At 41.8% G+C, this 60841-nt stretch overlaps 3 protein-coding genes across 3 annotated transcripts; 2 read left to right on the top strand and 1 right to left on the bottom strand.

Annotated features, from left to right (window-relative positions):
- Positions 1-1275: 1275 nt before the first annotated feature.
- aagab (alpha and gamma adaptin binding protein) lies at positions 1276-8388 on the bottom strand. The gene is made up of 10 exons (XM_080737819.1): positions 8243-8388; positions 7739-7929; positions 7162-7258; positions 5293-5382; positions 5101-5184; positions 4890-4969; positions 4680-4776; positions 4448-4552; positions 3663-3712; positions 1276-1792 (listed from the first exon to the last, which is right to left on the bottom strand). The coding sequence occupies exons 1-10, from the start codon at positions 8370-8372 to the stop codon at positions 1715-1717; spliced, it is 1002 nt and encodes a 333-aa protein (XP_080593945.1). The 5' UTR covers positions 8373-8388; the 3' UTR covers positions 1276-1714.
- A 735-nt stretch (positions 8389-9123) lies between these two features.
- Positions 9124-34569, top strand: iqch (IQ motif containing H; the record flags this gene model as incomplete). Its single annotated transcript, XM_080736905.1, has 20 exons — positions 9124-9168; positions 9439-9546; positions 9639-9736; positions 9995-10070; positions 10217-10336; positions 13643-13754; positions 14501-14626; positions 15167-15369; positions 15551-16105; positions 16845-16911; positions 17955-18038; positions 18748-18929; positions 19870-20142; positions 20301-20489; positions 26659-26779; positions 27123-27409; positions 30937-31092; positions 32471-32593; positions 32734-32795; positions 34449-34569. 20 exons carry the CDS (start codon positions 9124-9126, stop codon positions 34567-34569), a joined length of 3108 nt encoding a protein of 1035 aa, XP_080593031.1.
- A 2040-nt stretch (positions 34570-36609) lies between these two features.
- Positions 36610-37768, top strand: cUnh15orf61 (chromosome Un C15orf61 homolog). The gene is made up of 2 exons (XM_080736097.1): positions 36610-37359; positions 37492-37768. The coding sequence occupies exons 1-2, from the start codon at positions 37014-37016 to the stop codon at positions 37617-37619; spliced, it is 474 nt and encodes a 157-aa protein (XP_080592223.1). The 5' UTR covers positions 36610-37013; the 3' UTR covers positions 37620-37768.
- The last annotated feature ends 23073 nt before the right edge of the window (positions 37769-60841 follow it).

The following is a 60841-nucleotide window of genomic DNA, read 5'->3' as shown; positions in this document are numbered from 1 at the left end:
GAGCGTTTTTTGCAGAAATCCTCTGCTGGCATGAAACCACTTCACTCTCATTGAAATGCATTGGCAGAACGCGGATTCCACTCTCATAGGTACTTTGGTGTGAGGGCACCCTAAGGGAGCGTTTTTTGCAGAAATCCTCTGCTGGCATGAAACCGCTTCACTCTCATTGCAATGCATTGGGGGAACACGGATTCCACTCTTATAGGTATTTTGGTGTGAGGGCACCCGAAGTCTGGAATTCAAAATTTACTTGAGTAAAAGTACAAAGGTTTTGGCATCAAAATGTACTTAAAAGTACCAAAAGTAAACATACTCATTGTGCAGAATGTCCCATTTTAAGTTTTCAAATGTATAAAAATCTTTTAAATAGATCTACAAGCTCAAAATGTGCCGCATTGCGACGCATTGCAAGCTTGTAGATCGGCTATCAAAATCTACAAAGTAACTAAAGTTGTCAATATTTGGATCCAAGATGTAGTGTAGTAGAAGTGAAAGTATTGGAAATACTCTAAATACCTCAACTTTACTTAAGTACTGTACTTCAGTAAATGTACTTACCACTGCATTTGAGGTACTGAAGTCTTCAAAAATGATCACCTCCTACACATTTTACCCTACAGTATGCTATGGGTAAATTACACTTTTCCTATTTCTTTGTGAGCCGTATTAAGCTTGGCTAGTAGTGTTTTAGCTTGTCCAGTGATTACAGTATATCCCACATTTCATGTACATTGCTACAATACAAGGCATGTGTAATCTGCTAGATGTCTTTGAATAGTGTCTGTCCAATCACCATGTGAATATTGCACTTAAAAAAGACTGTCATGTAATCTATTCAAAGCAGTTACACGGTGCTAAACTAAACCTACTGTGTTAAACAACAATGCATAAGTAGATGGTAGATCTGTATCAGTAATTCTATTCCCTTGTAACGTTAGCTTGTGCTTTTTTTGTTCCAGGTCTTATGTACATGTTTTGTTACATTTATTTTAAAATGAGCATTGTTTTGTTATCTGTGACAATTTAATAAAACTGTAACTGAATGAGTCAAAACTCTGAATTGTCATTGTTCAGACTATAAATCACAGGTAAGCGTACAGTGCAACAATAAGTTTCACTTTTACAAAACACACAGACCACAGTGAAATAAAGTATCTTTAATCATCTACAGATATGTAACTTGACAGAATGTACACTAAATGTCTTACGATTTATTTTTCATTGGAAGGCACACATATCACTTAGAAAGAAATGTGACATCTGTACCTACACATGGACAATCCAACGACTTGATAATCAAACCACACATAATTTATCTATTCAATGTTTCCACTTTTATCACCATAATGCCTTCAGGTTCACTAAAATAAAGGTGAAGCCAAGGATCCAGAAGAGGCGGTGAGTTACGGTCAGTGTAACCAATGCTCTTCAGAACTGTCCATAGCCTCTCATGACAGCACTTTCCATTTCTTCCAAGCAGCTTTCTGTCCCTGATAAGGAAATCAACTGCTTCCCATTATACTGCAGCATTGCATAATTTAAAACGAAGGGCCACACAGCCATAAATGTCACAATGTACCACCTTTCAGTCTTTCTGCAATCGGAATCCCAGTGCTAGGAGCCAGTCAAAGGGTGCTGCATCTTGAAAGGTCCCCAGGATAGCTCTGATGGACCAGGGGAAAGGATGACTCAGTCACTGGCACTGTTTTTTTTTTTAGCTTTCCTCTCCAGATGATAAGCCCTCTATCTCGTCTTCATCCCCACCAATGGCCATCCAAAAGGCTTTTGCAACCTGGAGAACAGATTAATGAACAGATAAATGCAAATCGTCAGATGGGGAAAATTGAAATGACATAAGTTACAAAAGTAAATAGTTACTGTAATTTATTATTTAATTAAGGTAACGAGTAATAAATGATTACAATTAGCCAAGTTACTTTTTCAGGGTCCCAATTTGTTTGGATGCAATTTGTTCCATATTTTCATAAATATGGAACATCAACTGTCCAATGTGCCCATCAACACTGAATTTAACAGTAATGAACGAAATAAATAAGGCCAATTAAAATAAGGCCAATTATAGGACCCAGGTTGTGCCTTCCTCTCTATGCCATAGGTTATGTCCTGTCTGTCCTCTCTGTGCCTGTCGGGTGGAAACCACTGTGTGTATTTATTATTAAATTAGTTGCCTACTTCCTCCCAAGGGGGAAATTCAGTTTCAGACACACAACGAGCAAGACTCTTAATGTAGAACAATGATAGCCTAGTACTAACTCCACCACCACATGTCCAAAACTAAAGAGAAAACGTACACTTAAGAGAACTATCAAACACTTGGTTTGACCGCATCAGTGGGAATTAATAGCCTATCATGCAAACTGTAATGTTGGTGATGCGCACGGCACATGGTGGTCTGTCAAGAGCAGGGATGTCAAACATACGGCAATCCGGCCCATACATTTCTGAGCAAAAAAAGTAAGCCTCTAGCCCATTCCTGTCAAGAGTTATGATTGTTTTAAGAATTAACCTAACTAATGCCTATTCACTGCAGGCTAGGTTTCTCCCACCAGCTGGCAGTGATTGAGTTGATTGATTGGAATGTTAAGTGACCAGCTCTCTCTCTCTCTGAAGATGACAGCATTGCTAGGAATGGGGTGGGGGTCTGGCTATGAATAATACCTGAACATACCAACAATATTCGAACTGTACTCAAAGATTACACATATTAGACATGGAAATTAATGTTGTTAAGAAAATATAATAATAATAATAAAATGAATCAATGGCGGGAAGTGTACTATTATCACATTTTTGTCTTAGTAATGCGACAAATAAAATACAAATATATTATTGAACTCAAGTCTCCATGGCGTGAGTAATCAAAGAAAAAAAAAAGACATTTTGGGGATGAACTACTCCTTTAAACAAATAGCATCTCTCGTACCTAACTGCAACTGTAATACCAATAATGAAAGTAGCTATTTTACTTTAATGATATACTGCTATACTGCTAGCTATAGCAGTGGCTGAGACGACAGGAAGAAAAACAGAGCGAACATGTGCGCGAGTGTGCATGCCATCCGATCCGTGACTGGTTGCGGCCCTCATCAAGTCGCCTTTCATCCAATGCAGCCCTCACCCCAAAATGAGTTCGACACCCCTGGTCAAGAGCAACAGTCCCGCAACGCCACGTCAGAAACACAGAAGCAGCAGCAGCAGCAGTGTCACATAGGTGGCTACCCCAAGGATCAACCGATGTGATATGGAACATGTTCTTAATCAAATTATTTATGTTGCGTATTCAATAGCAAATAGATGTCAATGCTTACTGCCTGCTCATCTAACTCTCGCCCCCGAGGTGGGCAAAGCCTGTTAGGATTTGTTTACTCTTTTTTAAGTCGAATAAATAAACATGCATTTAATAAATGAATCAATTGGCCTATATAGTGCCCATATGAAGAACAACTCTGAGCATACAATATGATGACATTTTATTGATATTTGTTTAAATAAGATCTTGACTAGTTAGATTAGATAGAAAACACTGCTAACTAACAAATATGAGGATTGTACTCTAGTTTCAGATTGTGAACCAAATCATTTTAATTGTGTGGAATGTGGATTGTGGAATCTTGTAGCCAGTGGCGAGTACATTTGCCTACCTTTTCTGCATGAACCTTTCTCTGCTCATGGGGTAAAGATGAAGCTTTGTCTGGAAGTTGTAAAACAGAATGCATCTTCATGTGAAAGAAAACCAGCAACTACTGCACATATGAGTTTAGACAAATGTCATGACAATTAATGCTATAAGTGAAACATCCTGTGATGTCTCAATGGTTACTGTCCAGGCTTCATAACCTAACTAGAAGCAGTGCTCTTCCGAGCACAGGTCTCCACCAGGCCACACAAATCGGCCTGTTATAGCGCCACCATGAGGCTGATTTAAAAAATGTGGGGCAGAGGTTCTGAATTAGCATCCAGGGAGTGTGTGTGCTCAGTTTGGCAGCGATCGGGCCAACAGCGCCGGAGATTAGCTGGTAACAACCAGGCCACACAAATCGGCCTGTTATAGCGCCACCATGAGGCTGATTTGAAAAATGTGGGGCAGAGGTTCTAGATTGGCATCCAGGGAGTGTGTGTGCTCAGTTTGGCAGCGATCGGGCCAACGGTGACTGAGATTAGCTGTTCACAAACTGCGAGGACGCACGCACGGACGCACGCACGGACGGACGGACGGACGGACGGACGGACGGAGGGGAAAACATACTCTCCCTCAGCCTTCGGCTGGTGGAGACAATTATTATATATTTATAGATATTTGTAGATGGTCCTTTATGACCCAATTTACAAATTTGAAACACCTGATCACTATCAGCTGACTGATACATAGATTAAGATGGACGAGTTATGAGTGTGTTCCTTGCCCATTCACTGGATCAATGACTACCTTTCATCTCCTTTAGTTTGGTGAAGAGTCGCTCAAAGTTCTCCACATCTGCATCCCCTGCTGTTAGATTGGCTAGTTCCTGGATGTCTAAATCAATCATTGGATCTAAGAAAGGAAACAACTGGTAAGTCACTGTCACATTTATTGGTACAGTGCCTACGAGGCTTAATATAACCTTAGTATAGGTAAATATATTATCCTCATTCTGGTACATAGGCAACGATTCACTCACCAACTATTGTTTCCACCTGTGTGTCTGTGTTGCCAGCAGTCTCTGTTACCTTGGCATCCTTGTTGTCATTTGCGCCCTCTAGTGGCAAACTAGAAGACTGTCACAGAAATTACAGAACAAACTTTAACATGGTTTTGTGAAAATTATGTTCAACAAACACTGACTCTCACTTGTTGAATACCCCCCAGTTATAATAAAAATATGACTGACTGTTGGGTCTTGGCAGCTACGTGGGTTGTTATGCCTGGAGGCCACAAGGCTACTCATTAGGCCAAATCCTTGGTTATGTTCTGGGAAACAGAGAAATGTTCAGATACTGAGTTATGCATGTCTACACCAACAGGAATAAAAACAAAAAATATTATCAGCTGAATGCTGTATAAAGAGGTGTGCTTGGCTACTACGAGTCATGTTATCTCACCGTCTTTCATCTCCATATTAGACCACACATTGGCATTGAGGGCCTGTGCGATTCTCTTCACTCCTGTAGACTCCGGGAAGTCATCTGGAAAATGCAACCACAACAATAAGAATGGTAAAGCAAACATGATATAGATGTAATATGAATGTAAATATTAACATGAATGACGTTCACTTGCTATCCCAAACTTACCATCTTCATCTGGCAACTCTTGAGGATTGAGCTCCACTAGTTCAAAGGCGTGACTCAAACACCACTGCTGTGCTTCATGCCTGGTAACCCCTATAGATTATGAATACATACATCAAATCCACATGTGGGTGACACACATTTTTATTGTTATTATCAGCACACAAAGAGGCACTTTGCTTGCACATTGATTAATAACTAGTAAGACGCCTCAGGGCGACAAGCGACATCGCCCTGAAGGGCGAGTTTTGCCCATGTCTTGGTCAGCTGACCAGTGATGTATATCGGACAAGTTACCCATATATGGAGATCCTTGGTACCCATTTATGGAGATCCATGTACTGTATATGGTAGGGATGCGGAGATTAATCAATACGTATCATAATTGCGATACAAACGTGCGCGATATGAGTGAATCCGTTCATTCAGTGTGTATCGGTACAATTGACGGCTGAAATTGTGATGTATCTTTCCGTGAGTGTCTGGATCGGTAAACTCCACGGTTGTATCGGTTTTTGCATGTAGTATTTCATTCTATCCTGTGTTTCCGAGGCGCATTGAATGCCCCATCAGCCCTCCCCAAAAAAGCCCTTGGTAGCAACTAGACAGACATGCGTCTTCCACAGCGCACTGAGCAGCTGAGCGGAGCGCAGTGAACACCCAACCTAGCGACTGCAGATACAGACAGCACCCATCCGTGCGCCCACGGGTTAAAAATGCAAGATTAGTAGGCCAACCACATTTAGCTTTATAACATCCCTGTCCAATGTTCGCTGATGTGATCCGTTGTTGTGTCACTGGACTGGAGCACGCAAGTGATTATCCACAATCCATGCCCGTTTGTTCTTCTTGTCAAGTCTTTGACGGAATTGATTTAAACACACGTATGAACTACAATAACGTTACTGGGTGTGCAGCTAGCGATTAAAACAAAGTATTTGACACTGTTTCACAACTTTTTACTGTTGATGCAGCACACTCTGCTGCTGCTGTTCTCTCTCTGCAAAGAGAGGAGCCTGATTTATACTTGGCACTCGACGTTGTCGCGCACACACCTAAATAGCAGACATACAAGCTCACAACGCGACACGTTGTGACTCAAAGATCTACTTTTTAAAACATTTTGTCTAGAAATGGCAAAATCCTAGATTGTATTCATACAATATAATAATACAGGTCAAGGATCCTTAACTGAGAAGAGAGAAATCAAGCAGGGACCCCCACTGTAGGCAATTTTACTGAGATGCGTATCGTATCGCCTCAGTGATGGGAGATTCACACCCCTAGTATATGGAGATACACTGTGAGAGCCTAAACATGCTTACTCAGTTATTTGTTATGTGAATGTCCTATGACGTCACGTCTATGACATCTGACATCATACATACAATCCCTTTTATGGCCATACATGGAGATGTCTGTAGAACCAGCCACACATATATGGGCTGTCTTGGCCATCGGTCTTGGCCATACATGTATATGGATTCTGTTGGTGTGGTATGTGGCCGATGTGGCCTCCATTTATGGGCATTCCCATATGAAATCCTGTTAGATATGGCATCAGGGAACTCCATATATGGGCATAAAAGGGATTCTGTTAGTGTGGTTCCCCTGACATCACGGTAAAGTCAGAGCATGATGTCAGAGCGGCAAACCCATTCTGTTAGAGTGGTTCCCCTGACATCACAGTGATGTCAGAGCATGATGCCAGAGCGGAAAACCCACAGACCTTACAAAAGTGTACACGTCCGTCCGGACAGACGGATGTATACAGACAAGCTGCGACGGTTCTGATAGTAAACTGCGACCTACGGTTGCAATGACATGCCCAAAATGTGGACACCAGGTTGAAAGTGGTTAGGTTTTACTCACCACTTTCACAAACTCTGTCACACACCAGAATGAGCACCTCTGGTGTGAGATCCTCCACCACAGATATCCAGGGAGAAAGCTTTTCCAAACCATCCTTCTGTGAAATACCACAGGTGACATCATGACATGCACAACATTGCATAAGCTGTTTTAGCCCTATAATGGCTGATAAACCATATACTGTATCTATTCTATATATATTATACAGCAGAACTCAATGCATCTTCTTTGAGGGAGCCATTTCAGTGGCAGTCTAATTCGTTGTGCGCCGTGTGTACTCGCCTATTAATTAATTGCTGCATTTTGGGGTCATCATTATGTACATTTGAAAGTGCTGGCAGAAAACGTGGCAGGATTTTTTTGTAAACTATCTCCACTTTTCCACAAGAGATTCATAAGGACCACATTCTCTTTAATTTATGCAACATTCACAGCATCACTAGTACACACCACCAATAGAATGCCTCCACGAAACTGGTTATTGAGTTTCTATGGCAAAATAATAATTAAAATATCAGTCATTCTAGGGCTAGACTAGAGCTGTCTACGAAGTCAACTTCTTGATGCAGGAACCCACCGATGTGCTGTCAAAATAAGCTATGAAAGCTTGCATGGACTGAGCAATCTCTGAAGTCATCTGGAATGTGCTTGGAACTGTGCATAGACTGACATCGGCTGTGTAGTATTTATTGTTGATCGTCCATGGGTACCAAACCACAGACTGTTCCTGCTTGGAGGGCTCTGGCAAACTGTTTGGATTGAGGATCTCTAAAATAAAAGGAAACAAAGCCACAAATGGTCTTCTGTCACAGTCACAAAAAAAAAAGTAAAAGTGACAATCTAAAACAGGCTACACAGACAGTTTACAATGTACATTACAGAAAACTAAGTAATACAAGAGGACACGCTATAGAATATAGGTCAACAACATTGTGTTTACTTCGGCACATCACAAGGGATCTGAAAAATTGCGTGTCATTAATAACACAAAATAATAACACCACATATTGTCCACGTAATGTCACATCAGCGGTGCTCGTCGAGTACTATTTCCTGCGATTCCAAGCCTTAATAAACGTACGTTTTATCAGCTCTTCTTCCTTAAAAGAAACATCGCAGCTTGTGACGAGCACAGATGGAGGTGTGGTTGTTGTGTCTTCTTCATCTTCTTCACACGCGGACATTATTGCTGTGTTTACAGTTAAATCCATTACATTCAGACCAGAACCTCTAGAAGCTACTAGCTAGCATTAGCTACCATACTTTCACCTTTCAACTGTACCGCCCGACATGTTCTCTTCCGGGGCAGATCTCAGTAAAAACCTGCAGTAAACATACCGCTCGTCAACACACCGCCCCCATATTATGTAGGGCAGCTTGTCATTACTCTACTGCGAGACTCAGTGGAAAAGTGTAGTGGTGACTTGGTTAGTTTTTGTGGTACATTTTAGACATGACTTTTGCCATTTTGCGAAATAGTCTTGAACAAATTCTAACCCCAACCCCCCACCCCCTCTTTTTTTTTTTTTTTTTTTTTTTGCTTGCTTGCTTATGCGCTTTCGATACCTCAACAAAAGTATATAGCTGACTGTGCACATCTAGAAGTAACAGCAGATGTGTGATATGTCTTATTTTATTTTCCTGGCCAGAGTATTTTTCAAAGATCACAATCGTTCAGAAATAGTGTTTATTCGTAAGCTGGTCCACTCTCTTCAATGACGATTGACGAATCTGCCAGATGGAATTGCTGGATAGTGAAAATGACTGACCTGAAGTGCGTCTTGTTGCCATCGTTACGAACAATCTATCAAAAGTTCGAAACAGATTTCTTTACGGAGTGTCTCTTTTTAACTGAGAATGCGTGGACAAATAGTATAGGCTAGCTAGCTCTTATACCTTCATGAAATGTAATGTATTGATCGTGACATTCTGATACTTATTTTGAATACAGGTTTCACAAAAATGTCACTTCAATATGAAGATGAAGTTGGAAAAGTTTTAATTCAGGTAATTTATTCATTAATCATCTGCAAAAAAGAAAGCATGCACCATCCTGAATGTTTAAGTTTAGCTCAGATCATATTTTAGAAAATTTGAATCTGAAAAACAGCCCAACTGATGGTAAAATAACTTAAATGATTAGTGTATATCATGTATTAAGTGTATTATATTATTATTATTATATTATAACTTTCATAAACACAGATTGAAACGTGCTGTATGTTTTTAATATAATAATAATAATAATAATAAAACATTATATAATGTGTCTTGCAGGTCCAAGATGACTTGAGAGAGCTCAAGCACAGTATCAGTGGTGGAGCAGAAACATTGGACATTCAAGCACTAGACACTGCCATCTGCAGGACAGAAAGTGTGATCAAGGTGTGGCTCTTTAAAAAAAAGTATTGACTGGTGATGATAATCTTAATTATATTATCTTCATTTTTATTTTCTATCTTCTCATGTCTGTCCAGAAACGTGCAGAAGAGTATCTGAAAACAGTGAACAAGCAGTTGCTAATTCTTCCTTGCATTGAAGACTTACAGAAGAGGACAATACAGATTCCCAAATGGTAAACTAAGCAGAGCCCATGTTCTATGCTTTCTTTAACATGTTTAAATTGCATTCTAACATGCAAAGGAGAACGTAGGCTAGTAAGGCTACAGCATCTAAACTCTCCTGTGTGACCTAGCTAGCCTATAGCCCTAGGGTGTGGACTGGTGAGACTATAATTCAGTATTTACTTTAGTATCAAGTTAGATACCAGCACCAATATGACATTTTTGTGATGGGAATTGTGAGCCTAAAATATTTCCTTCCTACTATACAGGAAGCCAACTTTGGAGAGCTTTCCAGCCATCATCCATCAAACAGTGGACCTTACAAGACCCTCACCTGGCGAAAAGGTAGATAAGATCATTGAATTTGTTTTTTAACAGATATCTTACATTTCAGCCTATCTATACATAGATAGGTCATCTATGTATTTACTATACACACAACTCTAATCACATTGTTCATCTTTCATTCCTGTTCTTTCTGTCTCCTTCAGCACAAATCAGCATTTGCAATGCGTTTGTTGTGTAATCCTGGGCACCCAAAGAACAGAGAGCTGATGCATGAAAAGTTTGGGATTCCTCTCCCTGTGGTGCACAGAAGGAGTATAAATACGGTGAGTAATCTGTGAGAGTGTAACTTAGTTTACCTTTTTTTACAGATAGGGGTCATAAGATTTGTTTACACCATACATGTTTAGGCTACTCCATGCCAAAATAAATGGTGCTAAACGTTTGTCATTGTGAGTCGGTGAACACATCCCATTACAAATCAGGGATCAGTTCAAGCACTCACGTGGCGAAGAATAACTAAATATGATAGATTTTGCTACTCAGGATGCCTATAAAGACAGTGGCCTCGAATATACTCATCTGATAATGAACAACTGTTGAATTGCATAGAAGATACCTACATACAGTATATAGAAAATATGTACAAACGTAAATATAACCAGCAGTCCGAGACTATGCAAAGATCAAACATAAGAAGGACAATGAAAACAGTACATTTGGCTGTTAACCTAAATTGAATTTCAAATGCTTCACTGTCATCTTTAAAATATTCTGGGACTCGTTCCATCGCTCTAAATAGGAAACTCCACTCATAAGCAGGTAAAAACAAAAAAGGAATTATATGCATTTTGAATGCTGACCCAGGTCTGTCCCGCACCTGAAGTCACACAGACCCTCAAGGGAAGCGATAATTGATTATTCTCTACAATTGCCAGAAGAGACACTGCAGTTTGCCCTAGGATCAGACAGATGGAGTAGTGAACAAGACAGTTACGATGTACTGTATGAGATTCTTCTATGGCTGTGTAGAATTGAACCAATACTGTTGACCTCCTTCATTCATTAAATGAAATGAGATCCATATGCTATCAGGGCTTGATGGAGGTGAACTTCTCCTTTTACTGCAAGCTCAGGTATTTTTTGGGGAGCTGAGGCCTACCAGGGTTATGAGGTGTTAAGCTGTCACCAGTAACTGCATTATAATGTACAGCTGTGTGTAATTCACCTATTATTCACTCAATCAGTGCTTCTCATTTTTTCATTATACCATGAGATATTGATCCCCTGTGTCCTGAGCTTTTATTGATATCAATTGTAGCATACAGCACCACTGTTATAGGGAGGGTTTGATTAGGAAGCATTATGAGAATTCATGCAGCTAACTGAGATGAATTCGACATTGCTGCTTCTGTGCCTGTTATTGCAAAAGACACTTTATGCTGGAGTGAAGAGTGATGGGATCGCTCCGTATTAATAGATGACTCAAGTCTCCGTGAACAGACAGAGAGACAGTGACACAAAGGTCACTTGGCTTAGTGATGACAGCCCGTACCCATCACAGTAAACAAATTAATCTTTGCAAAGGTCGCCATTAGTTTCAGACATACTTTGCACACTTCCCTCTCCAGTGCCTTTTTTTCCCCGGTGCTTCTATGCCATACTTGTCATGAGGAATAGAGGCCAAGACTGTCACTCTGATACAGGAGAGGATGGAAGTGCTGGCTGCGAGAAGCGTAAAGCCGGCAGATTGCAACACATCAGCATTCTTCTAAGGAAACGGGTGCCTGATTGCTGTGCTATGGGCTACTGGTTTACAGCTGTCTCTGGACAGAAGTGGGTACCTGCTCCAGCATGCCAATAAGACAGCCGTGGCTTACCCAACTGCTAACCACTGGCTCTCTGCCTGCTTCCTCCTCCCGTAAACTCAGGCCAGCTCTTCTCCGCTCCCCGCTCATGCCAGGGGAACAGCTTTTGCATTTTTGCAATTTTACAAAAGGTGGCCCCCCCTAAGCCCCATCTCAAAACAGATGTGTGCCTTTGAGGGGAGGTTCTCTCAGCACCTGGCCGCTACCTGTGGTCTGTCAGAGAGCTCAGTGGTCTGAGGAGAAACAAGCAGGTGGACATCAGGTGACAGATTCAGAGGACCAGCAGCACTGACTTCATGTGCATCTTCAGACCAGTCAGATGCTTGGAGCCGTCATTCTGAGGGGAAACAGGCCACTATTTTGCTAAAGGCGGCAAACAAAGTGTAGTTAATTATTTATTATCCGTTGTTGGATCGTGTGTTTTGTTTTTTCAGGTAGTGTGCTTTCAAACTCTACACCTTCCATGTTGATAAGAAAATAAGTTTTTTCCATGTTTTTTTTTTGTAACCTGTAAGCTTTGCCAACTTGTGATTAATTGCTGCAGGAAGTGGGTTTTTGGCCAGTTTACAAGTTTGTCAGTTCCTGAGCTATAGCTCCCCCGTTCCTTTTAATGAATGCAGAAAATCTGTTGGTTGTAATCATATACAATAACCCCTCCCTCCCTTTCTCACTTATTCTGCCAGAAAGTCATATTTCCTGACATCAACAAGCTGCCACCGGTCTGATTAATGGATGGTCGCCTTCCTAGACTTTTGCAAAGTTCTGTCTTGAAGAAAATCTAGTTACTGACCCGAAGCGAATAGTATTCAGATTGAACAGGCTCTCAAACTTGCACTGCTTGAATTTTCTTTGATGGGGCCGGGCCAGGCTTTGGCTTAAATGTTGACAACTGCTTTTTTGGGACTGTATAAGTAGCTATCAGCCTTCTGGAAATGCATACCATTAGGCCCAAAAGTCATATCTTGGTTGCTTACTTATACAAGATAGAAATACATTTCATTCAAAAAGTCAAAATATAAAAAAAATTGCCACTTTGTAATTATGTAGAGTATATATAAAGTTAAGTATACGTTCATGTTTTGTATGTGTCGCGACTCGCGGGTCTGTGGTAAGCACAACCTTATTCCCATACTGTATGGACTGGACATTTGCCTGTTGGAAATTAAGCTTTGCATTATCAGCCCAAATATGGTCATGCTAGATCAGCACAAATCACCACATTACACGCCCATATATAGAGGTACTTGTGGATGTTTATGCCAAATTATGCCCATATATGCCTAGGGCTCGATTATGACATTTTACATGACAAACTAATTGCGATTATTCAAATAATTGCAATTAGACGATTATTATTATGTAATAATTGTGACAGGCCTATATATGCCGGCAGGACAAATTTACATTGTTAGGCAACGGTTTCTGTTGTGATTGACGTGACATATACAACAGTGAGACAGAAAGGCAAAGAGGAGAGAGGGTGTTTTGGTTGAGTCCTATACTGGTATTACGTAGTTGTGTACCTGAAACACCTTTCGCAATGAGTTATATACTGTATTATATTCTTCTTTGAGCGGTGCAAACCACTCCTACATTTCACTCTATATTAGTACAGAATGTATTAGTACTGATCCCTGCTCATACACATAAAGTAACTGACATTACGGACAGAGCGGCCCATTTCCCAAGGAAATATGCACGGGTGTCGCTCACTTCGCACAGTTGTGATTTTTTTAACCAACACGTCCTCCTCTTACTGGTTAGGTTCCACATCATAGAATAACCACAGGCACCACAGTGAGCAACATATCTGCTGTGGCTGGAGCATATCGCCATCCCCTCTACCCGACAATGGCTGAAGAAGACATGAGAGCAGGTGATCACCAATTATACCTCCTCTGTTTCACACATTTTACCCGTATGTGGTACGTGCAAAATGGCCACTGTGTGAATGTAGTCATTTCAATTATTTCTTTCATAATCAAATTATTTCACTCAACATTATAATTATATTGTGATTGTACAGTAGTTTTGATTTGATTTCAAATTTTGACTATAGCTCCACATTAGGTAGTAGATTGGGCAGTTCAGTCCCTCTGTAATTTTCCTTAATTGAGACTGACAATAGGAGAGGGAAATGGAATAGAGGAAATACAGAAGAGATGGTTCCAGTAAGTGTGCGTGTTGTTCCAGGGACGGGTGCATAAAGCACTACACAATCTCTGACCACAGGGATTTTCTTATTATATTTTTGCATATTAATTAAACATGTATTTGTCAAGGCCGAGCTTAATGTATGTGTAAACTAATAAACCAGAAATGGGATTTAGGTCTCATTGAGTATTCACTTTAATATATTATTTCAATTTTGGCACTGATTGTAATTTACACACACACACACACACACACACACACACACACACACACACACACACACACACACACACACACACACACACACACACACACACACATTTTTTCTTTTTATTATAGTATACCTTAGTTATAAATCTATAACCACATTTTAGGCCTGTTTCAGTTGTACTGTATAGAATTTTAAAAGATGTATAATAATGGTTAATAATGGTGTAATATGGTTCTCATGTTTCTTCTGGATCACAGACATCTCAAGTCTGTTGGAGACGGGCTCTCCCTCATCAGCAGTAGATGTGGGTTTGCTTCAGACTTTCGTACAGCACAAGTCAGCTTCTCTTCACCATAGAGAAGAGCCCTGTTCTTCCAAGATGGGTGAGTCCATCTTCTGGGACTTACCACAGATTGCACCTGCTTCTTCGGTCGCTTATAATTTCCATGTCACTTTAACATAAAATAAACATATTATTATGAGGGGATTGAGTTGGTCCACATGAATGACTTTCAATTACCAGGTCATTAAGAAGAACATTGTTCATGCTTGGATGAGCATGAAGAAAGGCTGCATCTCTCCTCGGAACAGTTCCTGAATTTGGGAAGCTTGGCATGGGAACTCGATAACAAAAGCCCTGCCTCTGTGGCAATCAAGCATTGTGTTGGAGCTTATTGGAACAACACTGGCGATTACACATCCCCTCTCCTGCTCCAGGATTGTGAGAGTCAAGCCAATCTAATCATTTGCAGTCATTCGGTCATTGTTTGAAAGAGTTTTGGTTCAAATCCCTCACTGCGAGTCATCGGTAGTTAAAGATGTGGGGACAGCTGCCAGTCAGATTTGACAGTGATGGCTGGCTGCACCTGATTAAACACAGCCAGGGATAGAGTACAGTTGCGTTCGTATGTTTGTGTCTTCAGGCCTGACAGGCAGGAGGTCCAGGTGTCACAAGCGGCTGACATGGGGGAAGGAGCCCGGACCCACCCAAGAGAGAGCTGGCAGAGAATGCACGCCCACCTGGACTGCCTCTGCACCCACGCCCCCTCCCTCGGCAGCCTCCAAGAGTTCAGGCCACACCAGTGTGAAGCAAGACGCCAAGTGCTTCACCCTTGAAAATCCCGAGGTATAAACACTGAACTAGTGGACTTAGTAAGTTAAAAACAAAAAGGTTGATCAGGGTGGGGACTTGAACTCTTTGGTCCAGTGCTAGCCCTAAATATTATGAGTTGTGAAATCCTAATAGCTATTGTTATGTCTGACTCCACGGTGGCTGTACCTCACACTGTGCTCTCTGTCTTCAACAGGACCTCTCTGCCCTAGTCCCTGTTGCAAAAAGCGAACTCCCCTTCATCATCACGAAGGGGCGGATTGATCCCTCAGCTGCAGATGTCTGCCGCTTCAAACAGCACTATCAAATGTGCTGGGACAGCATGACAGTCCCTCTTGAAACCTTGGAGAAGCTGCTTAGGGAGTTTGCTGTGCCCCTGGCCAGGGTGAGCGGGGAGCGACTAGCGGTCTTCAGCCAGGGCAGTGACAATGGCTTTGGACTTTGGAGAAGGAATCCTCTGCTGACAGACCTGCTGTCAGTGCTTGACAACAAGGAGGAGGTGTTGGACCTGGTGCGACAGCCCGGTCGCCGCTACAAGGGGGAGGGAGGCGTCGAGGCAGCCTCCATCCGCATCCAGTCCTGCTGGAGGCGATACGTCGTGCAGGCGGCCTTCGCACGCCACCGCCGGCGCAAGTGGGCGGCGGTGACCATCGCCACGTCCTGGCTGATGCATGCTCAGATGCGCCGCATCAGGGAGGCCCTGCAGGCCCGACGCTTCAGACAGCTGGAAAATCACCGGAGCCGAGTCCAGGTGAGGGTGTTATAATTCAAAGCCGTGCCAAGCCTCATACCAAGACTTCATCTAATTTAAATCTATTTCTCTTTCTCTGTCTTTTTCTCTTTTTCTCTTTATCTCGTATGTCAACACTCGTGAAATCAATTTCAGTGGTGTAGCGTTACGTTCCACATTGTTGACATTATACTCTGCTTGCTTTAATGACGTCTAAATCAAATTAGATTAGACAAATGAAATGAATGCTTTCGATTAGTTCTTCAACAGCGTGGCGTGACAGACACGCAATCTTCCTAGATACACCACGTGTAATATCCTTTTTTCCAGTCAGTGCAGATGTCATGTCTATGCTGTCATCTTGGTTGTAACATCCTGGTGAACATAGACAGTGTTTTAATTAGTGCCTACTATTTCATTTACTTTTACCATCACTCTCTGTGTATACATGCACTAAATGTATGTTCTCACCCTTTAAACATTCATACCCTGTTAATTAAGCCCCCTAATCTTCCCCTGGCAGTAGCATCATGTACCTTGCTGATTGAATTAATTGGGAGATGTTTCTAAGTAAGCGCTTAATTTAATTAAGGTGGTATTTTATGCTTGGTTTGATTCCGTTAGGCCCAGAGAGGGACTGGCTTGATGTATTTGTGCTGCGCACTCATGTGATGATTTGTGCGTGTGTGCATGTATGCATGTGTCTGTGTGTCTGTGTGCATGTACGTATGTATGTATCACTCCTCTCCTCCATCCCTAGCATCTGGCAACCAACTGGAAACACATCCAGGCCTCCAAGAGGACCATTATCCACATCCCGTCATTAGGTAGCTCTCCCTCTCTTGTCTCTGCCCAACACACACACACACACACACACACACACACACACACACACACACACACACACACACACACACACACACACACACACACACACACACACACACACACACACACACACACGCGCGCGCGCGCGTCGACACGTGTCTGATCTAGCAGCAGTCAGCCCTGCCACTCTGCTGTCCCAGTCTGCAGCGCCTTGTGGAGGTTGCCGGTCTCATTCAAATGGCTCTCTGCAGGAAAGCACTCACAAAGATGATGACAGTCCACATGCCAGGGAGCTGAACAATTTAGCCTCAATTGCCATTTAATTTGCAGATTAAGCAAATGAAAAGCCATTATGTCAGAATATTTTCAAGGGGGCACAAGGGACTTAAGTGCTGATCAAAAAGAAACAAGAAAAAAAAAGGAAATTGAACGAGACCTCCTCCGCGATCGCGCTAAACACGGAGTGTAAGCTCTGATCCCTTCGCGTTCCAATTTCAACGAGGAGCTAATATTTAGACAGTAATCAGGCATGTGCATTGTAAATCATTGAGCGATTGTCTAAAATTATTAAGCCTAATTACCAGCAGATGGAATGCTTTATTTGCACTTGGGGTGGCTATGGAGAGTGCTGTGTGAGCAAGGATAATTAGAAAGTTGAACCCCATTGTTGTTAATTAGCATGAATCCAATCATTTAATTACCTTGATTCATTTGAGGATTCTCTCTCAGGCAGAAATCCAGACAGACACGCTACTGAGATCCTGGATGTTGCCGTGTGGCGGCTGGACATGGCTCAGCAGGGCTCCGAGAGCACCGCACACATACTGTTATTAACCTGAATTAATCACCTAATTGCAGTAGCGCATGATTGGTTTCCCCTCCACCCACCACCACACCCACAGCCCAAGTCTACCTGGGTTTCCCAGTAGCAAACACACCAGAGGATAGCTTTACAAAGCTCCGGGTCTTTCAACATAAAGCCCACTTAGAGATAAAAGGAGTGTTTTTTTGTGCAAGCTGGTGACCCTGTTCTCTGTGCCAGGCTACTCCCAGAGTCAGCGCTCAAAACTCAGGGGCTTCGACATCCTCCAGAACATCCAGATTTGCAGACTGTGTGAGGTCAGAGGTAGGGGCATACAAATACAATACAAACACACTCGTTCTGCATTCCCTTCTTAACTGAAATGAAGTTGGTGCATAAGGTGCTTGTTCAGCACCCTGTGTCGCACATGCCCCTTCCATCCAATAATAAACTAATAATCTAATTCAGGGGTTTTCAAAGTGGGTGCCGCGAGATAATTTGATAATATTTCGAATTTATTTGGACACTTAAAAAAATATTTATTATCATTTTAAACTTGAAGTACAAAGTAATTTTCAGTCAGTTCTAACCAAAATGGCTATTATCTCAATGTTTTCCTCGCAACATAATCACTAAAATATCATCACTGTCGGGCAGAAACCACTGTCGCACAAAACTAGTGAAAACAGCCGATCTACAAGCACACAACGCCTCGCGATGCGAGGCGTTGTGTGCTTGTAGATCTGCTGTTTTCACTAGTTTAGTACATTTTATAGATGATAAATACAAAACGAATGGTTTTGGACATACAAGGTTTCCACCCGACAACGACGATATGCTATAAATATAAGGTGCTGGGAGTGAAAACTATAATGTAGGGGTGCCTCGGATTAAAAAAATATTCATAGGGTGCCCTGAGACAAAAACGTTTGGGAACCCCTGATCTAATTGACAACACAACATCGACAACAATTCAATTTCAAATCACAACATCCGATGCTCTTCGACTGTAAGTGCGTGCTGTTGTTTTTAGATGAGAACGTCGAGGTAATCTACATTTCTCCGCGGCCTCTTGGGGAAGACATGCATCGCTACTATGCCAACCTTCTGAAACATCATGGCGGGATCACAGAAGTGGGTGAGACAAGCCCAGCTCAGTCCCTATGCCTCAGACACTTTACCATCCTCACACCTGATGCTGTAGAATGGTTCCCGGTAAGGACTCAACATAATTCATGTATTTACAAAATGCTATGCTTTATTCATTAATGAATACAAAACTAAATTGCTGTACCTTGTGCATTGCTCTGAGTCTGTGTGTGTAGTTTGAGTATTGGCCTGCAGAGGGTAGTGTAGGAGATTGTCAGAGGCGTGCTGCTGTTATAGTTACATTGTTTCATCTATTTCAATATTCTTCCCCCTCTCATTGCTTTTTTTATGCATCTAAAATAGGTCAAGGAAAATGTCAATGTAAATGATCTGTAATGATGATTAGTGATTTTAAAATGGTTAAGATATATCTCAGTTTATACCTAAATGCCAAATGAATAATTAAAATGCATTTTAATTAATTTTATTGACTTGATCTTTAGTTTGACCGCTGCATTCTTACAGGGTCTATCGTTTCATCAAAAACATTTTTCCATTCTATTCAATTAAGGCTTACGTCCTTGTGTTTTAACTTTTTTTCTCCCCCCACTAGATTAAATGTACAATGCGTCATGGACTTCTTCATATCTCCCTATTGATTCTCCTGCTGTTTTGTTGTTAAACCATGCCAGACATGTTGCTGAGATGAATCACTGCTATCCATGGCTGGCAGCGCATTCTGCCAGTGACAGAAGGGATAATTCCATGTGGATCAAATAAATACAGATGTGAAGTAATTAGTTGTATTCCCAAGGAGCTCATTGCTAGCACACATTAAAGATGTGAAGGATTGGAGAGGCTTCCCACCGGCAGCTTTTTATCAATTCAACCTGCCGCAATACAGGAGAGGTCAAAACCCCGCTGGCTATTACAATAATAGATCTGTTGTGTGTACATAGTGATAAATCAGGTCAAGGGACCGTTGGAAGAGATGCAGAGAATTCCTAGCTACAGCAGTGAGCACTCTCTTCTTCCTCGCTCTCTTGCTCTGTTCTTCCTTCCTCAGACACACAACATGTGCCTGTCTACACTGTTGAAGTACAGCCCACGCACCCTGCGGCGGATCAGGAACCTGATCAAGGGCAAGCAGGCCTATATCGTGGGTGGAGTGGCCCATGCAGATGACCTGGCTGTGGCCGATGAGCTCGGGGTGCCAATCCTGGGAGCGGAGCCGGCCGTAGCCCATCTCTATGGCACCAAATCTGGAGGGCGACGAATCTTCACCGGGGCAGAGGTCCCCGTTCCTCCTGGACAGGGAGACATCTACACGCTTAACCAGGTGGGACACCGAAAAACCCATATACACACGTGCGTGACGTCCACACAAATACAAACTCTGTCACAGCATGAGGTCTTCCTGCGGGGTTCCTTGTGGAAGACATTTTCATAAAGTGTCACGGGTCGTTGTAGTCGCTGACTTGCATGTCTCCGATGCAGCTCCATGAAACACTGGCCCGGCTGATGACTCAGAACGTGGAGGTGCAGCGCTGGCTTTTCAAGATGGACTGTGAGGCAGGAGGCCGCGGCACGGCGTACTGTGATGCGTGTCACCTCAGCTGCCATGGCTGGGCCGTGCAGGAGTTCCATCGTCATGGTCCTGAGCTATGGAGCGCAGCATGGGCGCAGGTATGGGACAACCTCTGACCCACCTCCCCATAGAAAAGAAAAAAGGGGGAGAAAAATAGAAAGAAATCACAACATTCACTCAGTGTCACAATCTGTCAGATGTGGGTTCACTAGTTAAATATATATTTCTACAATGACTCGTTTTTTTAATATGTTGTAGAATGTGCATGCATGCCTTTCATGCTTGTGTCGTTTTTATGCTCATTCCTTTTCTTATTTTGTTCCCTTTATATCTCCTACTTAAATTGATGGTTTTTTTTGTTTTTACGATTATGCCTTGTTTTTATCGCTACATCTGAAGTGCTTTGTAGATTCTGCCTTTACACAAGTGCTATTATTATATTAAGACCCATGAGAAATCACGGGCCATTTAAATTTAGACTCTTATAATAACATTTGGTTATTAAAATGGGGTTTGCCCTCCTGGCTGCTGGAGACCCAACTAAGGCTAGGCGACTCACAAATAGGTCAGGCCATTGGTGCGCCTGTCGATGGGTGAAACACAGTACAGGTCACGACAGGGTCAGAGTGTCACCATCATTCAGCGCAGAGTAAAGTACCTTAACATAACAGTCCCACTCCCCGCAGGGGTCCCCGAGGTACAGTATTTTTAGCATCGTCCCCAGAGCCTCCCAGCATTCAATCAAGGACAAGAGATATCATGCATCTGTCCATTCAACTACAATCAGTAGTTCGCACTAATGTGTAGAAAAGGACTTATTAATCCCCTCACTCACCTTGGCACTGACCATTTTAGGCCTAGAATTATCGAATGCTTTGTAGATCAGCTATTTTTGAAAAAGTCGTGAAAATGTGTGCAAATCTTTGAATATACGTATTTTTAAAGCGAACGTTTGTAACTAAAATTTTGCTTCTGGGTGGTCCCTGGAACTAAATATTTTGAGATGCGGGTCCGTGGCCAAATAAATATCAGTTTGGGGGTCCTTGACATGAAAAGGTTTGAGAACCACTGACAGAGAAGTCTATCAAGAACAGACTAACTGAGCTACTCCGGCCTCCAGTTAAGTGAAAGGACCTTTTCTTTGACAATGGCTGGCCAGATTGCTGACATAGAACAGATATAAAATAGCAGATCTACAAGCTCGCGAGTGCCACGTGAGTTTGTATATCTGCTATTTTTCAATAGTTAAAGCATAAAATAATAATACACTATAATGTGTACCCGTTCTGAATGGGTTAAAACTCAACCCAAGATGCCAGCTCATAGAGCAATGCTCGTCACTTGTAAATTGCTGTATGCCTGTTAAAAACAGAGACTGAGGTCTCAGTCTATGCTATGTTTCGAATGTATTCTGACATTTGCCAATACACTTTTGCAATGTGACTGTCCCTTGTGCTAATGTACAGTAGGTGAGCACCTATATGGTAATATAGTTTAGCTGAATCCTTGTTAATGTTGTAATGGACAAAGGAACACACATGTAATTAAAAATCACAAGTAGGCCTACATACTGTATACGTGATTTTCCCTTCACCAATGCCAAGATTCGTTTTATGTTGCACTGTGGACAAAACAAGCATAATTGGCAGTTTTAGGTGTGGTCTTAACACATCTAATTAATGTGTTAACTTCTGCTAATACACAGGCAGATTGAGATAGCAGTTACAGTTACACTTATGACTTTAATCCTTAATTACAATTGATTATTATGAATGCATTTATCTCTACCATTAGCACACTGCATGTTCATCCATTACTCTCATTTTCTAACTAATGGGGACGATTAATTTTAAACGCACACATTAGCTAGTGCAAATATGAGAAACATATATTCAAATGTACACAGAAACCTTTCCCTACTCTAAATGAACGTCTTTAATAGTTAGTAAAGTCAAGTGTTCATTTGATACACTTGTAATCTGCGTGTGAGCCCCTGGCACTTATTTCTCATATACTTACAAAGTAGCCTTTGATTTTCTGTCATGTGTTAATTACCGCATTTTGCCATTTAACAGGGAGCTTTGTGTAAACTAATTACAGGCTAATCATTGTGGGCTTGGAGCATTTTGCATTTACCTTTTATTTTATTCCAAAGAACGGCAGCCATCTCAAGGTTCTTAGGGGCTCGTCATGCCTCCCTCCTATTAACTTCTTTAACCCATTTAGGGCCTAGAATTATTGAATGCTTTAACTAGTGAAAAATAGCAGATATACAAGCTCGCAGCGCGGCACTCAGTGCCGCGCTGCGAGCTTGTAGATCTGCTATTTTTGAGAAAGTCGTGAAAATGTGTGCAAATCTTTGAATATACTATGTATTTTCAAAGCGAACGTTTGTAACTAAAACTTTGCTTCTGGGTGGTCCCTGGAACTAGTTATTTTGAAATGGGGGTCCGTGGCCAAATAAATATCATTTTGGGGGTCCTTCACATGAAAAGGTTTGAGAACCACTGACATAGCAGTCTCTCAAGAACAGACTAACTGAGCTCCAGTTAAGTGAAAAGGACGTTTTCTTTGACCATGGCTGGCCAGATTGCTGACATAGAAACATCGTTTTTTTTCCAAAAATCTTAGAAGGATTCAAAAGACACTTATAGAATGGGGTCAAAATTCTATCGTCATAATGTGTTCAGGCCTAAATGGGTTTTAATTCATAGTGTATGTGCAGTGCAGGGCTGTAATTGTCGTGGCGTCGGTGCTGTTAATTATGGCAGAGCGCGGCTGAGCCACAGCCAAGGTCCATAATGGTGGCTGAAGCAGCGCGGGAGAGTAAATGGGGTTTGTTTCACCAGCTGGGGTCCCATGGAGAGGGAAGAGTGCCGAGGCCCCCAGCGTAGGCCCACAGCCTCAGGGCTCCTGGGCCATATGGACACAACACTTTAACTGGCCTTTATTCTACACCTTGCTCTTTTAATCAAAGGCAAGCCCACATCCTGTGATCCTCACAGGATGGGGAGTGTGGAGGCGCTTTTTTTGTGTGTGTTTGTTTGTGTGTGTTTTTGGTTTTTTTTTTTGTTGTTTAACCATCGTTTCCCTCCCAAATTTATTACACCGCCCTTCTTTGTGTACATTCCAGCTGGCTATTTAAACGTTATGAGCTCTGTGGAGTGCAGAACGCTTAGAACATTTGACCTATAGAGCTACAGTACATTGTTGGTAAAGTCAAACATAGGCCTATGAATATTTTATATCAATGCATCTTGTTGCTGTCATATCCTCGCAGCGGCAAGTGTAGATGGATGTTTAGGTCTAGCAGTATATTTTGAGATATAGCACTCATTATGGCGCCACTTGGCTGAAAAACAGCGTTGACCTAATTGCGATAGCAATGAATGCTGGCGAATGCGATAGATATTCACAATCTTAAATATTTGTGAGCATTTTAAGCTTAATGCCTACAGATACAGTGGGTGAAGCCATTAAAATGACTGCGGTTCTATTAATTATTCAAGAGACTCAAACGATTAAATAAAGTACTTTGAATATTAATTCATAATTGAACAGTTCTAAGTATAGATTAAGCCACACTTTCTTTTGATACATTCAGCAACTCACTAGCATGTTCCACACCAATGAGGATGGGGATGGAGAGTAACCTCAGCATTAGTTTAAGTGGACTGTGCATTATTGTTTAATTATTGCTTGTTCTGTGCGACTCAGCATGAAAGGCTGTCTATCTAAACAAACAGAGAGGCGGACAGAGAAAACCTTGTGCACAGTTGATTTAACTCGGCGTGTAGAAACCCTTACGGCTCCGTTTGGGTAAATTAACATTAAGGATTTTACTGTGTCGGCCTTTAGAATAATACTTGGCCCAACCTCTGATCCCTTCAGGCAACGGTAAAGAAAGGCTGGAGGATTAGGGAGGAGGAGGTGGAGGAGGTAGTCCCATCCACATTATAGCAGCTTCCGCGGAGGTCTAGAGAATAGTCTGCTCCTCAAAATGTTGCGGCAGCCGAGGCCGCTGGCATAATGTTCCAGCCTGCGGTAAGCCCCCGGGCCTCTTTCAGCGTTTACACAGAGCGAGTGAGAGGTTAAAGAGGTGTAGATCTGCACATATACAATGCCTGAAGGGGGCCATACACACACTTAAGCACTGAAACACACAGCTTGCATATGGACCATTAGGCACAAGAGGGTAAAAATGACACCTAATAGCGTCAACAGATGGAGTATTTCTTTTTTTCTGCCATGCTGTGTGAAAACAGATCTTGAGCAACACCTTATTTAGGTTAGGTTTGTCAAGGAAATGGCTCATTTTATAATCACTGCCACTAAAGAGTAAAGGGGCACTTTTTTACAGATGTTCTTGTCTAAGTGGTGTGCTGTCTCTCTGTTGGGACAGGAAGACTTCCGATATCTACTGTTCTGCGTGAGCATAATTAATTCCTAAAACCATTTTGCTGTGGCCCGCCTCTGGTGTGTGTGTGTGTGCGTGTGTGCGTGCGTGCGTGCGTGCGTGCGTCCTAACCATGCCAATGATTTGTAGTGGCTGTTTTGCTTCTGTCATTGTATTGTTGAAAAGTGGTGGCAGTGAAAGCAAACCATATGTTTAATTTCTACTCTTACCTAAATTAGTCATGTTTTTTAGGAGAATGATGCTTAAAGTCATACCCAGTTCCTCAAGCAGAAGCAGAGTTGGACAGATTGCTGAAGTAAATAAATTAGTATGTGTACAGATTGTATGGCTACTCATGGGGAGGTGTTCCTTGAGACGTTTAGGTCCTCAGCTGTTCTGGCAATGTAATGGCAAGATCAAATGGCAATCAAAGCAGCAGAGCTACATCTATTTTTATTTATAGGCAGATTGCCTGGCTTTATGTGGACACCAAGCAAAGCTTGAATCCTATCACAAAGTGCTGCTTGCAGTTTAAGTCCAAATAATTTATTGCAAAATACCTCCCTTTCTTTTCCCTGTGTCCCGCTGTTTCTGTGAACTGCATAGGCAAAGTCTTGGGGTGAGCTTGCTCTTCCGTTGAAAATGGCAACCGTTCCCTTACACTTTTTGCCGCGCCATTGTGTGCTTTATGGCTTGTGGAGGGGGGAATCACTGTGTAGCGTTTGACCTCGTCTCTTACAGTACTTGAATATGATGATGGCTGCTACATGACTGGAATGTCAACAGCATAATCTCCAGTTCTGACTCCAGTGAAGCCAGACAGAATATACTCAAAACAAAGTGACGTTATAGATAGAGTTGATAAAAGAACAAAGACATCTTTTGCATTTAGAATCTACTCGTCTTTTTCCTCTGGGTGGCTCAGTTTCACAGAAAAAGGTCGAGCTGCACACTATCGCTCCCTTTTGTTGGTTATTTATTATTTTGCAGTTAAAGAGCGACGTTTCGAGCCCATGCTCTTCAGACCTGTGTGGCCAAAATGATATCCTTTGTAACAGGGGACATTACAGCACTTAGTACCTTGCAATTAAAAAGAACAGTGGAGAATCAATTCTTCTCTTTTCATCTAAACACCTCATCCAGCCTACATAGGCATGAAGATTCAAGATCGATAGATTTCTGTCTTACTTCAAGATTCATCTGATTTGGACGGTTGCATGACAAAAGGATTAAAACAATAATCATTTTCATTACTTTGCAGCAAGGTTAGACAAAAAGAGAGGGTGCATTATGTTAAATTGCCAAACTGTTTTTAGACACACCCACTGAAACTGAAAGTTGGCAATTAACAGCATAATTAAGTGGCAAAACCATTATGGCATTTCCTAGTTACAGAAACAAGAGTGATATCGATCCCAGTCAGGCCCCTGATTGATCCCCAGATAGATGGGGGTTAGCTTAGGTATTCATCAGTCGCCCAGCGGAGGGAGTTGTTATTGAGGGCAGGTGCTGTCTCCGTGGCTGTGAGTTAAAGCCATTAGACTCCTGAGGCCCTCTGATAATAGGCTGTCACTCACAGACGGACCCTCGTGCAGTGTCCATCAGATGCTCACAAAGAAACTGAAGCTGCCACCGATCAGGTCTCAAGGATAACAGCGAGGTTAGCGGAGCCGTCCGGGTGGTACAAGGGTATTTCCAGCAATGTAGTTGATGCTGGGAATACTATGGTAATGCGACAAAATGAAGTAGTTGCCCCGGACACGTTCTCCTGTGATTGAATGAACAAATTGTGCGTTAGTGCCCTTATATCTCTCTCTTAACTCGGATCCGATAGATCCCTGATGTACACGTTTTCACTTTCCTCGTTGCAGGAGCCCGTTCTGCTCAAATATCTAGACGAGGTCCCAGAGTGGCTGGCCCGTCACGCCAAGCCCGCTAAAACCTCCCGCTATCCCAACTGGGCCTGCTTCCTCAAGACCTTCCTCCGGCAAGGTTAGATGCCTATTGTCAGCCGCTGAATGCTATTTGCAGGGAAATACTCCCATTTTGAATATGCCAAGTCTAATTTTCGGTGCCCTTTTTTAGTGCCCGAATGTTGCCTATGTGAACTGACAATTGCATTTATTCTCCTTCAACTTCTTATTAAACTGTAGCAACTACCAAGTTAAAAATAATTAATGAATCAAAAAACTAAATGGCCGCAATAACATAAGGGAGCTCTTTTTTTTATGGCCAACCTTTGCTCCTCTGCCTCAGTCAGGCTTGTTGGTACTTTACCCATCCATGCATCCATGCATCCATTTCTTTCTGCCATCTCGTGCGTCTCTGTGTCCAGGCGGGGTAGTGGAGGCCTTCCCTCCCTCAGACAGCGTGACCTGCCTGACAGTGGATGTGCTGCTGGAGCCTGGGGGTGAGGTAACTATGCTGTCCTGCGGAGACCAGCTCCACAGCCCCGGTCAGCTGGAGACAGTAGGCTCCTTAGTCCCGCAGACCTCCGTGTGCCCAGACGCCCTGCGCTCCATCTGCGCACGCGTGGGTCAGGCCTGCCTGCAGCGTCTCATCGTAGGCCACATCTCCCTGGATCTGGCCACCTTCCTGGACCACAGAACCCTGGAGCAGAAGGTTAGCCCACGACACAGCCTTTAAATTAAACTATCAGGATAAATATGGTCAAGCTGTGGCGACGCGTGGTGTCAAAAGCACTCCATTCGACCATGCCGGTGAGAGGGATCAATTTTTAGGCTGGGTCAGTGGATCCACATGAGTAGATAGATGCCTCCCCTACAGCTCCCTGGGGACCTGTGAAACACGCAAGGCAAACACTGGGCATGGGGCCAAATGTTTCACAAGACCATCTAATAAACTGTCAGGTCTTATTGTGTCAATACACTGATTCCTCCATTTAAGGCTTGACCTTTAACCCTGCGAAAGCTGAGAAACTCAGAGCTCTCTATCTTTCAGACAATAGGTCGTTCTAAAGTGATCTGACTCCTCTCAGGAAGGCGCTGTCAGTGTTTAACCCCCGTCTGGTTACAGTACTTGCAGCACTCTCCTGATATTTATCTACTTAGTAAAAGGAGAAAATATGGAAACCTCATCTTATTTGTCATTGAGTTTAGTTCTGCCGAAACTGTCACTGATTTATGATATTGGAAATAGAGTGCTTTATGGTGGTTTAACCTCCGCTCCTAGCATGTGGCTGCATTGACTCCTTATTGATCCCAGAGCTGTAAAATGAAATACTTTTGTTCACAATATGGCCTATGAAATACTGAAAATGCAATACAGTAGTGAATCCACTGAAACAGCCTTGCGGTTTTACAGAGGGGTATGAATAAAGGAATTAAATAGCCTTTGTTAGGTTTTCTTTTCACCAAACAATGCAGCTGCTGTTGCACCTTTATTTTATGGTAGGATTTTCATTTCAATGGGGTTTTGTCCTTATTAGAATTCTTGTCAGTGCTGTAGTCATTTTGACACTTATAATGGATCCCAAATCAAACCTGGATTTCAAGTCAACATAGTATAGTTTTGGGCTGAAGCACCTTTGCCACTAGGGGGTATTATGGACAGACAGTGAGGCAATCCACTGTTAAAATGTGTCCCCTCTTCACATTTATGTGACTGATCTAAATTATCATTTGGTAGGGCAACAATATGTTTGGTCATTTAGAGGGAGAAAAAAACCCTTTCGACAACATATTACATTTGTAGAAGTGTGTCCCTTCATTACACCACACGGTTGCAATTGTTTTATTTCAAGATTAATTTCATATTGACCCAAAATAAGGTATCTTATCTTTAATCTGTACTTGTAACTCTTTACTCACAGGTAAAATATGACCACTGCAAACCTGCATTATGTGGCATGTGAAATACCATTTCTCAAATTTAACATTTTAACAGAAACTGCTCATTCCTTAACCACTTAAAGTGACAGCCCAAAAGATGATCTGAGCTGTAATGGTCGTGGTGAATTGTGCCGGATTTCATCGGCCGTGTTGTTAAGAATTAAACCTGAAAAGCATGGGCTTTAATAGAAACGGGAGACATTGAAGTCTGAAGCCTTTCCCCATCTCCCTGCGCACAGAGAAGAGCCACAGGGGCAAACCTGCCTGCATTTAAACATCGATTTACATTCAAACCTGTTGCTAAAAGCTGCCTACTTTATTTGATGGGAGGAAGTGGGTCACATATGTTTGCCCTTGCAGTCTTTCCTCACATTGTGGAGCAGCAGAGCCCCATCTGCAGCATCAGGGTTTTTTAATGAAAATGCAAGGCTATAGAAAACAGGTACAATCCAGGCTTATTTTTCCCACGTCTTTGTCAAGTGTGACAATGGGGACATGGGGGTTAGATTTTGTGAGAATAGTGAATGGGTCTGTGGAGTCTGTCCGTCACCCAGGCTCAGGTATTAACCTGATACACACAGAGACTCATCTCTATCCATTGGTATACTGCAGTGGCTACGGGACATGCTGTACTGCTGAACTGTTGTTATGCATGTATGCACACTTTGTACTATTTATATCTTTATTTCCTCTAAATGTTCTCTTTGCATTTGGTTTAGCTTGTATATTTTGATATATTATTGAAAAGTAAAAAATAAAATGTCGCAATTGAGACTTGAAAATGCAAAAAGTGGCAAATTCTTTAAACGGGTTGGAAAAGGGTGGACAGTTATAGACTTCATGGCCTACAAAGTTGGAAAGTTGCACAGTAAAGTTGGATTTTGCATAAAATATTGTCTTGTGCTGAGAAAGGAGTTTCATTGCAAAGAAGAAGAAAAAGGCTCTTGAGCGCTAATGAAACAATATTGAATGTTAAACAACACAATATGATTTTCCATAATTATAGCCTTAAAATGTATTACAAATTATGCTTTTAAAGCATACCTTTATAAAGTTCATGTTAAACCCCTGAAAATATTAACCTTGGAAATCAATACATACTGTAGGTTTTACCTTTATAAGTTCTATTAAAGATTATTCCTCACCAAAACATTTTACTACTGAATCATAAAGAACTATACCGTATAGGACAGCTACTGTATGGTATATTACAGTCAAATGTCAATGCGTTAGTACTAGTAGAGATAAAGCAGCAGCCAATATGGGCTTCACGAAGCAGGCGGCTATTTGCATTCAATGGCAGGAGCGTTTACTTTGACAAATAGGAACAGCAAAGGAAGGCAGCCAACTGCCACTTAGTTATTAACAACTCCTTCACTGGTGATTTATTTGCCACGTTTTGAAGAGAGGGCATAGCTATTACGTTATTATCGGGAAAATTAGCCCTGTTTAAGCAGAAGGCCATGACCATAGCTGACCCCCTTAATATACTTATAATGATGCCATTTACCATACATATCTGAAGTTAGCGTCTCACCAGACACGAGCCAAACAAGCTGGTCCTTGGCAGACTGAACCTGCACATTTACTGTAGGAAAAGGGGGCTGGTTTGTGTGTTTGTTATTCCACAACTGTAATACCTAAATCTTAAAGCAGGAATTGATCATGTAATTGTTCTTTCCCACTGCATTAGGCCTGACCTTTCAGTGGCTTTAACTTATCTATTCATCCTGTAGAACAGTGAGTGGTTCTCAACCTTTTCAGGCCGCGACCCCCAAAATAATCATATTTTAACTGGGGACCCCCTCACCCTGACGAGCAAGAGTTACATTTTTTATAACACGGTTCTATTGTGAAAATAGCCGATCTACATGCGAGGCGTGTGTTGTGAGCATGTAGATCGGCTATTTTCACAATTTCTGCTTCTAATATTTGACAATTTGGCCAATGTTTAATTTGTCATTTTAGAGGTGTTAAAAAGTCCTTAAATTGTCACTTTAGAAATGTGGAGATACCCTCTATACACTTATACTGTATGTTGGTTTGTTTACTGTTGAGTGATAAAACAATGTTGCACATTAAGTTAATCATCTGGGGACCCCCCAAAATAATTTGGGGACCCTCCTGGGGGTCCCGAGACCCACAGGTTGAGAACCACTGCTGTAGAACACTGTGAACTTCTTTGATGTTCTATGTTTGCCATCAAATAATAAGCAAATGATTGTCTCTGTTGTATATTGCCTATCATATGCTATGACAATCAGTTTATGTACTGTACGTGTCCTGTGTGTACTGTAGGTGTGGACCATTGACTTGGACCTGAGATACAGTGACCAGTTGGCCATGACCCAGATGCTACTGTTTATGACTGGTGGAACACTGGACTGCAGCACATGCCGTTTAGAAGTGCCAGTGCCAATCAAAGAGAAATCTGCACACCACAGAGCAGCAAAAGTATCAATTTATGCCTGCTTTTATATTGTATATTTTTTAAAATATATACACGCTTTATTTTATTTTATATCATCTTTTTTTCCACCAACAAAATGAATGTCATGTTTTTTTTACTACCATTTCATACTATTATATTTTTTCCCCCCACTGTTTATATTTTAGCTCCAGTAGATTGAGACTGTAGGGGTCTGAAAGAGGAAGGCGATTCAGAACTGATTATTTCAATATCACCAGTAATCACGGGGATTGATCAGTGTTTTGCTGTTCATTTTTTGTTAAATACAACTAAATACTGTAATTACGCACTGAGCTCAATTGGTGTTTAGGTGCTGAATTCATTACCATTTTGATAGATGAGGCTAAATAATCAACACATTAATAATTCATACCGTATTCATTATGCATGTGTATGCATGCTTGAACACCTCATCAACCTGGTGCCAGGCCTTAAACAATAACGTTTCTTTATTAGCAGCATGCCTGAGTTTACGCTTGTTAATCCATGACTTGTATTATTTTATCAAACATTCATTTAGTTGGTGGCAACGGTGCTTCACCACAGCATTTCAGCCACTGTGGCGGTAATGGCTTTAGCAGTGGCCATCATTAGTGCCCTGCATATTATAAACACAATTAAATCCTCACTGGACACTTTTATTGTTGTGTGAGGGTCCGGTGTTTGACAAGTGGAAACACGCGGCTATCATAGCGAGTTATGAGCTAGCTCCTGTGCTCACAGCCACCGGGGCTTAGCCCTGTGGTCTGTCTGCTCCCTGAGGTGTCTGTGGCCCAGGCACATTTTTATCCTGTGAGCCCTGCCACCTTTAAGTAATCAACCTCTCTACTTTTGTGACACACACTTCTTGTAGCATAGGCTCAAGAATGAAATTGTATTTATTTTCTATGGGGAAGTGTTATTGAGCATTCCTTGGTGTGTGTTCTTTTTTCTTTTGCCTTATCATAAATGAGAAAATGTGTGATCCCCAAAGTGTACCTAGTTCTTTTGATTGGCATCGTACAATTAAGTGCATCTTGTATTTGGCATGTCTTCCAAACGTTAATTGTTCCTCCCTGCAGTTAATTAAGGGAGGCCCAACAGTTTACCACATGTGCCCCACACTCATCATGTTCACTAATCACACATACTCCCCAAACTCAGCACTGACCCTAAGGACATGTGTACAGAGTTCAACCATCTCTTCTCCAGCCATGTTGGCACTGAATGCATGATGGCAATTATGCCTTAGCCTGGAATATAATTCAACATAAAAATGAATTCCATTTTGCCACGGGTAGAACTAATGGAAAAAACAATACCAGAAAACCTACACTATTAAACCTCTGTTTTCTCTCTTATTTCCTTTCTCTTGTCCCACAGTCTCCTGTGACTAATCGCTATGCAGTTATTGGGAGCTGCTTGCTTCACACTAACCTCTCTATGGTGCACTATAATGTGTTTTTCAGCATGTGCAAGGCTCATGGCATTGGATTTGACTTGAAGGTAAAACACACAGTTTACACACAGTATGAACCTATTGGTCTAATTATGAAAGATCCACCATATAAATTATGTCCCACATATGATTGTTTTAAACATTTTCTGTTAAACAATGTTCATGTCACTGTTGCTTCTCTTTACAGGAGAGGCAAGGCACTGTTTTTGCTCTTCATGACAGCAGTGAGAGATACCGTCTGGGAATGGTGTAAGTACGGTATGTTTTTACAGTCTAAAGAAATGGCACAGAAGTATTTGTCCAGTCTAACCACCTGAAACATAGTATCCCTATTCTGGGGAGGGGGTCTTCTGGAAAATAGCAGATCTACAAACTCACAATGCATCGCAACACAACACTTTGAGCTTTTAGATCAGCAGTGCAGGACCAAGTACAGAGCCAATCCCAGTCAACAAGTAATAGTTGATTAAGGGATTCTATTAAGTACTGCTTTGTGCACATGGTTGTATGTAAAGTTTACACCAGTCATGTACAGACTACTATTATAGTGCCATTTCCAGTTACCCTTGTATTGAATACCTCAAGAGGATGAGGACCTACCACTTATATAGAAAATGTCTTCTACCAAAGCAGACCATGTGAAGATATTTCCATTGTATCCTTCTCTATTTCAAGGGACAAATCATTAAGGTTGAATAGACTTTATTAACAGAATGGAAGCATACAATGTAACAGCAGCAGAGATATAAGCAATATAGATAAGGCATAAATATAAGCAATATAGATGAGGCATAAAATGAGCACCCTATAGCCTAAACAGCAGCAATGGATATAGCATAAACTAGACTACATGCAGAACGTTAAGATGGCCATGGATTCGACTTTCGGATCATAGTGCCGCGTCCACGATAAATGATTAAGCTATTATCGTGACTGAAGCTCTCCGCGGTCACATGATCCGAGACCCCACGCAAGGGAAAGCCTAATCCTGAGGTGGAAGTTGGGGATGGAGGTGGGGCGCAGAGTCTGGCAACTGAACCCTGGGACAGGTTAGAACCCTGATATATTCTGAGTAGGGGGGGGGGGCGGAATATAGGACTCCGCCCACCTGGGGCGCGCCGCCAACCTCTGAGATCTGTCCCTTGAACTAGCTACGTCATCCTTCCTGCGCTCCATATCTTAAAATACAAATAAAGTCTGTACACTGGCCAAATAAGCGCCACTGTTTATTGCAATTCAATGTTTTGATCAGACTCAGATCTCCATCAGCAAAATTTCCTGATGAAGATCTGTGTGTGATCGAAACATTGAATTGTAAATATACAGTGGAGCTTATTTGGCCAGTGTGGAGACCTCGTTTTTATTTTATGCATTGTGTTGTCCTGCTTGGATGTGCACTGCACTATCCTTCTATATCTTAACTTTTACTGTCAAATATGGTGGTCAAATATGGTGATGTTTAACATCTATGTATTATACATAAACATATACTAAAAAAAGATGTACCTCTACAGCAACCTCATTTTCTGCGGAGGGAAATGCTTATAAAATGACAACGGAGAATTACAGAGGAGGGGAAAAAAGAGCACTGTCGGCTGATAACAGAGACTCCTCTTTTAGAGGATTAAGTTGCCACCTCTGGCTTTGTAAATATCTTTTATGTCTCTAACAGGCTTTAACAACAGGGTTATTTAAGATATTTATCACACAAATCCTTGAGCTCACACAGTGGTCTGACGGTTAAATCAAGCTCTGCTCACATCTCCCCCTAAAGACTCGAGGATGCTGTCAGCTGAAAGGTTCTCATTTAACCACCGGCACCTGATAAACAGGGCAAGTGTTTGTTTAGCCGACTGCGAGGGAATCATTAGTAAACTCGTTTGTTCTGGGTGTCGTTAATAGAACCGTCTCGAAGGATCTCCAGGGAGCCCTGATGACCTTTGCTCGGAATCTGTCCATCATTCATCAGGAAATATCATTCCCTAAAATGCAAGGAGAGACTAATTTCAAGGTACCGCTTTAATGACCCTAACGATCACTCCCTTCATCTACATCATGAGAATGTATTGTATGTTCGATTAGGCCGTGTTGTGTTGAGCGTGATCTGCCGGAATGTTCTTTTCACAGAGGAAGAAATGTGATAATTTAATGAAAAACAAACCACTTGCAGTGAAATAATAGACAAAGTGATCCATATTATGTACGTATTATAGTTTTATGAATGAATCTTTCTTCTTGTGCATTCGAGGACTGGATAAAGAATATAGAAGATGTGCTACGGATGACTAGGCAGAACAAAGTGCAAGGGGTGGAGGCTGTTTCCTAAACTTAACTTGGACCGATGCACCGACACAACTGCCTGACTCTCACTGAAAGGTTTTGTCAAGATGTTTTCGCAATATTTCTAATTGTGCTTTATGCGAATTTGTAGTTTGGTTGCAATCAAAACAAGCTGTGTAGTGTGTGTGTTGATTAAAAAATAATTCTTAAAACTTTAAATAGGGGACAATAAAAAATAACATTATGAGCATGTTTACTGTTTCATTAAAAACACTGGATAGGTCCTACTTGGTGATCATAATGATAACAAGTAGGCAGTCATCAACAGTGGTTTAAAGTAACCAAGTACATTTACTTAAGTACTGTATTTAACGTGATATTTCACTTTCAAAAACACTTTTGGTCATGTTATCGTCTAATCAGGCTTTTGTGAACACCCTGAACAGTTTTTAATTTGCTTGATTCAATATTTAGATAATGTAAATGTTATCAAGCCCTGTTATCCAGGGCCCCTCCCCATACACACCCATTGTAACTTCTAACTCCATTTTAACCATGATAGAGTCTTTTCTTCTGGTGACTCATCATATTACCCTCCTAATATGTGAGCTGTGTTTTTTCGATAACCTTTTTTCATTTACTTTTAATAATTCTTTGGGAAAATGGAAATAATTAAATACAATAAATAATTATTAAAAATAAATTAAAAAGGTTAGCAAAAAAACACAGCCAGCTCACGTATTAGGAGGGTAGTACGAGTCACCAGAAAAAAATAATGGGTGTTTTTGATCATGGTTAAAATGGAGTTTGATGTTACAGTGGGTGTGTATGGGGATTGGGGAGGGGTACTGGAGGAGGGCCTCATAATGGTAACATGTGAAAACATTTGAAAACATGAATTCTGCATAATGAGTAGGCTACTTTCTACTTTTGGTACTTTAAGTACATTTTGATACTAATACTTTTGTACTTAAAGGGGCACTCCACCACTTTTCAACTTTTCAAATGTTCATATAATTGGTCCTCACTCAAAAATATCTTTTTTTTTTTTTCCCAGAGGAGGGCTGTGGGCAGGTCAGAAACCCATAGTCTTGTGACATCATCGATTGCCAATCCAGCTGCAGGCTTTCTATTCCTGAAAAGTTGCAATTTTAAAGTGGAAGCCATTGTTCTCGCGATAATAAAAATCTAAATATTTTTTTCAAAAATATTGATTACATTTTTTTTTTTGGGAAAATGATGATGTCACAAGACGATGGATTCTGAACTTCCCACAGCTCTCCTAGGAGACTTGGACCGAGTAGAAAAAAATTGTGATATTTTATCATGAACATTAGTGAGGACCTATTATATGAAGACAGGTTGAAAAGTGGTGAACTACTCCTTTAAATACATTTTAATTCTGGACTTTTACAGAGTATTGATACTTTAGTTTTACTCAAGTAAAACATATTGAGTACTTTTTCCACCAATGGTCATCAGGTTCACTCTTTGGAGTCCAGAGGCGTCAATTGGGTATGGCAAGCTATGGCAGCTGCCATACCTTGGCTACAGGGGGAAATAATCAAATGTACTGTAATCGTGCCTGTTGCTAAGGTATGGCAACATGACTGGTGTCTTGCACGCGCACGAGGGCGCGCGTGCAAGACACCAGTCATGTTGCCATACCTTACCTTTTTCCAAACTGACGCCGCTGTCAAAAGAGGAACAGAAAATGCTGCGCCGCGTTTCCGACCGGAGTGTTATTGGTACCGCACAGCAAGCACTATTTACAGCAAGAACGAACAGCGCTTTCTGAATTATACCTTCACCTTGGGCCGACATGTACCTACTAGGAATCTTGCCCTGTGTAGCGGAATCTATTTTTGAAGATTTGATTCTATTTAGGTCTTTACTTGTGAGCGATCCTGCCTGTGCCTGTTAGTATTAGCACACCACCACAGTAGCATTAGCTATTGTCCTGTCAGACAGCCAGCCAGCTGATAACCTTTCTGCTGCAGGATTCCAGCAGCAGGCTCCGCGGCGGTGGAACCATTCGTTCTTTTGTTTCGTTTACTATTTATTCTATTGCTGCTGAAGGATCTCCAGATTTGACATTTTATGTAAAGTCCACAGCTAACATTTGGTTCGAGTAATAATCAACGAGGTCGTTGAATGCAGAGTCAAGTTGACAAAGGGGTATAAGTTATGAAGTTAGTTTTAAGGACGATACACAACCTCTTTGTAAGAATCACCCTGTTTCCGAGCTCATTTGGAAAGGCGGGGGGTCCGCGGCCCAACGCATCAGAGGTGTTGTCATGCCACCTGGTGCAGCGAAAACTGCCCCCGTGGACCTCGTACTGTGTTCGCTACAGTGACATCCACAACGACCAGTTCGGACGCTCCAACTTCAACTGGAGCGTCCAGGGAGCCAACTACCAAATACTGAGGACGGGCTGCTTCCCCTTCATTAAGTACCACTGCACTAAAGCACCTGCACAAAACCTGGACTTTGAGGACAGGTTCTTCACCATGTTGAAAGTCATCAATCTAGGTCAGTGTGGTTGGATAAATGTAATGTCCTTTCTTGGCCCTTTTTATAAGATGTAGCCCATTATAATATCAATGTTTTATATTCATACCCAAAGTCATTTTTGCACAATTTAATTGTATCCACTTGTTGCAGGTATCCCCTCATTAGCCTATGGCATTGGCTGCTGGCTGGTGGTGGGGGCTGCAGAGACGGTGCAGACCAGTGCTGGACCGGTGAAGGTCCATTTCGCCTACAAAGAGGATGAAGGAGCTCAGTACTGAACTGAGAAAAATCACCAGTGTTTTTCGTACACACATAGCTATGTCTGTGACCCCGTCATTCTATTTAAACTGTGCCAGAGACTGCTACACTGGGCCCATGCATCGAATAAAGTAACATTTGTACCCTTTGTCCTGATGATATTTGTGTAAAGCTGACAGTGATTAAGATTGTTTAAACTGAACTAATGTCTTCTTTCGAGCATTGTTATAGTCCCACTACTTAGTTAATATTATAAGAGGGACATTTCTGAATGTGTGACAACTGTTGATCACAAATCAGCACCCCTACCAGGACAATCAAAAGGTTTTACCTGGGAGGTTTTGGCACTGGACCCATGTGCTTTCAACTCTGTTATAATATTTATAACTTATTAAAGCTATGGAAATGTTTGAATGAGATCATTTGTGGTTCATAATCATAACCCATTGATTTGCATGTCGATGTGGTCATGTGTCTAAGAATCAAACGTCCTTTTGTATAAACGTAGTGTTCTGATGGGGACTCTGACTAATGATCAGGCGAGGCTTCTAAAAGTTCTGACAGTTCCATGCCTAAAATGTCCCTAGCCTTGCCTTGATAAATAGGTAGCGTTAATAGCCAAATAATTAAACTTCTAACTGCTCAATTGGAGATGAATGCGTTGTTATAATGGAACAGTATTCCAATTTCCAACAGCACAGCAGCATCTCTGATTTGACTACAATTCCCCTTTGCCTCGTTTAACTTGTAAAATGCAGAAATTTAACTAAACTCATTTGTTTAAAGTGAAATTAGTGATCACTCTCCATGCAACAGATTGTCAATAGCGTTGGAGAGGACTTGGTGACAGGACAGGTCTGATAAAATGGGTTTTAATTACCAAAGTGTAGCCTTTTCTGTATGGGCGTCTGCATTACCTCCTTGAGGCCTTCCCTGGACTTTGATTTCTGATAATGTGCTTTGCTGACAGGGCACGCTCGGCTCCGTTGCGGAGAGTCCTCCTCCCTATGAGAGGCAGGTTGACAAACTGCCATATTGATTTTCAACCCCCCTCAGCATCTCCCACTAATAGCATTTATCAGCGACCTCAATTTTCTGGCCTTGGCCTCTTCTCTTTTAGCAACAATGAAGCTGCAGGAATAATTTCTTGTTGAACATGTAAATCAATGGACCTTTTGCCCCTCTTTGCTCTTGGTAATTCTCGGGGTTGGCTGTGATATCAGCTTACATGGCAATGTTTTACCTGTTCCCTTTTGGTGGTGTTTGACCTTACAAATGTGTTAAATCGGTGCATATGACTGGATGATTTGGTATCAATGTTAAAGTTACACAACTGGGAGCTTACCCCCACACCACCATGGGAGGGGAAAATAATATAATGAATAGTTACAATAAAAATAAAACAAAATAATACCTGTAAAAACATTTTAGTAACCAGAACTCCTTTTGATAATATAATGTAGTTCTAAAATGGAACACTATTTTAAGAAATGATTTATCAGATAGTGGTATTTGTGGATGATTTGTGCCATTGGAGATCCTACAAGATGCCTGTGAGCTGTCAAACAAAACCGATGGTGTAGGTTCACTAGGTTGCTGATCCCTCTTTTGAAGCAAATAAATAATTTAACTAAATATTCCTTCACTGTAAGCAATGCTTCTAACTTTACCTATTGTTATCATTCATTTGTAAAATATTCCTAAATGGAGCATGCTGATGCCATGCTATCTCCCAATCATACTAATTGCCTTTAACAAGGAACAGTTAGACACACTTATGGAAATCTGATCCGTGGTGTCAGTCTACACGGAGATCCCACCCCTCCTTTCATCTCCAACCTTTCGTCAGTGCTGAAAGTGTGCATGGGGAATGCTCAGGCAACCATGTCTTAATTACTCATTGACCCTTTGACCCATGGGCTGCATTGATACTGCAGTACAGCGTGAGACAGATAATGGCACGGGCCTGCAACCGGCTGCAGCTTTCTGTTTAGCTATTAAAAGGATGATGTGAGTCAGTGAAACCCAAGCTTTGGAGGCTTGCGAGATCATTGTATTTGTTTTCAGGACTGCACCTTTGGGCCACTCTAAACTGCAGGGGAGGGCAACCCTTCAACCCAAGCAGAGGCTTAGCGTTACACGCTGTACCTCAGTCACCATCAGCACAGGTCTAGGATATCTACCCTGCAAATGGCCTTCTGTAAATTAACAGCAAAATATAGTTGGACTCTGTTAAGAGATTGATGCCTTTCAATAAGCCAGGCTAGTCCTGGCTCTATTGATGGAATTAGATTACCCCATACACAACTAATGTAGTAATAAACAAAGAATTAATGTCTGCTTGGCAAGTTTAATTGCATGCTGAAGCTGGTAATATGTTTTGTCAAGGTGAAATCTTTAAATACTAATGCAATTTAGAGTTGAGGTAAAAGCAAAACAAGCACTGGAATTGAGTGTAGCGTGGCTGTAAGTTGTTAACGTGGAATAATGAAATTGTTCATCAACTCGCAAGGTCTTAATTGTATTTATACACTAATTGGCTTATAAATTCCCATGTTTCCTTAGTGTAAGGGAAAATAATGCCACAAACCATGTTCACTTCACTAAAGTGTTTTATGCAGAAGGCCGATTCCGAAAATCAATTATTTAGCAGGAAAAATCACGCTATTTTTTCTCTGTCATATAGATATATGGCTTGGCAGAAACAATTATTGTATGAACCACCCCTGCAGCTAATGCTGGCGAGGTTATCATAAAGCCCCTAGACAAGCCAGAAGCGTTTCCTAGCCTGCTTGTCTAACAGCAGGGGTAACACAACTATCATTGCAGACCACCACAACGACGATCACCCATACATTACACCTCAATTCCAAGGTGTCAGCCAAAATTGTAGCAGTTGACATGGCGGCGGGGCATTTTGGCACAATTAAAACACATATCACATCACTTTTCTGGTAGAAATATCTCAGGTGACACAACACAGACATTGAAGTTGGTGAGCTTAGAAGGACCTATTGTTTGGTGTACAGAAAATGACTGCCTATTGAATGATAGGTTTACAGTATGTTAAGAGAGTAGAGCAACATAAAAAAAAAGGAAATATAGATGTTGAACACCTTTGTGGTTTCAGTTGCTGACCTCATACCGTTGAAACTTGAATTACTACCTTTTACATTTGCTGTTGGTGTGGAAGTGGTTTTTGTTGGGGGGAGTTGAGGGGAGTGTTGGGGATCCATTAAAAATCTATTATAGTGTATTTCTTCACCCAGGGGGGAAAACGCTCTCATTACTAAGCAGAATGGAAAGGATGACAAGTGCTGCCATATTTCTTTTTTATACTCCCCAATCCTTCTTTTTCTTGTGTGGCTTTTTGATGGGTGGCGGAGGATGGGGGGCAAATGAAGGACTGTGCCTGCTGTGCCCAAGCTCCTGACGGTGGGTGGGTGAAAAGCCTGTCAGTCATCTTGTTCTTCTCAAGATGGGCCCCAGTTGAAATAAGGACTTAAGTGCAATGAATGAAAAATACAGGACTTTCCCATCAAGGTCTCATAAATTAGATTTTGTGAGAATGCATAAATTATTGTCCTTATAGTAGTTCCAAAAGGGTTACTAGTAGTATAATACATCATTGTCATTGCTTTATAATGGGTTTAGCTCAGTGCACTTTTAGTTATATATTTCTTTGTTTCAATGTCAGTTGATTATTGTTTTATTTTTCTCTCGGCTGTGATGTGATATCACGTTCACTTCATCCATACTTAATGCTTACTCTGTTGACATTAAGAGTAATGGAGTTTAATAGTTTTTTTCCTGTGACTTATCGGGAGAGTTAAATGAACTATCCATTTTTATTATATATTATGCAGTATTTAAAGTTTCAGCTCATTAAAAAACAGACGCCCTCCTCGCCCCCCCTGGGCCGTCTTTTACCCCCCACCAGCTTGCAGTCAGGCTCCTCTAGCCACAGGCTCTGCGTGATCTGTTTTTGTCAAGTCAAAAATTGAAATCTTCCGAAATATTTATTTATTTGTCTGTTCATTTCCCCTCGCCCAGAAAAGAGCCCTTAATGTGTCTGTATCATAAACAAATGGCACCAGCGGAATCATGCAAAGCAGGGTGATCAGGGTGTTTTTTATCAATCCATGTAGTTAGTTCTTGCTTTGCTTACATTGGTCATGATCAGGGGGTCAGTGGCCTGACATTATGTTGAGGTGTCCTTGCTTTAATTTAGCCGAAGAATAGGCCTCCTGTGTCGCTTGATTGCACTCAAGAGCAACTATACCTACACAGCAACTCTGTGGGCCGTGGGATGGAGATTTACATTAAATACACTGATACCGCTGCTGCATACAAACGCACAAGTGGAATAAATCAATTCTGTTCTCAGAAATGCCTCACATACTTTTTTGATACTGCATGATCTCCAATCTCTCTGCAAATGAGCTTCGGTCGCCTGTAATGGTTTCTGCTCCTCGTGGGAGGCCGGTGTCTGAGAAAAGCTGCTGATTGAAGGAGAAATGTAATACAGGTGTAAAGCAGACTTGATAGGGGTCTTACGCGAGGGTTATGCATTTTAACAGTTATATACATACTGTTACATATTTATCAAAGAATATGGAATTTGCTGGGGTTGCCTTTTTTCCTCTGCCGTCCCGGGCCCCGTAGAGACTCCTGCGTTTCTGCCAAGGTGTCGTTAATTCTGGCAGAGAGGATAGCTATTATGTTGAATTACTAGGAATTAAGGGGTCTAATTTGGTTAAGTAAGCACTTCATTAATGGTGAGTGGATTGCTGGTGCAGTGCATGAGAGGTTTATAAAGGGTTACAGATCACTGTATACACGGGTGTTAATTTAATACTGAGTGTGAAAACATTACCCTTGCGGGTCCATAACTTCAGAGATCAGAACAGAATTGCTCAAATGAACAATGCATGTACTATGCTCTATACAGGGGTGTCCAAACCTTTTTCTAAAGGGGGCCACATTAGAAAATAAAAGGGCTGACTACATCTCCTGACATAATTTCGGTTGGACCATAACAAAGTCACATACATATGCATCACATTTAAATTTTATTTAACTATCATCATCAATATTTAATATCAATAGCCTTTTGTTATGTGTGTGCTCTGAACAAAACACAAATTATGTTATTTCACATTGGCAAATGTAACCGACGTGCAATAAAACTGTCTTTCTTTGACCCCTTTAGAATGAGACAACAGGGAACAAGGAATCCTGACAAATTATACTCGATTTAGGAATGAAGCCATGGGCCGTATATAATGTGTCCTCAGGCCGCATTTGGCCCCCGGGCAGAATAGCTTATGAAGACTTTTGCTTGAATATGTCCATGCCGTGAATGTTTAAAAATGTGTGACATACGGAGAACATGATTCTTTGGGCCTCTGAGTCTGGACATAATAGTGGACAGCTGGCAGTGGAAGTGTGTAAGGGGTCAGGTGGAAGCACGTGCCTTTACTTGATGTGCCTCCCCTCTGCAGAGGTGAACTAATTGAGGTGTGTTTTTATCTCGGCTTGCTAATGATGATGAGGGTGCAGGAGAAGTAGACTGTCCCCCTAGGCTGAAGGATAGCATGGCTTAGCCAACCTTCTGTACTTATTGTCCAACAAAGGGGGAATTCACTTAATACAGCGCCTCAGAAAAGTGGGTAATTGTAGCCACAATCAATAAAGTAGCAGAGCAGAAAATGAAAGGTGTGTTTGGTGTGTGTAGTGTAAATGCGTTGTAGATATTGGACTAAAAGCAGTAGTGAGGTTCCTGTTTATTGTGCTTATTGGTTTTTCTTTCTTTTTTTGGAGGGGGGGGGGGGGGGGGTTGCAAGAGCTCATCTCTGCAACACATTCCAGTTTATACATGCAGGTTGCACTCTATTTCTAAATATTTGTGTGTGTCTGTGTGTTCATGGCGTCTGTGTGCATGCATGTTTTTGTGCATGCATGGTAGAGGGGGTAGGTTTGGTTGGATGAGCCACATTGTTCCTGTGCGGCCTAGTGACATCGCTGGAGGGCAGAGAGGGATGGAACCTGAGTGGGGTGACAGTGATAAATAGCCCTTTTAATAACAGCTGCCCCACTTGGCCAGCAAGTCCCAGTCAGTGTCCTCTGTGTATTTATGCCTATGTTTATTTATGCATCCATAGCAAGCAGGAAATCACCACCGCGGGGGTACAATCATTCTTTTTTTGTGGTGGGTGGGTGGTAGTCCAAAAGAGGGGGGGACAGGGGGTGCATTGGTTTAACTTTGGGAGGAAGCATAAGCATGCTATTCCTCAAACTAACATTCATTTGGACTTGAGGTTGATCTATTTTTATGTCCATGAGGAAATAGACATATACAGTATCAGTTACATTTACATTCATACTTATGGCACTGTTGTATGCTAGACGTAAGAAGAGCATTGAAATATACTGAGAGGAATTGTAGGTTCCACTTGTAACTACTGTACATAAACCCAACCTGCAGGTGTTGTGTTAACCTGCAGTTCATTCTGAGGCTGGGGGAGACCTTCCAAGTCAATTGTAAACACACCATCCAGTTGCATTTTCTAAAGCCTCTAAACACACCACACATACCGCGGGCTGACCTCATGCGTTATCATAACATCCTTAAATGTGCATTGCCTATTGAATAGTCGCTTTCATTGTTGCTGTATGACTGAAGGGAAAGTCCTTTTGTCTGCTGAAATATGACCCCAGGCCTTGCACTGTGAGCAGGGAGGCTGTAGATCAGAAGTGTCAAAGCGTCTTCCTGGAGGGCGACACCGAGGCTGTTCTCACTCAAACCAATTCCCTCCCCTTAATTGGTTCAATTAGTTAAGCATCCATATACATTATCATGTATGCATTTTTCATGATTCCTCTTAACGCTCTGTTTAAACAGAACAACTTCCGGCTATGATTTGCCATTTGGATGAATGTCAAGGAGACTAAATGATTGCGCTAATTGAGTAATTAAAAGCAGATGTTGGAGCAAGAGCCAGCAGCATACACTTTAAACACTTTGCCCTCCAGAAAACCTACAGTGTTTTTGACACCCCTGTTATGTATGGATATCCCAGAGGTGCCTCTGTAATAGTTACAGTTTCACCCTTGTGATTATTCAGTTGAAGTCTTTGCTATCGAGCCAAAATGGTGTTTTTATGCTATTTTGGCCACAGGAAATGGTCTGGAAAGGAAAAGCCCATCATGCTGCCTAATGGCCAGAGTCAGTGGTGCACGGCTTCAGCACAAGCTCTAGACAGGCAAAGCATGATATCTCCACCCTCACCCTATCACTCTTACCCCCCGCTGTCCTCTGGTGAGATAGTAGTGGCCTACGTGAGGCTCTTTCGAGGGAGATGATGTTATGTTGAAGGTAATTAACATTGGAAATGTGCCAGTAATGGGATATCAGCGTGGCATCAAATCGCAAAGGAGTGGAGACTACTTCCATGATTCTGACAGCTCCAGTGATTGGAGCGTAGCTGGCAGGCATTGCAAAGTGCCGATCAATAACTAGCAATTTTCCTATTAAAGAAAAATTACTTGGACATTGCTCTTAGATAGCTTGTGGCTGCTTCATTTCAGACAGACTGGGATAAATGTCTCCTGTTGTCCATTTTAGGGTAAAGTGTATGTATGTATTTTTGTCTTTAATATCATTTCTTCCTGTTCTGTCATCCGCTTTTACAGATACCTTAACACTTGCAATCCATTTTGAGACATTAATGTTACTTAGTAACTTAACATGCTCCCCTCATTTGCCCCAAACAAGCTATCCTGGATATTTCATGCCTTTAATGCACAAGCACATCTTTCTGTCATAACCAGAGTGATGATTACATACTTGAATGCAAAATGGAGACAGTTCAGATATTCAGAAGCAGTGAAGAGAGAGAGAGTTGATGACAAATCTTCTTTTAATAATACTCTAGGCCACTAGTGTGACTAATGAACTTAGTAATTACTCTTCATTGGCTGGAAGAGTTTAGCCCGGGTGAGATGGAAGCGGTGGCTGCTGGGAGCCACAGAAATGGCACAACAGGCAACAATCAACACAGTGTCTGCACAACAATCAATCAAATCTGTCAGGCCCTTAACAGTCAGTGTAATTTGTTGGTGTTCTTCAGAAATGAGTACAGCCTGTAAAATGTAGCTAAGATCACTTTCCCAAACACCTCGCAGCACAATATGTTTAAACCAATGAGATTTGTACCCTATGATTTATCACGCTGCTTTTCAACCAAAAAAAGGGGGAAAAAATCGTTGAACTAGGAATGGTTCTGTGAGTTCAGACCTCGCTCTCTGAAATGGAAGTCAGTACTTCTTGCAATATTAGAACGTTAGTATTCACATTTCTTTACTTTAATATTTAGCTGACAATTTAGTTGGTGTCATGACTTGAAATTGGATGAATATGTGATTTAGAAAATATACTGACACATTTGTTATCATAATGCACAGTTGCACACTTTCTATGAAACCTATAGCTATAATGCATTATAGATCTCTTCATTAAGTATCCACATGTGTTATAAGAGTAGCTATAGGTCTTCATAATGACTTATTGTCTTATTTCAACATTCATAAGTGATTATAAATTGGACGTGTATAGGTCAGATATCACATTTGCTCATAATTGCTCTGCATTTTTGTATGAAAGGTTATACTGTCTTATGGACATTATGGCACAGTGTAATAACTCTTTATATACGGTGCAAAAGTGAGTTATTTCTACATATTAACACATAGAGATGAATGCACTGGAGGCAGTCAATGAGCTGTCATAAAGCTAATGGCATGCAATAATCACACTATCCTTAGGTGGAGATGGTTACAGAAGGCAGTGCACCATTACTGTATAACCTTTAATGCAAAATAGGTAGAGCAAGCAATTATGAGCAATTGTGATATGTGACCGTATTGAACATATCATGCATTATGATTATTGATAGAAGACATAAGGCGTTATAATATAGACTATTACCAGTAAGACTCCCTAATCGGGAGATAAGCGACCGTTGGTCGTTTATCTCCTGTCACACTGCTGACATCAGTATGACATCACACCGTACACAAATGACCCTTATATAAGACCGGCATTATCTACCGACAGATTAGTAACAAGATGTCAAAATCGTTGAAGGTTGAATCTCCAGATATGGAGATAACCAACACATCACTCCATATATGGAGATAACCGACGAATCTCACTAAGTCTGACCTCACAAGCCCCATATTTGGACACGAACAACATATAACTCCATATATAGAGACATAGCTGCTGACATCAGTATGACATCACACTGCTGACATCAGTATGACATCACACCGTACACAAATGACCCTTATATAAGACCGGCATTATCTACCGACAGATTAGATGCAAGCAGGATCTCGACTCTGACACAACTCATCGGCTCATAAGCTGGTTCTCCCTCCATATATGGAGATAACCGACGAATCTCACTAAGTCTGACCTCACAAGCCCCATATTTGGACACGAACAACATATAACTCCATATATAGAGACATAGCTGCTGACATCAGTATGACATCACACTGCTGACATCAGTATGACATCACACCGTACACAAATGACCCTGACGGCACACACCAAGCAGTGTGATGTCATACTGATGCGGAGATATGAGCAGGGCAAAGGTGTGACGTGTGACGTGTGACCGACGGACGGACGGACGGACGGACGGACGGCCGGTGGAGGTTTTGATACTAAACTGCGACCTGACGGTCGCAATAATTCATTTTGCATGTGTTATAATGCATTATGAAGGCTGTACATTATACACAGGCATCGTAGAATGTGTTACTTTACTAGAAATTGAGTTGATGTTTCTCTTATACAATACTTCTTAGGTTACGACGGGGTGGTTTGCCGAAAATGACAGATTTTCAACCCAGTAACGGATCATATCCCCTCACATCATTTTCGGTAGCCTATACGCAAAAACGGTGAAGCATAAATTCAGCTTAGCCACATGCATCTATATTCTGGGCATTACATAATAGGCAAACATTTGGTTAAAAATAGCAGATCTACAAGATCACAATGCTTCATTGTGAGCTTGTTGATCAGCTATTTCTGTCAAAGAGATTTGGTCTTGAGGGGAAAAAAGGAGGGGACAAAGACCCCTGCATGGGGGACCAGGTTTTAAGTGGTAAAGGTAGATTATTTTGCAAGTGCATCATGATAAACTATAATACAACACGAGGCGTCACACAATAGGCTTATACAAGATACAAACACAGCAAACTAAAATGACATGGATATAGAATCTCTGGTCCAGACCATATTCCATGTTTTATTGTGAGACAATAATGAAACGTAGTCGTTGTATTTAAGTCTGGGTTGTGGTGTTTTACTGAACATCTGCTAAACCGCAGTGATATTTAAATAGGAGCCAGAGGAGTGTGGTCTGTAATACTGGACTATTCACAGATGCTCCTTTTTGCGGAGCTCCAAATCATGTTTCTTAATTCCCAGAGCCACATCTCAATCATATTCCCTGCTAATTTGAGAGTCACCCTCATTTCATTTTAAACGATTCATTTTCGGCAAATTTGTAAATGGCCCTGATGTGTTCTACAATTTAGTCAATTACTGTTTCAGCCGTCAGGGCTCGGGGGACCAGGAACACACATGGCCTGGAGGTACCGTCTCAATAATTGTTTCAGAAAAGTTGGGACTGGATTGCTAACGCTGTGTTCCACTTATTGAAATGTCAATTGGAGCCAAGACCCTTTTTACATCCGCTCTCCCTTTTTCTGTGCTACCCTACAGTGTGACAGTGGCTCCACACCTCGCTTCTAGTCTTTGTCCCACACACACACACACACACACACACACACACACACACACACACACACACACACACACACACACACACACTGGTGAAAGAGTAAAACTGTCGAATGTTTCCTTACCTTTTTCTATATAGCTTCTTGTGGTATTGTGGTATTCTGCTCTTAGTGGTTATTATGGCCAGAGAGTCATCAGAATGGAGCTGTACCTGTTTAGAGAACCGTGGGCCAGGACCCATTTATGGGTTGTGGACACATTTGTATGCTTCATGAGTAAATAAAAACATTCAAACACACGTTTAAAGAAGTAGTGAAAATAGCCGATCTACAAGCTCTTAACGCATCGCATTGTGACGCATTAGGAGCTTGTATATCTGCTATTTTCACTACTATTTTCTCTTTGGGTCTCGAGCTAAAAGGTTTGGGAACCAGTGGTTTAGAGTATGTGTTAGAATGTGTAGACAAGCAAGTTGGCAAAGTCACTTTGAACATGCATTATGTTTCCTTCATACCACGACTTCCTATACTGGCATTATTTGTAAAAAATAAAAATGTATTGTGGTCAAAGATTTACTTTAAGCTGAGAATGTAATTAATTATCAATTAGCCGTAGAAAATTAAGAGATGATCAAATTTCAAATTAGGTCTTAATGGGCACTAATTAAGAGGGAGAATCCTGTTTTATGGAACCAAACAGAGTGACCCACAGAACCCCAATTAATTAAGTTATTATTAGCCCCTTCCCAGTGTTTGGACAGTCTGGATGTGATACCAGTGAAGATAGAATATGTTCTCCTAACACTGGGAAGTGTATTTCTGTTTGTTTTTTGCCACAGAGTCCCTCACCCATTCTCCAAGCCAATTAACCTGTGATGAGGCTGCTACTAGGGCCCTGATTAATTAGAGCAGGGAAGGGCTCCGCTTGACAGTGTAGAGAAGCCCTCAGGTGAAGACATGTTAGTGCTTGGCCATTATCTGGCTCCCCTGAAACAGAAGGTCTGCCCTGGTCCTAAATGATCATGTACATACGAGTTTTGTTAATTATTTGGTTTTGTACACAATGTCAGAGTGGGTCAGCATAGTGGACCGTTGACTGGCCAGTTAACATAAAGAGATTCTGACTGCACAGTGCACACCACGCACAAAGCCTGCCAATTCGATATTTTCTTTTTAAAAAGTGAAGAGTGATCATATGTGCATGAGGTCTTCATCTGTAAGAAACGGTGTAGGAATGTGTTATCAGCCAGCAAGATGTAAAATTTTCAAAACGTCTCCACGGCAGATTTGTGAATACTGATCCAACTCTTCCGTCAGAATGTAATACTCTTGTTTCTCAGCAGTTCAAGTCTCTGACAATTTATTGACTGCAATTTTGAAAGTAAATGTTCCTGTACCGTACTGCCATTTTTCAACTGAAAAGCATGCTTGGGGTAAAGCAATGAAAACTTAAGTCATGAGATTGTTTTTCATTTGCTCGTTTTAATGTACTAGAAGCTGGGCCGCCCTTCGGGCGGCCCAGCGTCTAGTCGGCGACCTGGCCAACTCGGAACAATGTAAATAGGGAATGAATGCCCCGCCCTTTAATGCAAACCCCATTATACCTGTTTTTTACCTGGTCATAGGACCCGTTTTGACCATCTGTCTGCCTGTGTCCATTTATGCCCATATATGGAGATATTTGTATCTGTCTGTCTGTCTGTCGGCGTCCATTTTATGTCCATATATGGAGATCACTGCAGTTATAGTTCTGGGTCCATTTTATGCCCATGCATATATGGAGATATCTGTCTATCTGCGTCCATTTTATGCCCATATATGGAGTATCTGTCTGTGCCTCCAACTGTGTTGCAGACACAGTGCCGGTTCCCCCTTTAATGCAAACCTCATTATACCTGTTGTCATAGGACCCGTTTTGAACATCTGTTTGCCTGTGTCCATTTATGCCCATATATGGAGATATCTGTATCTGTCTGTCTGTCTGTCTGTCTGTCGGCGTCCATTTTATGTCCATATATGGAGATCACTGCAGTTATAGTTCTGGGTCCATTTTATGCCCATATATGGAGATATCTGTCTATCTGCGTCCATTTTATGCCCATATATGGAGTATCTGTCTGTGCCTCCAACTGTGTTGCAGACACAGTGCCGGTTCCCCCTTTAATGCAAACCTCATTATACCTGTTGTCATAGGACCCGTTTTGAACATCTGTTTGCCTGTGTCCATTTATGCCCATATATGGAGATATCTGTATCTGTCTGTCTGTCTGTCTGTCGGCGTCCATTTTATGTCCATATATGGAGATCACTGCAGTTATAGTTCTGGGTCCATTTTATGCCCATATATGGAGATATCTGTCTATCTGCGTCCATTTTATGCCCATATATGGAGTATCTGTCTGTGCCTCCAACTGTGTTGCAGACACAGTGCCGGTTCCCCCTTTAATGCAAACCTCATTATACCTGTTGTCATAGGACCCGTTTTGAACATCTGTTTGCCTGTGTCCATTTATGCCCATATATGGAGATATCTGTATCTGTCTGTCTGTCTGTCTGTCTGTCGGCGTCCATTTTATGTCCATATATGGAGATCACTGCAGTTATAGTTCTGGGTCCATTTTATGCCCATATATGGAGATATCTGTCTATCTGCGTCCATTTTATGCCCATATATGGAGTATCTGTCTGTGCCTCCAACTGTGTTGCAGACACAGTGCCGGTTCCCCCTTTAATGCAAACCTCATTATACCTGTTGTCATAGGACCCGTTTTGAACATCTGTTTGCCTGTGTCCATTTATGCCCATATATGGAGATATCTGTATCTGTCTGTCTGTCTGTCTGTCGGCGTCCATTTTATGTCCATATATGGAGATCACTGCAGTTATAGTTCTGGGTCCATTTTATGCCCATATATGGAGATATCTGTCTATCTGCGTCCATTTTATGCCCATATATGGAGTATCTGTCTGTGCCTCCAACTGTGTTGCAGACACAGTGCCGGTTCCCCCTTTAATGCAAACCTCATTATACCTGTTGTCATAGGACCCGTTTTGAACATCTGTTTGCCTGTGTCCATTTATGCCCATATGGAGATATCTGTATCTGTCTGTCTGCGTCCATTTTATGCCCATATTTTATGCCCATATATGGAGATATCTGTCTATGGAGAACGCGCGTGCCCGTGGGACGAACGGTTCTCGAGATACGCGGATTACCTACATACATACACACTCACAGATATTTTTTGTTGACTCATGTGGCGTACGTGATGTCAGAGCCTTTTATGAAGTGATGTCACAATGAGTCAGAGCTTTCGCCGATTTCCTCAGAAACAGCCTGATGTCAACAATCAACCCCGCATAAGGAGATTCCGAACGTTTCGCGCCGGTTCGGGAAAACCGCGCGTCGGGTCGGGTCGAGACCCGGCACTGCACTCCGTGCCGCGGCGGGGAACGCGCGTGCCGAATCTGAAGCCGGTGGGACGAACGGTTCTCGAGATACGCGGATTACAAACACACACACACGCACGCAGAGACTTCTCGCATTTATAGATAGATGTGTGTAACATTTTGGTCCACAATTAGGGGTTTTATTTTTCACACAAAAAAAGTTCATGGCTGATGATTTAAATTATCTTCGTATATGTATACTAAACTAGGTTAAACTTTTTAACTAATCCAGATATTTTTTTTAAAATGTTAGAGTTGGGGTATAGCTTTGTGGATGAGAAACTGTTGTTGCATTATCCAATAACATCTTTTTTAATTCATTATTACTTACAAATACACTGTGACCTCATAGTTCTCAACGTTTAAATGAAAATGACTCTTAAAACCTTACATGTAGCTGGAGATTACATTTAACCAAAGCTTTTTTGAATTTAGTACATGTCTCATGGGATGATCTTCAATTGACACTCAGACGTATGTATACAGGTATCTGTGGGAAATAGTATTTTGATTGTGTTTACTTTGATGTCATGTGAGATTTTGCCATTTCAATTGTAGGCCTACTTGTTTCATTTTATTTGATTTTCTGCTATTGTTTCAATAGTTGTAGTCTCTGCACCGTTGACAAAGAGAGCTCAAGTATAGGTGCTATAGCTTTACTATACGTGGCTGTACGTGGCCCCAGTATGCTGCTGTTGTTTGGGTCAGTGGGGTTGTGTTGGTCAGAGCTCAGCTGCATGGGTTTGTTGTGATCACTGGATGCGTAATTTGGCACTTCTGTGTGGAAGACCTTCAACTCCTTTCTATAATTAACTTTTGCCGGCGCCCATCAGGTTCCATTCCAACCTTGATGTGTCCATAGTGACTGTTACACGTTACCAGCGTGCCATTCAGTATGTATTAAGCTGTCAGAGAGGGCTGCTCTCCCCAGCCGCTTGTCTTCGCCGAACAGCCCAGCCTATTAACTCCTATTGACTGTGACACACATGTCCCTCCAAAATGAGTGGTTCCGTATTGATTTTTCCCGGGCGCTGCTCACTTCCCCTTTCATGCCGCCAAGGGTGAGATCTTTATCCTGACTGATTGTATATGTTCATCGTCTCTGAGTACTGTTGTGCAATTGCCATTTCAGACCGCTGCCTAACCACCTCCTCCCCACACCACCCAACTCGGCATATCATGGCTACTTGTATGCAGCAGAGAGTGTCAAAGAGACAATTAAAAGGCCTGACTCCCCTGTGTCTCCCCACTCGTAACCCCTCCATTCTCCCTCCAGCATACATACTACACAGAGACATGACAGCCAGTCCCCCCCCCCTCGACGCACCGCCATCTAATCAATAGACCTGAATAGTAAGGTGCCATATCCTTCCAGATGCACTCGCTCCAGCCGCTCTGGCCAAAATGAACTCTGACAACCTGTATCGACTTCATATCAAGCCCTACCATGGAGAGAAAAATGATTATCTGCTGGTGAAATCAGCTATTGACATGTTGCAGAATAGCCTCCCCTCCCCGAGAGATTTATTGATACAGTTTATGGCATATAAATATTTATCTAATATGTGTCTGCCTGAAATGGATTCTTCTCGTTTAGGTGTGGGGTGTGCGTGAGTGTGTGGTCTGGTGTTAGCCCATCGAGGACCATCAACACCTCCCTCCCTCTCTCTCCCCTCCACTACTCAACCGTGACTCTGCCTTTTCCCTCTCGCTGGATACACTTTTTCAGAGGCGACATGAAATTGCTTTGGTGTTTCTATCAAACGGTGGTTGTGATTCCGTCTTGAAGTTAGCAGTAAAAAACATGTTGTAATTACATTTTATTGCCTCTCTCACCTCGAAGTATCCAAATGGCTATACAGTGGCCACCATGATATAAAAATGCATGTAGAATCGGAGCAAGATGACTACTGCTGATCCCAGTTGTGGATACAGCATAATATCAGTTACACTACAGACACATTCTCGTAATTTCATAAGTCATGCATACATAGGCATGGGACGCTAATGTAAAATGTGTGTTTATCATTAGTACCCACTACCCAGTGTACATTTGCTCTTCATGCCTGGACTAGCACATCATAATGCATAATGCTATGCTGTAAAGTAACTCATCAAGATTCAAGGGAGAGACTTCCCAGGAAGCACTCTATTTACTAACATATATTTGTTTCTTGATGCAAGAATTGCAATGTTCACTGTTTACAGCTTACTCAGAAATGATTCAAATACTTTTAGGGAAAATATGACAAAACTACAGTACATACAGATATTTAGTCCTTTTCCTTTCACTGTACCTTCAGAACGATATTGAATTTGTATTGTATCAGGATGTGGTGCCCAGATTGTCTGAAATTCACCACAGACAACTCCTTCAGGCAACAGACCAGTTTGTAGTGCCTTTGACATAAAGAAAATGGGAAATACTCTATCCCTCGGCTATTTCAAACTCTCTTCTGGTCTCCTCGAGCCAACAGGGACTTTGTTTTCCCAATGCTGTTCTGACAGCTTTTATCAAAATCAAATGAAACAATTCCAGCCAAACAAATTTGTCATTACACCCAAAAAACTGATTCAACCCCCCTATAAATGTGACACATATAAATTATGTTTGCTTTATTTAATTACTTCACTTCAAGGCATAAGCATATACATTTAATTGATATAACTCAAATATTATTAATAGTGCCAGATGTGATACATTTACATTATGTTGGCTTTATTTAAATGTATTTAATTATAATATATGCAAATGTATTGAATTGATGTAACTGAACAAATATTAATCGTGCTTACCTTAAATATATACATTTACAATATATGCATTTTTATTAAATTGTTCCAACTCAAATGTAATTAATAGTGCTTATACAAAATCTATTCATTTAACATTATGCATTTATATTACATTCATGTAACTCAAATCTTAGTAATGGAATTTAAAAACACATTGAAAATGAGTTCCAATGAAAACTCCCAGAGTCCCATAAACCACGCCTCTCACCAATTTTATTGAGTAGTTTTTAAGGCTGAAATCATTCTGAGAATATTGTTTGAATCCAACTCAATTTTATTAAGTACATTTTACAGATCTGAGAAGTGACTCCAGCCCTTTCCCTTGATTGGTCAAATAAGTTGGTCACATGTTATGCAAAGCATGCTGGGAACAGCATTTTTCTAGGTTTTCAGGGAAATGTTTAAGCTTTCGGGAGCTAAAAATGCTAAATGTATCATATCAATGTGTCTGCCTTGGCAAGATGACTGTCATATGTCAGAATTTGATTTGTCAGTATTTGAGCCTAAACCCTAACCCTAACTGCTAGGCTGCTAGTTTAAGCTTGAGCTCCCTCCCCATGCTAGGCTAAAAGAGAAGAACTCATGGTAACTTTGAGGTTATTGCGTTGGTTTTCTCTTAAATGTTCTGATTATTCAATAATCACTGCTATTGCATATATCCATTATGCATCTGTATGTTGATATTGTAAAACTTGAAACAAATCATCCAGAAGAAAACCTGAAACCGAACTCTTCTTATGTAAATGTAAAAGTATTTTATTTATCTTAGCTTAATTCCATAAAAATGAGTTGAACCAACACATTTACGTTAACATTTGTTTGAGTTGGACAAACGTAAATTAATTAAGTTCATATAATTAACTTGGCTTAAGTTAATGAAAATGAGTTGGACTAATTGAACAACATGCATTGCATTGAATGTAGATTTGACTTGGGACTACATATATCCCATATATAAATTTACTCATATAAAATGGGTGGAAAAGTTTCACACATTTAAAATGTGTTCAACTGAGAGATTATTTTTTTGGGTGTAGATCTTCCATCACTTTCTCCTCTTTGGTATTATGCTTTCATTGTACAGCAAATGTTCTATTGATCTTTCCCCCTCTCTCTGCGGCTGAACTTGAGGTGACCTGCTTTTTTGGACCTATTGTTTATAGATGGGTAGACATGTCCTTGACATGTCAGTCATAAGAGATGGCCTCGTTTTACTACTTTGGATCCTTACCATTGTTTTATTGGATACATCCAAATGAATGCACACTCTATTCAAAGTTTACTGGATGTTAAAGACTTTCGATCAGGAGACGTTAAAAATGAACTACTGTAAAGTGTTGCAGTATATTGTAAAATGATTCTCCTTAATTTTGCCGGTTATGCCAATTCCCTTATGTACAGTACATAGTACCAACCCCTGCTGTTATCTTGGGGTTGTTGTAGACCACATGTCTCCTCTGATACCCGGTTCCACTCTCTGTAGAACAGGTGGCCCCAAACCAACCTGTAGGAGTTGCTATTGCAGAGACAGGGATCGCTGTCCCCTACTGTCTTCCCACCCACAAACACAGCCAATTGAGTTTGTTTGAGCAACTGGCGCAGCTGAAGGTAGAGGAATCAAACACCAGTCTCCACACTTATACAGTATATCCAGACTTGGACATCATGGGACATACATATAACATGTTATGTGAATGCGTGATATCGATTTTGCAGGCAGCTGCATGGCAGACTGGCTCTATCTCTGGGCTGATGCACGACCATGGCCCCGTGAACATGACAAGCGCTCCCGGGTCATATATGTCTCCCATTCTCCGCGGTGTCTCCATTACACTCTGTTGCTGCTGCAGCTGACTTATTGACCAACCCTCAACAGGGGGCAGTTTGCCATGATTGATACCATGACTCATCTAAGACCTCTGTCGCACTCCTCCGCTTCATCCGCTTGATTCCTATCTGTGGTTTTTAAAGCCATGAGTGGGCTTCATTAATGGCTTCTCCTGTTTATGACAACATAATTAGAGTTGAGGAAAAGGCACCTAAACTGCACCCGGTTCCGCCATACTGGGAAAGTCAATAATGCGAGCCAAACAACTTCTCACGCAATTGAGCCCTGCAGAAAATCCATATGCTCTGCCGCTCCATGTCTTTATGGTGCCGTTTTAGAAAGACCTGCCTGATTTGTTAATGTTTTGTCCCCCACTTTTAACTAATCCCTCGGAATTGATTAAGAAGACCAACCATATTGTTTAGCATGGCTGCATACAGCAGTTTCCACCAAACAGAAGTGGAGATGTGGGATGTATTATCTGTTTACAGACAGTGTTGCGACATTGTGTTTAGTATTAGCGAACCAGGCAGAGCCTTATGGCTATTTATCTGCTTTATAATTTGTTTTTTGACCCACCTCATGTACATGCAACATCTCCGTTAAAAATGCAGTCGGGCTGACCGCTAGGCCTGTGTTATTTGTGTTGGAGCAGGTCATTGGGGATATTGCATTAGATTGCTTTCCAAGGAAATAATTCAGCCAGGTGGTCTGCAGGGCTTTTCTCCTTGTATCTGTCAACCGAAATAGCAAGCACTTACATAGAGTGAGAGAATTGTCTGTCCCCACTCAAATACACACTGTTTTTTTAATCACCCATCTGTCTTTTTAATTAAACACAGCGTCAAAAAAACATAATGAATGCTGATGCATTGAACACAGTAGTGTAGTACAGAAGACAAGAAATATTTTACACACCAGTTTCATATGAACAATATTGCAATGTTAGAGTGAATCATTCTGGGTAAATTCAATCCAAGTTTAATTATCTTTTTAGATGTATATATTATGAAGCAGCATTCAGGGACTGTGCAGTGTTGACGCTTGTTCCTAAGGGATGGCACCGTATTTCTTTCCTTTAACCCAGTGAGGCGAGGGGCCTTGCTACTCAGTAGGTGTAACACAGCCCCTCGTTCTCATCGGGGGACACAATTGTAATCTGATGGATGCTTTAGAAAGCGCCATGAATAGTTGATGTCAGAGCGTTCACCATGGCCTCAGATGTGAGTGTAAATAAGAAGCAGGTGACTGGGACACAGTTTCAAGGGTCAGACGAACTGGGGCGTTGGCTCACCTGTCTTGGTTCTCCACTCCCAGACTGATGGAGAAACACGTCTTATTAAGCAACGAAAAGCCAAACGTTAATGGCAAAGCAATTACTCCTGTCTGACCCTCCCAGGTTTAATGCATAGAAGTACAGCCGTCACTGTGTATTATGTGTTAATGAAAGCTTGTGTTAATCAGGCCAGAAAAAAACATGTTGGGATGACAGCAGTCTAATGACTTCCGTGACAGTATACAGGCAATGGTGTAATCACAACTAAATGTCAGACACCATAAGGCCTGGATGCATAATGGCTCTAAATTAATATCTCCCACTCGCCTTAATTAAGGGATGCAGATCTTGCTTAAAAGGTATTGATTGCAGCTAAAAGGAATTGTGAGCCATCAAACTCAAAAGTAAAGGCAGAGGGCCCTGGGATCAGAGTGAACATTTGCATGCTGAGAGATGGTGTTCTGTGAGAAATAACAGGCTGGCTGCTTCCTTCACTGTTTACTGTACAGGAGACCAAGAGGTTAATTAAGCAAGGTACAACAGGGTCGAGTTTAGTATCAATTATGATAGCGCTTGCCACTCCATAGAAGGTAATGCCCATTAATCAAAGCAGTCAGTCCAACACTTCTGAATCATTTGTCTGGGTAACCCAATCCCCCAGAGTGATGTGTATTACTCACTTTTGCGGCAGATGAACTGGTGCAGGTAGCGAGACAGTGGAGGGAGAGCCATAGTTATCTGTCATGAATAAACTAGGCCTCTGAGAGCAGGGGGACAGGCCTGGCTGTGCAGCGCCGTGGCAGGACAGTGGGCCGGATGGGGCCGCTACCCTCCGGGGACCCCACCCTCCGGCTGCCCGTCCAGGGAGATTAAATGTGAGCCGTTCAGGAGGCGACGTGCATCTGTGTAAACGTAAACCTAAACTAAGCTCATATCAGCTCACCCTCGACTGGAAACCTAACCTCGGTGACTGAATGAACCGGTATCATAATTAAATCATCACAGCTTCGCTTTTACTGCGGCTGCAACACAAACCGCAGTGGGAGAGGGGTAAGGGGAGCGTGTCTCTGCCGGGACGGCGCTGACAGGAGGGCTGAGAGACGCTCTGAATGGCCAACTGTGGGCAGAAGTTGGTGGAAGAGCTACGGCTACCAACTTAACACCCTCTTAGTCCTTATCTGGATATCTGTGCTCTCCGGCGCTTAGTTACTCCTGCTTTACTTTTACTTACAGCAGGCCTCTCTCCCCGAGTCCCCATAAAGCATAGAACCCTACCGTTCATCTGCAGAAAACAATTGTCGTCTAAACTCTGGAGTGTCTGCTATGTATGCCAGAAGATAACCCATGGCTTGGGATTGGGAATGTCTATCCTCCATGTTGTACCCAGAGTCACATTGCCATGTCTATTTTGTTAGCAGACCTGTACAATAAGTTGCCTTAATGCCTGGTGGCTGGTGATACTGCATGTTTAATGACTGTGGACCTAGCAGAGCTTATCCCGTTTGAGCTGAGGATATTAAGGAGGGTAGTTACAGTGGCCAAGCTTTAATTTGACCCCTGCCTGCCCTCTACTCCGGCGCAGTGGCTCTGAGAAGCAGGCTGGTGGTTTGGGCAGCCGGTGATGAATGACTGTATTTGGTGGGCAGATTGTTACAGTTTCACACTAATTGAGGGGTCAACACAAGGAGCAAACGTGGTAATTGAGTCACTTGACTGTGGCTATTGAGCTTAACACAACTCTTTTGACCCTGACCTGCCCCAGAGTTTAGAACAGAGCACTCTCCTTTCATGTCCGTGTTTATTCCATTGTTCACTCATTTCTTTCGTTCGTCTCTCATACGTGCCACCCAGTGTGTATTGAACACTGTGTGCTGCTCTCTTTCATCACTTTAATCGTTCTTCTAGCGAGCAGCCTGGGATCTGGGCTTGCTCACAATTGCGGTCAGCTTAAAACGTATTAAACTGCTGCACCAGTGAGCAGAGAGGTAACATGGTCACTTGTGCTCGGCAGCGGCTCAGGGGGTAGAGGCTAGCGGCCGCCTGGGATGCCGAAGGTTCTCGGTTAGATCCTCGGCTCCTCCTATTTTTGTCTTGAACTGTCCTTGAGCAAGACACTGAACGCACAAACTGCTCCCCATCAGTAGGTTGGTGCCTTGCATTGCTTTCTGCCCTTGGTGTGTGAATATGTGCGAGTGGGTGAATGTGAAGTACATATTAGTAGAGCGCATTTGAGTGGTCAGGTGACTAGAAATGGTCAATTATATCGTCGTTGTCGGGTGAAAACCTTGTATGTCCAAAACCGTTCGTTTTACATTTATCATTTTAAAAATGATTTAAACTATAGTGAAAACAGCCGATCTACAAGCACACAACGCCGCGAGGCGTTGTGTGCTTGTAGATCTGCTGTTTTCACTACTTTTGTGCGACGGCCTTGTATGATGAAGCAGGGCTTTACTTTGCGAAAGAACATACACATTTGAAACTTGGAGATACAAGGTTTCCACCGGACAGCGACGATATGGTATATAAATGCAGTCCATTTAACATGTACTAATAAACCACTGACTACTTGCGCAGTAAAATCCTCAGTGTTGATTGATGTTACTGTATGTGGAGAGTCTGCTCAGGTTTGGTCGGGCCACTTATGACTGTTGGGTGATGCAAATGAATTGCTTGGTTCATTATACAGTACGACAGTTTCTTTGGAACTTGGCACCGGGACCTGATGGTCCTATTTAGTGTCCTGCTCAATAATTCATCGTGCCAGGCTAGCTCCATTACTAGCTCTTCATTCTGTCTGTCTGTCTAGTAAACCTGTCAACAAGTCTACACAATCGAAGAAAAGGTTTTCTGCTGTAAATACAAAGATGCCTTATTCTGTTGTGCTGTGAATCTTACTTCACAAAACACATACGTGCTTTGTAACATACATACTTCACTAATGTACACCTGGGGTCATAATGCAGTCTGTGGGAGCATTATGACTGCAGCTGATGTCAGGACAGAGGCCTGCAGTCCACAGTACAGTACTGTATGTTATTATCTGATGGAGTTTAATGGATGCTCTGCTT

Source organism: Nannobrachium achirus (assembly GCF_963921795.1).
Source record: "Nannobrachium achirus genome assembly, chromosome: 11".
Taxonomy (NCBI): Eukaryota; Metazoa; Chordata; class Actinopteri; order Myctophiformes; family Myctophidae; genus Nannobrachium; species Nannobrachium achirus.
The sequence above is the reverse complement of the archived record's forward strand: the minus strand, read 5'-3'. Positions and strand labels throughout refer to the sequence as shown.

Excerpts from the sequence above, each read along its gene's own strand:
- aagab (XM_080737819.1), bottom strand. The coding sequence starts at position 8,372 with ATGGATTTAACTGTAAACACAGCAATAATGTCCGCGTGTGAAGAAGAT. Across the intron at positions 5,383-7,161 it reads TGACAGAGTTTGTGAAAGTG|GGGTTACCAGGCATGAAGCA; the intron begins GTGAGTAAAACC and ends CATAATCTATAG. Across the intron at positions 1,793-3,662 it reads GAAAGGTTCATGCAGAAAAG|GTTGCAAAAGCCTTTTGGAT; the intron begins GTAGGCAAATGT and ends TCTGTTCTCCAG.
- cUnh15orf61 (XM_080736097.1), top strand. The coding sequence starts at position 37,014 with ATGAAGTTAGTTTTAAGGACGATACACAACCTCTTTGTAAGAATCACC. Across the intron at positions 37,360-37,491 it reads GTTGAAAGTCATCAATCTAG|GTATCCCCTCATTAGCCTAT; the intron begins GTCAGTGTGGTT and ends CACTTGTTGCAG.